The sequence below is a fragment of the Coregonus clupeaformis genome, chromosome 26 (genome assembly GCF_020615455.1).
Source record: "Coregonus clupeaformis isolate EN_2021a chromosome 26, ASM2061545v1, whole genome shotgun sequence".
NCBI classification, from domain to species: domain Eukaryota; kingdom Metazoa; phylum Chordata; class Actinopteri; order Salmoniformes; family Salmonidae; genus Coregonus; species Coregonus clupeaformis.
Window position 1 is genome coordinate 11,297,275 of NC_059217.1, and position 72,089 is coordinate 11,369,363.

General features: G+C 42.5%; 1 protein-coding gene across 1 annotated transcript; it reads right to left on the reverse strand.

Moving 5' to 3' along the window:
• Positions 1-28,907: 28,907 nt before the first annotated feature.
• On the reverse strand, positions 28,908-57,350 carry adgrl4 (adhesion G protein-coupled receptor L4). Its single transcript, XM_041849224.1, has 16 exons — positions 57,266-57,350; positions 56,592-56,741; positions 52,458-52,607; positions 48,522-48,671; positions 48,127-48,197; positions 45,993-46,172; positions 45,560-45,743; positions 34,394-34,507; positions 33,951-34,150; positions 31,703-31,882; positions 30,764-30,967; positions 30,309-30,529; positions 30,155-30,221; positions 29,795-29,886; positions 29,361-29,529; positions 28,908-29,140 (listed from the first exon to the last, which is right to left on the reverse strand). Exons 1-16 carry the CDS (start codon positions 57,309-57,311, stop codon positions 29,078-29,080), a joined length of 2,241 nt encoding a protein of 746 aa, XP_041705158.1. The 5' UTR covers positions 57,312-57,350; the 3' UTR covers positions 28,908-29,077.
• Positions 57,351-72,089: the final 14,739 nt, after the last annotated feature.

Consider the following 72,089-nt stretch of genomic DNA (forward strand, 5'->3'; position numbering starts at 1 on the left):
CCACTTCACTGTCAGACCATTTCATTGGTAAACTACACGGTAATGTAAAAGTTGTACTTTTTAGAGATCCATTACGTAATATGGTGCATTTATCATAATTCGGATTTAATCCAGAGAGGTTAGAAAAATTATCTAGATCCTCTATGAGGCTGTGCAGGGATCTAAATTGTGGATTTAAAAGAACATGAATCGTCAGCATACATTGACACCTTTGTTCTTAAACCCTGGATTTCTAGCCCCTTGATATTATTGTTGCAACATTTAGATGGCCATAATAAATAGAAATGCCGATAGTGGACAGCCTTGTTTACTCCTCTTGACAATTTAATACTTTTTGAGAAGTAGCCATTATTTACTATTTTACACCTGGGGTTATGTTGTGGAAAATCCTCATTAAAAAATAAAGCACTTCCAGAGTTTTTGTAGAATGAAGATATACTTTATTACACAAGTATGAATAAAAAAAAAAAAAATGTATGCACTCACTCTGGCTAAGAGCGTCTGCTAAATGACAAAAATTTTAATATAAGCAATAGAGCCGAGCTGGTCTGCAGAGCAACTACTTTCCAGCTCTCAGCTCTCCTCCTTTATACAATTTCATCTTTACTCATAATCCACACCTTCTAGCTTAATCCCTCCCTGTTCAGTTCACTCCACCATTGTTTCCCAATTTTGACCGTTCCGCCCAATTTCTGTCTGACTCCTCCTCTTGAGTCACTTTGTTTGTTTTTAATGGTGGTGTAATCTGACTTCTCCTCCTCTTATTACTCAGTTCTTGGAAACAATAGTGGCGTGACCAAACCCTATTTAGTAAAAATAACATTTCATGGCTCTGTTGTAACCCTTTAATTGGTTCTTAATCCATAGGCATACAGGGCATTTCATTCTACAGCATGCATAATTCATATAATTGGTTTGTTATGTTGTCTGCTCTTAAGTGAGACAGAGTAGTTAACTAAAAATATCCAATAGTTACTATACATAACTTTAACCCATTGAATAAGATATTCTCCAAAATGTAAATAGTCCAGGCATTTATATATACATTTCAGTCGTACTTTATTAAAGGCCTTTTCAAAGTCAGCTATGAATACCAGGCTTGTTTTCATAGTGTTACATTTACATTTTAGCCATTTAGCAGACGCTCTTATCCAGAGCGACTTACATTATCTTTTTAAAACTGGCCCCCCGTGGGAATCGAACCCACAACCCTGGCGTTGCAAACGCCATGCTCTACCAACTGAGCTACATCCCTGCCGGCTAACAAGTAATATCTAACAATTTCACAACATATACCTAATACACACAAAACTAGTAAGGAATGGAATTTAAGAAAATATACATACATGTATGTGGACAAGCAATGACAGAGCGGCATGGACTAAGATAGAGTAGAATATTATAGAATAGAATGCAGTATATACATATGAGATGAGTAGTGCAAGATATGTAAACATTATTAAAGTGACTAGTGTTCCATTTCTTAAAGTGGCCAGTGATTTCAATAGGCAGCAGCAGCCTCTAATGTGCTAGTGATGGCTATTTAACAGTCTGATGGCCTTGAGATAGAAGCTGTTTTTAATTCTCTCGGTCCCAGCTTTGATGCACCTGTACTGACCTCGACTTCTGGATGATAGCGTGGTGAACAGGCAGTGGCTCGGGTGGTTGATGTCCTTGATGATCTTTTTTGGCCTTCCTGTGACATCAGGTGCTGTATGTGTCTTGGAGGGCGGGTAGTTTGCCCCCGATAATGCGTTCGGCAGACCGCACCACCCTCTGGAGAGCCCTGCGGTTGCGGGCGGTGCAGTTGCCGTACCAGGTGGTGATACAGCCTGACAGGATGCTCTCAATTGTGTATCTGTAAAAGTTTGTGAGAGTTTTAGGTGCCAAGCCAAATTTCTTCAGCCTCCTGAGGTTGAAGAGGCTCTGTTGCGCCTTCTTCACCACACTGTCTGCATGGGTGGACCACTTCAGTTTGTCGGTGATGTGTATGCCAAGGAACTTGAAGTTTCCACCTTCTCCACTGCGGTCCCGTCGATGTGGATAGGGGGGTGCACCCTCTGCTGTTTCCTGAAGTCCACGATCATCTCCTTTCTTTTGTTAACGTTGAGTGAGAGGTTATTTTCCTGGCACCACACTCCCAGAGCCCTCACCTCCTCCCTGTAGGCAGTCTCATCATTGTTGGTAACCAAGCCTACTACTGTTGTGTCGTCTGCAAACTTGATGATTGAGTTGGAGGCATGCTTGGCCACGCAGTCATGGGTGAACAGGGAGTACAGGAGGGGGCTGAGCACGCACCCTTGTGGGGCCCCAGTGTTGAGGATCAGCGAAGTGGAGATGTTGTTTCCTACCTTCACCACCTGGGGGCGGCCCGTCAGGAAGTCCAGGACCCAGTTGCACAGGGCGGGGTTCAGACCCAGGGCCTCAAGCTTGATAATGAGCTTGGAGGGTACTATGGTGTTGAATGCTGAGCTATAGTCAATGAACAGCATTCTTACATAGGTATTCCTCTTGTCCAGATGGGATAGAGCAGTGTGCAGTGTGATGACGATTGCATCGTCTGTGGATCTATTGGGACGGTAAGCAAATTGCAGTGGGTCTAGGGTGACAGGTAAGGTAGAGGTGATATGATCCTTGACTAGTCTCTCAAAGCACTTCATGATGACAGAGGTGAGTGCTACAGGGCGATAGTCATTTAGTTCAGTTACCTTTTCTTTCTTGGGTACAGGAACAATGGTGGTCATCTTGAAGCATGTGGGAACAGCAGACTGGGAAAGGGAGAGATTGAATATGTCCATAAACACACCTGCCAGCTGGTCTGCGCATGCTCTGAGGACGCGGCTAGGGATGCCGTCTGGGCCGGCAGCCTTGCGGGGGTTAACATGCTTAAATGTCTTAATCCCGTCTGCCACGGAGAAGGAGAGGCCACAGTCTTTGGTAGTGTGCCTCATCGGTGGCACTGAGTTATCCTCAAAGCAGTCGAAGAAGGTGTTTAGCATGTCTGGAAGCGAGACGTCGGTGACATGGCTGGTTTTCCTTTTGTAGTCCGTGATTGTCTGTAGACCCTGCCACATACGTCTCGTGTCTGAGCCGTTGAATTGCGACTCCACTTTGTCTCTATACTGATGTTTTGGCAGTTTAATTGCCTTGCGGAGTGAGTAGCTAAACTGTTTGTATTCTGCCATATTCCCAGTCACCTTGCCATGGTTGAATGCGGTGGTTTGCGATTTAAGATTTGCGCGAATGCTGCCATCTATCCACGGTTTCTGGTTAGGGTAGGTTTTAATAGTCACAATGGGCACAACATCACCTATACACTTCCGGATAAACTCAGTCACCGTTTCAGTGTATTCGTCTAAATTATTTTCGGAAGCTACCCGGAAAATATCCCAGTCCGCGTGATCAAAACAATCTTGAAGCATGGATTCCGATTGGTCAGACCAGCGTTGAATAGTCCTTAGCACGGGTATTTCCTGTTTGAGTTTCTGCCTATAGGAAGGGAGGAGCAAAATGGAGTCGTGGTCAGATTTGCCGAAAGGAGGGCGGGGGAGGGCCTTTTAACCATCCCGGAAGTTTGAATAGCAATGGTCGAGGATTTTGGCAGCGCGAGTACAACAGTCGATATGTTGATAGAACGTTGGCAGCCTAGTCCTCAAATTTGCTTTGTTAAAGTCCCCGGCTACAATAAATGCAGCCTCAGTCCAGTTAAGTTCTTTGAGGGCCATCGTGGTATCGGCTTGAGGGGGGATATACACAGCCATGACCATAGCCAAATAAAATTATCTTGGGAGATAATACGGTCGGCATTTGATTGCGAGGTATTCTAGGTCAGGTGAACAAAAGGACTCGAGTTCCTGTATGTTACTACAATTACACCATGAGTCGTTAATCATGAAACACACACCTCCACCCTTCTGCTTCCCGGAGAGATATTTATTCCTGTCTGCGCGATGAACTGAGAACACCTCTGGCTGGACTGATTTCGACATTATATCCCAAGAGAGCCATGTTTCTGTGAAACAAAGTATGTTACAGGCCTTGATGTCTCTCTGGAAAGAAATCCTTGCCCGGAGTTCGTCGATCTTGTTAACCAAAGACTGAACATTAGCGAGTAGTATACTTGGAAGCAGTGGGTGGTGTGCGCGGCTCCTAAGTCGAACCAGAGTGCCTCTCCTCCGCCGGCGATGTTTTGGGTCAGCCGCTGGAATCAGTTCAGTTGCCCTGGGGAGAGTAAACAAAGGATCTGCTTCGGGAAAGTCGTATTCCTGGTCGTAATGCTGGTGAGTTACAGCCGCTCTGATATCCAATAGTTTTCCCCGGCTGAATGTAATGATACAAAACACTTTCTGAGCTAATAATGTAAAACATAATACATAAAAATAAAAAAATACTGCAAAGTCGCGAGGCTGCGATCTTCATCGGCGCCAGGTCAACAGAGTGCCCCATGATGGCGGTGGGGTTATGGTATGGGCAGGCACAAGCAACGGACAACAAACACAATTGCATTTTATCAATAGCAATATGAATGCACAGAGATACCGTGACGAGATCCTGAGCCATTCATCCACCACCATCACCTCATGTATTAGCATGATCATGCCCAGCCCCATGTCGCAAGGATCTGTACACAATTCCTGGAAGCTGAAAATGTCCCAAGTCTTCCATGGCCTGCATACTCACCAGACATGTCACCCATTGAGCATGTTTGGGATGCTCTAGATCGATGTGTACGACAGTGTGTTCCACAGGCCACAATCAACAGCCTGATCAACTCTATGTGAAGGAGATGTGTCGTGCTGCATGATGCAAATGGTGGTCACACCAGATACTGACCGGTGTTCTGATCCACGCTCCTACTTTTTAAAAAAAAGGTATCTGTGACCAACAGATGCATATCTGTGTTCCCTGTCATGGGAAATCCATAGATTAGGGCCTTATGAATTTATTTCAATTGACTGATTTCCCCAATTAAGGTGCCACAAACCTCCTGTGATATATATATAATTAGCTTATCAGAATAATACATGTTTCATTGTTCTGTCTTCCAAAGGGCCGAAGGACATATAACTTTGAATGGAAAAATCCCACAGCTCTCTTTTGATTTGAGAATGTTCTGTTTTGTCCTTGGATGGCTTATCTTGTCTCTTAATCCTTTCACCACCTGCTGGAGTTGATTTTGCACTCAGCTTTGACTGTGCACTGGTCCATCGGATTCGCACAGAACAGCATCTTTAGGCCAGCAGTTTGTGTGTGTGTGTGTGTGTAAATAAGGGCTTGGAGGCCCTTCAGACAGTGCTGGCTCAGCTCATGCCCTCTGCCTGGGAGGCCAAGTGTAAGGAGATCTGTTTAATCGCTTCTCGCAGTAATTAATGAGCAAACACTGAAAGGCAAACAAATGAGAATTACGAGATTGTGGAACTCAGCAAAAGATCAGCGCACAGGGCTCAAACTGTTCAGAGGATTTACATTTTGATAGAGAATGGGGAACATGGGGGGAAATTGCTGCTCTAACTGCAGTGTATCAAGATTTTGTATGTCTTTTTATGGAGAATTCCACATAGGTTAGGCCTAAATGTAGGCCTACTTGCATTTTACAGTTTTTAAAATAGAAGGTAAAACAGAGTAAAATTACAGATTCCTTAGCTATAAAAACATGAGAAAAATGAAGAAAAAACACGATTTAATTATTATTTTTGTCACAAAGTAAGCACAGTGTGCCAATATCAAAATGAAAGGAAAGAAAATGCATGGCAGCGAGCTAGCCCGGTGGACAAGTCTGATCACTATGTTCACCACTCTATTTCACTTCATAGTAAAATCATGCTGTGATGAACAAACATCCTTGCTATCCGGGATCCTTGGGACATCACTACCCCATTGAAGTTTAAATCTAAAATGGTTAGGGTAAGGGTAGGGGTTAAGGTTAGGGTTTAGGTAGGCACGTCCCAAGGATCACGAATAGCACTAACAATGAACAAACAAACTCAAACTGCAAAATTCCGTAAACAAAATATTTGCCAATTCTGAGTTATTTGTAACCATACCCAACAAATGTCACAAAATATTAGCTAGACATGATGGCCACTAGTGATATGATTCAAAGCTCCAATGTGCTGGTCATACTTGGTCGATTGCAACTGACAGGCAGAATTTAACGGGCTCCTGCAGGTTATCGCTGGATTTCTTAAAATGCTAATAACAGGAGATTACATGCTTGATTGCAACCAAAAGCCCACAAGAATAAACCAGCAGATCAGTTGATCTCTCGTTACCGTGTCAAGTGATTATGACACTAGACAGCTGCGTCTACATTCTCTACTCCCACCTCCAATGAAATATCAACCTATCAGGAGTATTGGAAACCGCACCCTCTGTTCCATCAGCAAAAATCAGAGACATCCGGTTTTCAGGAGAAAAAGAAGAGAGCCTGTTAATTGAAATGCATTCCAGGTGACTACCTCATGAAACTGGTTGAGAGAATGCCAAGCGCGTGCAAAGCTGTCATCAAGGCAAAGGGTGGCTATTTGAAGAATCTCAAATATAAAATATATTTTGATTTGTTTAACACTCTTTTGGTTGGCTCTGAGATACAAATAATATTACTACACAGATCATACACGTAACTTTAGCTAGCGAGCCAGCCAGCTAACATTAGCTAGCTAGCTAACAGTACACTTTAACTTGAAATTAAAACTACCGTCTGACTAAATTAGAAACGTGTAATATATGAAAATGTAGCTAGCTAGACTATCTTACCCGTATACATGGACGGACGCTTCTCACTCTATGTCACGGATGCCATGGTTGTCCTTAGTTTGAAGATGTAATCCGGAGACAGGTGTTTTCTCCATCTCCTTAGCTATCATACTCTAATTCCACTGATTTCAAAACTCGGTCCTCCAGAAAGTGGAGAGCAACACTTATGCAGTTCTACTACGCAATATATATTTTTTAAAGCCGCGTTAGACAGGATTACCTACACATACTGACCAGCTCAAATAATAGACAGAAGCGTGCAACATGGCAGACCAATCCGAACTCCTCTCTCGGCATGTCCAGCCCACTCATTATCTCAGCCAATCATGGCTAGCGGGAAGGTTGCTGTCTTTTTCTGTAGCTAAACCAACTAGGCTGGTAATTTAACAATTGTATTCGTATTTACAGATGACATACAAGTTTGTTAGTAAGGCACATGAAAGTTCACATGTTCCAGAAGGCATTTCTACCAAAAAACGCATTTTGATAAAAAAACAAAAGTGAATATTTAAATGGCTCTCCTGTGAAGTAGTGACACGCGACGTACACCTAGTTTCCTGAAATGAGTCACATACAGTGCGGAGAACAAGTATTTGATACACTGCCGATTTTGCAGGTTTTTCTACTTACAAAGCATGTAGAGGTCTGTAATTTTTATCATAGGTACACTTCAACGGTGAGAGACGGAATCTAAAACAAAAATCAAGAAAATCACATTGTATGATTTGTAAGTAATTAATTTGCATTTTATTGCATGACATAAGTATTTGATCACTTACCAACCAGTAAGAATTCCGGCTCTCACAGACCTGTTAGTTTATCTTTAAGAAGCCCTCCTGTTCTCCACTCATTACCTGTGTTAACTGCACCTGTTTGAACTCGTTACCTGTATAAAAGACACCTGTCCACACACTCAATCAAACAGACTCCAAGCTCTCCACAATGGCCAAGACCAGAGAGCTGTGTAAGGACATCAGGGATACAATTGTAGACCTGCACAAGGCTGGGGTGGGCTACAGGACAATAGGCAAGCAGCTTGGTGAGAAGGCAACAACTATTGGCGCAATTATTAGAAAATGGAAGAAGTTCAAGATGACGGTCAATCACCCTCGGTGTGGGGCTCCATGCAAGATCTCACCTCGTGGGGCATCAATGATCATGAGGAAGGTGAGGGATCAGCCCAGAACTACACGGCAGGACCTGGTCAATGACCTGAAGAGAGCTGTGACCACAGTCTCAAAGAAAACCATTAGTAACACACTACGCCGTCATGGATTAAAATCCTGCAGCGCACGCAAGGTCCCCCTGCTCAGTCCAGGCCCGTCTGAAGTTTGCCAATGACCATCTGGATGATCCAGAGGAAGAATGGGAGAAGGTAATGTGGTCTGATGAGACAAATATAGAGCTTTTTGGTCTAAACTCCACTCGCCGTGTTTGGAGGAAGAAGAAGGATGAGTACAACCCCAAGAACACCATACCAACCGTGAAGCATGGAGTTGGAAACATCATTCTTTGGGGATGCTTTTCTGCAAAGGGGACAGGACGACTGCACCGTATTGAAGGGAGGATGGATGGGGCCATGTATCGCGAGATCTTGGCCAACAACCTCCTTCCCTCAGTAAAAGCATTGAAGATGGGTCGTGGCTGGGTCTTCCAGCATGACAACGACCCGAAACACACAGCCAGGCTAACTAAGGAGTGGCTCCGTAAGAAGCATCTCAAGGTCCTGGAGTGGCCTAAACACATACTTAATTTGAAGTGTTTCTAAAATCTCAGTTTGCATCCAAATGCGGACAATGCAGAAACAGCATTAATCATGGTATGTAATTAAGACTAACAGTCTTACAATAATCAGTTTCTGCCACCACTTTTACACATACACAATGCTCACACAAAAGGGAAATTCAATCTAGTGATTTATTTACATACATTTCTAGCTGAGTGTTGTCTGGTTCAGTTTGGTTTCCGTTATGACGGAGTGGTAAGCAGGGAAAAGGGGCCCTGGTCCTGGCGTTGGAGCTTTCGGTCGAAGAAGCTACTTCCCTCATCGGAGCTGCCACGCAAGGAGTCTTCTTTCTCTCTCAGTTCCGTTCTCAATTAGTTCAGTCCAAAGAGAAGAATGTTTGTTAAGGCATTAGGGTGCCATATTGTGTTCAGGTCCCCTTTTGGGAGAGATGAAGACTCAGTGGTTCATTTACATTTACGTCATTTAGCAGACGCTCTTATCCAGAGCGACTTACAAATTGGTGCATTCACCTTATAGCCAGTGGGATAACCACTTTACAATGTTAATGATTTTATTTATTTTTATTTTGGGGGTGGGGAGGGGGGGTAGAAGGATTACTTTATCCTATCCCAGGTATTCCTTAAAGAGGTGGGGTTTCAAATGTCTCCGGAAGGTGGTGAGTGACTCCGCTGTCCTGGCGTTGTGAGGGAGCTTGTTCCACCATTGGGGTGCCAGAGCAGCGAACAGTTTTGACTGGGCTGAGCGGGAACTATGCTTCTGCAGAGGAAGGGGAGCCAGCAGGCCAGAGGTGGATGAACGCAATGCCCTCGTTTGGGTGTAGGGACTGATCAGAGCCTGAAGGTACGGAGGTGCCGTTCCCCTCATAGCTCCATAGGCAAGCACCATGGTCTTGTAACAGATGCGAGCTTCAACTGGAAGCCAGTGGAGTGTGCGGAGGAGCGGGGTGACGTGAGAGAACTTGGGAAGGTTGAACACCAGACGGGCTGCGGCATTCTGGATGAGTTGTAGGGGTTTAATGGCACAGGCAGGGAGCCCAGCCAACAGCGAGTTGCAGTAATCCAGACGGGAGATGACAAGTGCCTGGATTAGGACCTGTGCCGCTTCCTGTGTAAGGCAGGGTCGTACTCTCCGAATGTTGTAGAGCATGAACCTACAGGATCGGGTCACCGCCTTGATGTTAGTGGAGAACGACAGGGTGTTGTCCAGGGTCACGCCAAGGCTCTTCGCACTCTGGGAGGAGGACACAACGGAGTTGTCAACCGTGATGGCGAGATCATGGAACGGGCAGTCCTTCCCCGGGAGGAAGAGCAGCTCCGTCTTGCCAAGGTTCAGCTTGAGGTGGTGATCCGTCATCCATACTGATATGTCTGCCAGATATGCAGAGATGCGATTCGCCACCTGGTTATCAGAAGGGGGAAAGGAGAAGATTAGTTGTGTATCGTCAGCGTAGCAATGATAGGAGAGGCCATGTGAGGATATGACAGAGCCAAGTGACTTGGTGTATAGCGAGAATAGGAGAGGGCCTAGAACTGAGCCCTGGGGGACACCAGTGGTGAGAGCACGTGGTGCGGAGACAGCTTCTCGCCACGCCACTTGGTAGGAGCGACCGGTCAGGTAGGACGCAATCCAAGAGTGAGCCGCGCCGGAGATGCCCAGCTCGGAGAGGGTGGAGAGGAGGATCTGATGGTTCACAGTATCAAAGGCAGCAGACAGGTCTAGAAGGACAAGAGCAGAGGAGAGAGAGTTAGCTTTAGCAGTGCGGAGAGCCTCCGTGACACAGAGAAGAGCAGTCTCAGTAGAATGACCAGTCTTGAAACCTGACTGGTTTGGATCAAGAAGGTCATTCTGAGAGAGATAGCAAGAGAGTTGGCTAAAGACGGCACGCTCAATAGTTTTGGAAAGAAAAGAAAGAAGAGTCTGTAGTTGTTGACATCAGAGGGATCGAGTGTTGGTTTTTTGAGAAGGGGTGCAACTCTCGCTCTCTTGAAGACGGAAGGGACATAGCCAGCGGTCAAGGATGAGTTGATCAGCGAGGTGAGGTAGGGGAGAAGGTCACCGGAGATGGTCTGGAGAAGAGAGGAGGGGATAGGGTCAAGCGGGCAGGTTGTTGGGCGGCCTGCAGTCACAAGTCGCAAGATTTTATCTGGAGAGAGAGGGGAGAAAGAAGTCAAAGCATAGGGTAGGGCAGTGTGAGCAGGACCAGCAGTGTCATTTGACTTAACAAACGAGGATCGGATGTCGTCAACCTTCTTTTCAAAGTGGTTGACGAAGTCATCCACAGAGAGGGAGGAGGGGGGGAGGATTCAGTAGGGAGGAGAATGTGGCAAAGAGCTTCCTAGGGTTAGAGGCAGATGCTTGGAATTTAGAGTGGTAGAAAGTGGCCTTAGCAGCAGAAACAGATGAAGAAAATGTAGAGAGGAGGGAGTGAAAAGATGCCAGGTCCGCAGGGAGTCTAGTTTTCTTCCATTTCCGCTCAGCTGCCCGGAGCTCTGTTCTGTGAGCTCGCAATGAGTCATCAAGCCACGGAGCTGGAGGGGAGGACCGAGCCGGCCGGGAGGATAGGGGACATAGAGAGTCAAAGGATGCAGAAAGGGAGGAGAGGAGGGTTGAGGAGGCAGAATCAGGAGATTGGAGGGAGAATGATTGTGCAGAGGGAAGAGATGATAGGATGGAAGAGGAGAGAGTAGCGGGAGAGAGAGAGCGAAGGTTGCGGCGGCGCATTACCATCTGTGTAGGGGCAGAGTGAGTAGTGTTGGAGGAGAGCGAGAGAGAAAAGGATACAAAGTAGTGGTCGGAGACATGGAGGGGAGTTGCAGTGAGATTAGTAGAAGAACAGCATCTAGTAAAGATGAGGTCAAGCGTATTGCCTGCCTTGTGAGTAGGGGGGGACGGTGAGAGGGTGAGGTCAAAAGAGGAGAGGAGTGGAAAGAAGGAGGCAGAGAGAAATGAGTCAAATGTAGACGTAGGGAGGTTGAAATCCCCCAGAACTGTGAGGGGTGAGCCATCCTCAGGAAAGGAACTTATCAAGGCGTCAAGCTCATTGATGAACTCTCCAAGGGAACCTGGAGGGCGATAGATGACAAGGATATTAAGCTTAAATGGGCTAGTGACTGTGACAGCATGGAATTCAAATGAGGAGATAGACAGATGGGTTAGGGGAAAAATTGAGAATGTCCACTTGGGAGAGATGAGGATTCCTGTGCCACCACCCCGCTGACCAGATGCTCTCGGGGTATGCGAGAACACATGGTCAGACGAGGAGAGAGCAGTAGGAGTAGCAGTGTTTTCAGTGGTAATCCATGTTTCCGTCAGCGCCAAGAAGTCGAGGGACTGGAGGGTAGCATAGGCTGGGATGAACTCTGCCTTGTTGGCAGCAGAGCGGCAGTTCCAGAGGCTGCCTGAGACCTGGAACTCCAGGTGGGTGGTGCGTGCAGGGACCACCAGGTTAAAGAGGCAGCAGCCACGCGGTGTGAGGCGTTTGTGTAGCCTGTGCGGAGAGGAGAGAACAGGGATAGGCAGAGGCATAGTTGACAGGCTGCAGCAAATGGCAACAATAATGCAGAGGAGATCGGAATGAAATGAACTAAACATCTGGGAAAGGAGAGAGCGGGGCCTCCCTCACCACAACTCCCAAATATAACTCTCCCAACTTCCACTTTAGAAATTATAATTGTTGTAAACTACAGCGGTTCAATGTTTCTAGGAATAGACTCTAACTTACTTTATTCAGCTAGCTAACTTGGTACAGTATTCTTCCATGAAAACCGCCCAGGGCACCGTATCCTATGACGCCATAGCTAACTAGCATGCTAGCATCCAATAACACACGGTTTAGCACCAATACTTGGTTACAACAAACTACCAATAGTGTGTTAACACACTAAACAGATAATTTGTGTCCGTGTCTAGTTCCTTTCATAACGCAGCAATAATTAAACGTTGGCTAGCTAGCACAAAGTCAGTCATGCTAGCTACACAAGTGGACTACACATCTCGAATGTTCAGAAAGGGAAGCATTATGTTGCAAAATTCTCATTGACTAAAATTATATTGTATTTAGTTGCTACAGTACTGCTAGCTGGTAGTGTTGGCTAGCTAGCAATGGCTGCGGTGTTGACTTTGTTTGAAAAACGGCGTCGCTGCGAACGAATGTAGCTGGCTAAAAGGATATTGTATTTAGTTGCTACAGTACTGCTAGCTGGTAGTGTTGGCTAGCTAGCAATGGCTGCGGTGTTGACTTTGTTTGAAAAACGGCGTCGCTGCGAAATAATGTAGCTGGCTAGCTAACCTCGATAGTTTCTCTATACTACACCTTTATTTTTGATACAAATACAACTATGTAGCTAGCTAACATTACACTAATCAAATCGTTCCATTGTAATGTAATGTGTCATATTACCTGCGGAGCGAAGTACAGCATGACTACTCACTCATGCCTGGCCCGAGTTGCTGCACCTTGATCTCCACTCCTCTGGTTCGTTGTGAGTGACCAGAGATGCCGGTTCGGCAGAGTTGGATAAGGCTACCTCAAGCTGTATTTTGGTTTTCAAGGAGTTGCCTAGCCCACTGGCGATTCCTGGTAGATTAAACTATAATTTCACAGTTGTGAAGTGTTGGTGGAGCCTCTCATATTTTCCCTCTCAATTGATAAGACCATCTCATCTTCAAAAGTCTTGTGAATATATGTACAGTGCATTCGGGAAAAGTATTCAGACCCCACATTTTGTTACGTTACAGCCTTATTCTAAAATTGATTAAATTGTTTTTCCCCCCTCATTAATCTACACACAATACCCCATAATGACAAAGCAAAAAACAGGGTTTTAGAATTTTTTGCAAATGCAGTAAAAAAAAACACTGAAATATCACATTTACATAAGTATTCAGACCCTTTACTCAGTGCTTTGTTGAAGCACATTTGGCAGCAATTACAGCCTAGAGTCTTCCTTGGTATGACGCTACAAGCTTGGGACACCTGTATTTGGGGAGTTTCTCCCATTCTTCTCTGTAAATCCTCTCAACCTCTGTCAGGTTAGATGTGGAGCGTCGCTGCAAAGCTATTTTCAGGTCTCTCCAGAGATGTTGGATTGGGTTTAAGTCCGGGCTCTGGCTGGGCCACTGAAGGACATTCAGAGACTTGTCCCGAAGCCACTCCTGCGTTGTCTTGTCTGTGTGCTTAGGGTCGTTGTCCTGTTGGAAGGTGAACCTTTGCCCCAGTCTGAGGTCCTGAGCGCTCTGGAGCACGTTTTCATCAAGGATCTCTCTGTACATTGCTCCGTTCATCTTTCCCTCGATCCTGACTAGTCTCCCAGTCCCTGCTGCTGAAAAACATCCCCACAGCATGATGCTGCCACCACCATGCTTCACTGTAGGGATGGTATTGGCCAGGTGATGAGAAGTGCCTGGTTTCCTCCAGACGTGATGCTTGGCATTCAGGCCAAGAGTTCAATCTTGATTTCATCAGACCAGAGAATCTTGTTTCTCATGGTCTGAGACTCCTTTAGGTGCCTTTTGGCAAACTCCAAGCGGGCTGTCATATGCCTTTTACTGAGGAGTGGCTTCCGTCTGGCCACTCTCCCATAAAGGCCTGATTGGTGCAGTGCTGCAGAGATGGTTGTCCTTCTGGAAGGTTCTCCCATCTCCACAGAGGAACTCTGGGGCTCTGTCAGAGTGACCATCGGGTTCTTGGTCACCTCCCTGACCAAGGCCCTTCTCCCCCGATTGCTCAGTTTGGCCGGGCGGCCAGCTCTAGGAAGAGTCTTGGTGGTTCCAAACTTCTTCCATTTAAGAAAAATGGAGGCCACTGTGTTCTTGGGGACCTTCAATGCTGCAGAAATGTTTTGGTACCCTTTCCCCGATCTGTGCTTCGACACAATCCTGTCTCTGAGCTTTATGTTCCTTCGACCTCATGGCTTGGTTTTTGCTCTGACATGCAGTCAACTGTGGGACCTTATATAGACAGGTGTGTGCCTTTCCAATTCATGTCCAATCAATTGAATTTCCCCAGGTGGACTCCAATCAAGTTGTAGAAATATCTCAAGGATGATCAATGGAAACAGGATGCACCTGAGCTCAATTTCGAGTCTCATAGCAAGTGTCTGAATACCTATGTAAATAAGGTATGTTTTCAATTGTTAAGACATTTGCAAAAACTTCAACAAAAAAACTGGGTTGATAAAGGAAAAAAATATTTAATCAATTTTAGAATAAGGCTGTAAGATAATAAAATGTGGAAAATGTGAAGGGATCTGAATCCTTTCCGAATGCATAGTACTGTTGTATTTGCTGAGTTGAGTACGGGAGTTAATTTATATTGACTCATGGAGATTATCACCTCAATAACTGTGTTGTATTCCGTTAGCCTACACCCTGACTTACTATTGTATCTGTTAACTACCTCCTTTACCAACATATTTAGTCTAGTAAATAAAACCTTAAATTAATGATTTGTGGCTTTGAGTTAATTGACAAGTGATTGTGTTCTTGAAGTTTCTGAGCTCGATGACTTTCAGAATGAGAATATAGTAAATTGCCTGTTGATTAAGACTATTGTTGACATAGAATTCATTTCTCAGAACAAGAATAGACTGACGAGTTTCAGAAGAAAGTTATTTGTTTCTGGCCATTGTGAGCCTGTAATCGAACCCACAATTGCTGATGCTCCAGATACTCAACTGGTCTCAAGAAGGCCAGTTTTATTGCATCCTGTCACGTTCGTCGTGTAAAGGATTGGACCAAGGTGCAGCGTGGTATGCATACATGTTTAATGTTAATAATAAACACTCGACAAAATAACAAAGCAACTGAACGTGAAGTTCCAAAGGCTATACATCAAACAAGCCAAACACACAGAAACAAGATCCCACAACTAAAGGTAGGCAAAATGGCTACCTAAGTATGATCCCCAATCAGAGACAACGATCGACAGCTGCCTCTGATTGGGAACCACACCCGGCCAACATAGAAATTCATAACATAGAATTCACACCCTGACCAAACCAACTAGAGAAAACCGGGCTCTCAAGGTCAGGGCGTGACAGTACCCCCCCCCCCCCCAAAGGTGCGTACTCTGGCCGCACCAACCTGACTCATTAGGGGAGGGTCTGGGTGGGCATCCAGCCTCGGTGGCGGCTCCGGCCTCGGGCGCAACGTAGGTATTAACCTCTTCTTTCTGGCTCCCCGTTGCACACCTGGTCTGGTCTGGACCTTGGCACGATGCTTCCCCTCTCAGTCCTCCCACGATGTACCAAGCCCTGTTTGGACCCTGGTGTGGGAGGCCCCGACCCTGGAGAGGGGCTGACGTCTGGACCTGGACCGGCAATACTCCCGTGATGCACCAAGCCCTGTCTGGACCCTGGTGTGGGAGGCCCCGACCCTGGAGAGGGGTTGACATCTGGTTCTGGCTCTGCAGTCCTCCCGCGATGCACCAAGTCCTGTCTGGACCCTGGTGTGGGAGAGTAGATGACCGGACCCCGATTGGGCACCGGTGGAGCGGACTACTCTGGCACTGGAGTGGAGCCGCTGACCGGAGCTGAACTGGACCCCGGTGGAGCGGACTGCTCTGGCTCTGGACTAGAGCAGCTGACCGGGGCTGGACTAGGCACCGGTGGAGTGGACTGCTCTGGCATTGGATTGGAGCCGCTGCCCGGAGCTGAACTGGACACCGGTGGAGCGGACTGCTCTGGCTCTGGACTGGGGCTGGACTGGGCACCGGTGGAGTGGACTGCTCGGGCATTGGACTGGAGCAGCTAACCGGAGCTGGACTAGGCACCGGTGGAGCGGACTGCTCTGGCACTGTAGTGGAGCAGCTGACCGGAGCTGGACTGGGCACCGGTGGAGCGGACTGCTCTGGCACTGGAGTGGAGCAGCTGACCGGAGCTAGACTAGGCACCAGTGGAGTTGACTGCTCTGGCACTGGAGTGGACCGTACCGGGCTGGGGACACGCACCACTGGTTTGGTGTGAGGAGCAGGTAAGGGGCGCACCGGGCTGGCGACACGCACCACTGGTTTGGTGCGAGGAGCAGGCACGGGCCGTACCGGGCTGGGGACACGCACCACTGGTTTGGTGCGGGGAGCAGGTACGGGGCGTACCGGGCTGGCGACACGCACCACTGGTTTGGTGCGAGGAGCAGGTACGGGACGTACAGGACTGGAGACACGCACCACTGGTTTGGTGCGGGGAGCAGGTACGGGGCGTACCGGGCTGGCGACACGCACCACTGGTTTGGTGCGAGGAGCAGGTACGGGTCGTAACGAACTGGATACACACACACCACTGGTTTGGTGCAAGGAGCAGGCACGGGCCTTACCGAACTGGAATCACGCACCACTGGTTTGGTGCAAGGAGCAGGCACGGGCCTTACCGAACTGGGGACACGCACCACGGGTCTGTGAAGGTGCCCTGGTGGCACAGTGCGCAACACCGGCGCATAGCCTGGTGCCTGCACGGTCACACGCTCCTCAAAGCGAGTGCGGGGAGTTGGCTCTGCTCTGCAACCTGGCTTCGCCAGCCTCTGCTCGAAGTACTGAGCTCTCTGCTGCTGAAGGGTTAACTCCTCTCTCAGCTCCTCCTGTTGCCTGGCCAACTTCTCTCTCAGTGCATCCACTGACTCCTTCTCCCTGTGAGCCTCCTGTAGCGCCACCCTCTGAAGGGAGAACTCCTGCTCCCTCTGAGCTAACAGCCCCCGCAATGTGGTGGTCTCCTCTCTCAGAGTGCTGAGCTGCAGGTCTTGGAGGGCCTCTACTATAGCGGCCTCCTCCTCCACAGTCAGCCTTTTCATAGCCTCCTGCTGCTTCGTCGACCACCCCGTGTGCCCCCCAATTTATTTTCTTGGGGTTGCCTCTCGGGCCTCCTTCGTCGTCGTACACTTCGGATTCGCCGTTTATCCCTCCTCGCTGTCTCCGTCTGCTCCCAAGGAAGGCGATCCATACCTGCCTGGATCTCTTCCCAAATCCAGGATCCCTTACCGTCCAAAATATCCTCCCATGTCCATGTTGTCTGCTCTTCCTGTTCACGCTGCTTGGTCCATTGATGGTGGGATCTTCTGTCACGTTCGTCGTGTAAAGGATTGGACCAAGGTGCAGCGTGGTATGCGTACATGTTTAATGTTAATAATAAACACTCGACAAAATAACAATGCAACGGAACGTGAAGTTCCAAAGGCTATACATCAAATAAGCCAAACACACAGAAACAAGATCCCACAACTAAAGGTAAGCAAAATGGCTACCTAAGTATGATCCCCAATCAGAGACAACGATCGACAGCTGCCTCTGATTGGGAACCACACCCGGCCAACATAGAAATACATAACATAGAATTCACACCCTGACCAAACCAACTAGAGAAAACCGGGCTCTCAAGGTCAGGGCGTGACACTTCTTCAATCAGCACAACAGTTTTCAGCTGTGCTAACATAATTGCAAAAGGGGTTTCTAATGATCAATTAGCCTTTTAAAATGATAAACTTGGATTAGCAAACACAACGTGCCATTGGAACACAGGACTGATGGTTGCTGATAATGGGCCTCTGTATGCCTATATAGATATTCCATTAGAAATCAGCCGTTTCCAGCTACAATAGCCATTTACAACATTAGCAATGTCTACACTGTATTTCTGATCAATTTGATGTTATTTTATTGGACAAAAAATGCTTTTCTTTCGAAAACAAGGGCATTTTTAAGTGACCCCAAACTTTTGAACTGTAGCGTATATAAAAACCCTTAATGGTGCCCCTCTCAGATTCATTTGGATAGGATAACCAAATTCATTATGAGAAATGAGATCAGTTAATTATTCCAGTAATTAATCAATAAATGATCTTGAATATCCATAGCCAAAGTCACAACAGTTTAGTTTATTGGGATCCCCATTAGCTACTGCACATTCAGCAGCTACTTTTCCTGGGGTCCACATAAAATGTACAAATACATGACAAAGTACAGAACAGTTATAGACAAGAACATGAGATATTACATTAAATTCAAAATACAAATAAAAGAGGTATGTTGGAAAGACACTGAGACAACAAAAATACTATTTACACACTATTCATATATATATTCTTATATACAGTACAGTTAAATTAGATCTTTAGAAAGAAGAGGCGCTGTGATACAATATCTTTTTGATCTGTTTTTTCAAGCTAAACTTGCTTTTTGCCTGAGTAACCTCTGAGCATTCCATGATGACATGGCTCTATACATAACTGAGCAACACAATACATCTGTTTTTGGTGAAGAAACCCATAGTGGCGTGTCTGGTGGGGTATGTATGTCTGTTTAAAGTGTATGCAAATAGATTATACAAGCGGTTAGGCATTTTAAACACACACATTTCCTAAAAAGACTAGAAGAGAAGTAGTCAATTTCTCCTCAACCCTCAACCATGAAAGACTATCATGCATGTTGTTGATGTTATTTCTGTGTGCAGTTAAGGGCAAGGCGTGCTGCTTTGTTTTGAGCCAGATACAGCTTTGCTAGGTCTTTCTTTGCTGCACCTGACCATATTACCGGACAGTAATCAAGATGGGACAAGATCAGAGACTGAACAGTTGATCTTTGTGTCAAAAGCAGAATATATTTTTATAACAGATATACCTCTACTCATCTTCACAACAACTTTGTCAGTATGACCATGATAACTGACCATCCAATGTTAATCCTAGGAGTTCAATTTCTTCAACTGTTTCAATGGTCACACACTTTATGCACAACTCCAGTTGAGGTTAAGGTCTAAAGAGAATGCTTTGAACCAAATACAATTAGGTAGGTTTTAGATGTATTTAAGACCAGTTTATTGTTAATTGCTCATTCTGACACTGACTGTAACTCCTTGCTGAGAGTCTCAGTGAGCTCACTGGCTGTAGGTGCTGATGTATATTGTGTGCAATCAGCAGCATACATAGTCATTTTAGCTTCATGTAAGACAAGTGGAAGAATATTTGTACAAATTGAGACGAGTAACGGCTGGTAAGTAAAATTCCCTGCGCTTTTAAAATGGATGTGTTCTGATGGGAATTTGCGCATGTTTAGAGCGCCACCATTAGGTAAAAGATCTGACAATAGTTTTTTCTTCACCTCCTTTTGCCCTTAGAAGACCCTCAATTTGTCAGGGCATGGACTATACAAGGTGTCAAAAGCGTTCCACAGGGATGCTGGCCAATGTTGACTCCAATGCTTCCCACAGTTGTGTCAAGTTGGCTGGATGTCCTTTGGGTGGTGCACCATTCTTAATACACACAGGAAACTGTTGAGCGTGAAAAACCTAGCAGCGTTGCAGTTCTTGACACACTCAAACCGGTGCGCCTGGCACCTACTACCATACTCTGTTCAAAGGCACTTAAATATTTTGTTTTACCCATTCATGTTCTGAATGGCACACATACATAATCTATGTCTCAATTGGCTCAAGGCTTAAAAATCCTTCTTTAACCTGTCTCCTCCCCTTCATCTACACTGATTGAAGTGGATTTAACAGGTGACATCAATAAGGGATCATAGCTTTCACCTGGATTCGCTTAGTCACTATGGTTGTGGGTTCAATCCCCATGGCCACCGTTCACATTTTCTCTCCTCCTGCCATGAATAAGCAACAAAAATATAAAGGATGGTGCAATTCCACTCTCCTTAAGAAAAATGAATAGATACAAGTTAGCTAGTCTTTTCTATTGAAAATCAAAGATAAGGCCTCCCGAGTGGCGCAGCGGTCTAAGGCACTGCAACGCAGTGCTAGAGGCGTCACTACAGACCCAGGTTCAATCCCAGGCTGTGTTGCAGCTGGCCGCGACCAGGAGACCCATGAGGTGGCACACAATTGGCTCAGCATTGTCCGGGTTAGGGGAGGGTTTGGCCGGCCGGGATGCCCTTGTCCCATCGCGCTCTAGCGACTCCTTCTGGCGGGCCGGGCGCATGCACGCTGACTTTGGTCTCCAGCTGTACCGTGTTTCCTCTGAGACATTGCTGCAGCTGGCTTCCGGGTTAAGCGAGCAGTGTGTCAAGAAGCAGTGTGGCTTGGCGGGGTTGTGTTTCGGAGGATGCAAGGCTCTCAACCTTTGCCTCTACCGAGTCCGTACGGGAGTTGCAGTGAAGGGACAAGACTCTAACTACCAATTGGATATCACTAAAAAGTACCAATAAAATCTAAGATAATATTTCCAGTTCCATTTAGCCTTTTATGCAAGACATTTAGATTACCAACGAAACATTCACAGTGGATTGGAATACATTCATATCGATGCTGTGGACACATTGGCCTGTCCAGAGGACATAAGAATGGCGAAGTATGTGGTCATTGCAGGAGCATGTGGTGGCGGTGCTGTTGAGTTGGACTTGCTCACAGCCCTGCATGCTGGCCGGATCGTACTCCCAGAACTCCCTGAGAGTTCACAGTGATTTCCCCTGCCTCTGCATATCACATGTAGTCTGTAACACCAGGGTCAGTGTTTGGTTTCAGGATGTCACCGACACTGTCATACCGCAGGAAAACTATGGACACAATTCCTGATGTACAGAAATAAAATATTGAATTTGAATGTAGTAATATTGAAGTTTATATCAGGTGTTGATACAATATGTGCTAGTGTTTGGTTCTACATTTGACAAATGAAGAGGTTCCCCAAAACCAACAACATTTTTCTTGTTACTTTGATAAGATTCTTGTCACATTTAAATCCATCTGTTGCTGACAATATGCCTTAACACTAAAACCGCTAAAGCAGTCATTTTGACTGCTCATGATTTATTTGTATTACTCTGCAATTTGTTTACTCATACCCCCCAACGTCCTTTACTTTTCCTGAAAAAGGCTATATAACACATTGCCGTTGTTAGAATCTTAATATCAAAAACAGATGAATGATTTTCGGCCATTGCCCCTCCTTGTCCCAACAGAAGGGCCTGCTCCGCTCCTTCTTCCGACAGTTGAAACCGCAGTGCCCAGCTGATAATCCCCTCGATAATTGCCTTGAAACTGAACCTAAACTATATCGAAACTAATTTCACACATATAACAGATGAAATAAATTAAGTAAAGTATGATGGGGAGAATGGGTGAGTTGATAAGCAAGGGGAAGTGAAAGATGCATAATTATGTAATCACCAATTGTGAATGAAGAACAGGGCAGGCCATTCAATTGTATTGATCCATTCTAATTATATGCTAATCTTAAAATGGTATGTACCTTATATCAGTTCACCAAATCAAAGCAGTCTTATCAGTCCACTGTGGCCTACTTGCAATAGGTTACACAGCAAAGGCTTGCATAATTGTACATGACGAATGGCTTTCAGTCTCTGGGAAAATATCCAATTCGGTCAGCAGGCGTGAGTGTCAGAGAATGTGGTGATGAGGCTTGTGGAACCTTATGTTGGCAAGGGGAGAAATGTCACCATTTCTTCATTGGCGAACAAGTTGCTTGCAAAAAAAAACAAGTCTGGCCGACACCATAAACAATGTGAGACGGGAACTCCGTCCCTCTGCGCAAAATAATGTACCTTTACAGCTGTTGTACTCAATGGTGCTGAAGAATGACAAGACAACAGGACACAATCAAGAGAAAACCGGATACTATTACACACTAAAACCAATTAAAGGTATGTCAAAGTATGTCAAGCAAGTGGAAGTTATGGAAATTGTGTCAGCTGTTAGGACAAGGAATAACAGATAAAATGAAATCCAACTGATGCCATTGCGTGAAGATGCACACAGGAACGAGCTGACAATAATTGACTATTTTTGACTGCTGTCATATCGACACATACAGTGGGGGGAAAAAGTATTTAGTCAGCCACCAATTGTGCAAGTTCTCCCACTTAAAAAGATGAGAGAGGCCTGTAATTTTCATCATAGGTACACGTCAACTATGACAGACAAATTGAGAAAAAAAAATCCAGAAAATCACATTGTAGGATTTTTAATGAATTTATTAGCAAATTATGGTGGAAAATAAGTATTTGGTCACCTACAAACAAGCAAGATTTCTGGCTCTCACAGACCTGTAACTTCTTCTTGAAGAGGCTCCTCTGTCCTCCATTCGTTACCTGTATTAATGGCACCTGTTTGAACTTGTTATCAGTATAAAAGACACCTGTCCACAACCTCAAACAGTCACACTCCAAACTCCACTATGGCCAAGACCAAAGAGCTGTCAAAGGACACCAGAAACAAAATTGTAGACCTGCACCAGGCTGGGAAGAATGAATCTGCAATAGGTAAGCAGCTTGGTTTGAAGAAATCAACTGTGGGAGCAATTATTAGGAAATGGAAGACATACAAGACCACTGATAATCTCCCTCGATCTGGGGCTCCACGCAAGATCTCACCCTGTGGGGTCAAAATGATCACAAGAATGGTGAGCAAAAATCCCAGAACCACACGGGGGGACCTAGTGAATGACCTGCAGAGAGCTAGGACCAAAGTAACAAAGCCTACCATCAGTAACACACTACGCCGCCAGGGACTCAAATCCTGCAGTGCAAGACGTGTCCCCCTGCTTAAGCCAGTACATGTCCAGGCCCGTCTGAAGTTTGCTAGAGTGCATTTGGATGATCCAGAAGAGGATTGAGAGAATGTCATATGGTCAGATGAAACCAAAATATAACTTTTTGGTAAAAACTCAACTCGTCGTGTTTGGAGGACAAAGAATGCTGAGTTGCATCCAAAGAACACCATACATACTGTGAAGCATGGGGGTGGATACATCATGCATTGGGGCTGTTTTTCTGCAAAGGGACCAGGACGACTGATCCGTGTAAAGGAAAGAATGAATGGGGCCATGTATCGTGAGATTTTGAGTGAAAACCTCCTTCCATCAGCAAGGGCATCGAAGATGAAACGTGGCTGGGTCTTTCAGCATGACAATGATCCCAAACACACCGCCCGGGCAACGAAGGAGTGGCTTCGTAAGAAGCATTTCAAGGTCCTGGAGTGGCCTAGCCAGTCTCCAGATCTCAACCCCATAGAAAATCTTTGGAGGGAGTTGAATGTCCGTGTTGCCCAGCGACAGCCCCAAAACATCACTGCTCTAGAGGAGATCTGCATGGAGGAATGGGCCAAAATACCAGCCACAAAGGGTATATAACAAAGTATTGAGAAACTTTTGTTATTGACCAAATACTTATTTTCCACCATAATTTGCAAATAAATTCATTAAAAATCCTACAATGTGATTTTCTGATTTTTTTCTCATTTTGTCTGTCATAGTTGACGTGTATCTATGATGAAAATTACAGGCCTCTCTCATCTTTTTAAGTGGGAGAACTTGCACAATTGGTGGCTGACTAAATACTTTTTTTCCCACTGTATACTGTATTCATTATAATGCCATTATTGCTTTTGTGGCGAGTTTCACTATTTATCAAGGCCACGAGGCGCTTATAATGATGTTTAGGCTACTGATGTTTTCACCATTTGACCACGCGTCTTTTGACCGTGCTTCTTGGTGGTTGGGGTATTTTTTATTTTATTTTGTCTTTATACAAAGAAGCTGTTACCATGTTCCAATGCATACTGTATGCTTTCTGTTTCATAGTTGTAACAAAGGCACTCCACAAATTATTTTATTTAACACTTATATATATTTTTTATTTTTTTATTTTTTTTACACATAGCATAAACTATTGAAAATGCTATTGTGTTATTTGAAATAAAATACTAATTGTATTTGAATGTTACCCAAGGCCTTCATAAACACAACCAAATGATTAGTTTTGCTATAGCATATATGAACTATATTAATTACACTGTTAGAATGTTGCAGTCAGAATGACTGCTCATTAGCTTGAAGGGGGGTCCATCGACGCCCAGCGGTTCTGGTGTTAATGTTATCATACATATTACATTTTAGTCATTTAGCAGACACACTTATCCAGAGTGACTTACAGTAGTGAGTGCATACATTTTCATTCGTACTAGTCCCCTGTGGGAATCGAACCCACAACCCTGGTGTTGCAAGTGCCATGCTCTACCAATCTTACCATTATTGGATTTAAATTGATATGATCTCCTCCCATGGAGACCAAGAGCTTGGTTTTCTTTGTTTGATGGACCTCTGGCTCCTACTCCCAGTAAAAGAGCATGTAGGCCACAGACACAGATAACTACAGGAGGATGATGACATCAAGCAGCAATCAACCATTTGAGTGGCCATTTATCTTTTTCTTTCTATTTTCTGGCGATGGTCCTGACAGTCTTTGTTGTGATTTTTGCTTTTAGCTCCTGTCTGGCCTCCGCTGTTACATAAATATCCCTTAACAAAACCAGGGCCTGTATTCATAAAGCATCTCAGGGTAGGAGTGCTGATCTAGGATCAGGTCCCCCGTCCATGTAATCTTATTCATTATGATTGAAGGAAGGAAAACAGGAATATGAAATGGAGAGAGTATTATTGGATAGAAGAAAGATACACATTGTTTTATGAAGATGGGGCAAGGCCAATTGTATGTTTTATTGTCCCATTGATAGAGCTCCAGTAGAGGACACCAATCCCCCCTTACAGTCTCACATATGCCCTTTCAGTTATTTCGTCAAGTTGGGGCAATGGGGCATTAAACAGTGTTATGCTAGTTATAGTGATAGTTTCCAGTAGATGGTGGAATTTGCATTTTTATCAGAAACCACCAGAGTCAGTGTCGTCACAGATGTTCCATTATATTGACCAGATACTCCATTGGCGGCTCTAACAATGAAAATAAATGTCTTAAAAAATGAAAGGCAGTCGGGAGGAGGCAAGATCAGGTGGGACCATTCTAGTCAATGAGAGGGCAGATGCACGTGTGAACAACCACAACAATCCTTTTTATCTGGGATCCTTGGGACGTCCCTACCCCATTGAAGTTGACATTTTATTTGGTTCAGGTACAGATTAGGGTTAGGTAAGGGTTATGGTTAGGGTTTAGGGTAGGGACGTCCCAAGGATTCCGGATAGCACTAACATGCACAACTCCAATATAAAGTGTTTTTTTCTGAAAGTTGCCGGGATGTCACATGTCCTACTTATATCAGTACACTCGTAACAACATAAGCATTACAAAACTTATATTTTCAATCAAATAAACCTCACGTAGCATATAAACCATTACATTTTTTGTTCACCAAATTAGACACTCTCTCTGACCTCCATACAAAAACTCTTCGCTTGCTGAGCAAAATTTAATTAAAAACCGCCACCTGCTGGACAAAAAATACTTTACGCCAAGTTATCCCTCTCGCTTTGCCTCTTCCTCTCTGGTGTCATCCATCTCTTGCTCCTCACACTCAAGAGGAATTTTTCAAAAATAAATAACTACAGTTAAAGGGATGAGACGATAAAGAAAAAACCTTTAGGTTTTACAAAGTGGAAAACGTTCAGAAGAGGTCATTATTTGTATTTTTATTTATTATGGATCTCCATTAGCTGCTGTACTCTTCCTGGGGTCCGGCAAAATTAAGACAGTTATACATGTATTTTTTTCACAACACACTAAGTGTGTGACCTCTGGCCCATACTCCACTACCACATATCTACAACACAAAATCCATGTGTACGTGTGTGTATAGTGTGTATGTTATCATGTGTGTGTATGCATGTGTCTGTGCCTATGTTTGCACTGCTTCACAGTCCCCTCTGTTCCATAAGGTGTATTTGTATCTGTTTTTTAAATCTGATTCTACTGCTTGCATCAGTTACCTGATGTGGAATAGAGTTCCATGTAGTCATGGCTCTATGTAGTACTGTGCGCCTCCCATAGTCTGTTCTGGACTTGGGGACTGTGAAGAGACCTCTGGTGGCATGTCTTGTGGGGTATGCATGGGTGTCTGAGCTGTGTGCTAGTCGTTTAAACAGACAGCTCGGTGCTTTCAACATGTCAATACCTCTCACAAATACAAGTAGTGATGAAGTCAATCTCTCCTCTACTTTGAGCCAGGAGAGATTGACATGCATATTATTAATGTTTGCTCTCTGTGTACATCCAAGGGCCAGCCGTGCTGCCTTGTTCTGAGCCAATTACAAGTCCCTCTTTGTGTCACCTGACCACACGACTTAAAAGTAGTCCAGGTGCGACAAAACTAGAGCCTGTAAGACCTGCCTTGTTGATAGTGCTGTTAAGAAGGTAGAGTAGCACTTTATTATGGACATACTTCTCCCCATCTTAGCTACTGTTGTACCAATATGTTTTGACCATGACAGTTTACAATCCAGGGTTACTCCAAGCAGTTTAGTCACCTTTTAGGTTTAGGGTTTAGTGAATGATTTGTATCAAATACAATGCTTTTAGTTTTTGAAATATTTAGGAACTTATAAATAACGTATTCCTTGCCACCCGTTCTGAAACTAACTGCAACTCTTTGTTAAGTGTTGCAGTCATTTCAGTTGCTGTAGTAGCTGACGTGTATAGTGTTGAGTCATCCGCATACATAGACACATTGGCTTTACTCAAAGCCAGTGGCATGTCATTAGTAAAGATTGAAAAAAGTAAGGGGCCTAGACAGCTGCCCTTTGGAATTCCTGATTCTACCTAGATTATGTTGGAGAGGCTTCCATTAAAGAACACCCTCTGTGTTCTGTTAGACAGGTAACTATTTTTCCACAATATAGCAGGGGGTGTAAGCCATAACACATATGTTTTTTCAGCAGCAGACTATGATTGATAATGTCAAAAGCCACACTGAAGTCTTACAAAACAACCCCCACAATCTTTTTATCATACATTTCTCTCAGACAATCATCCGTCATTTGTGTAAGTGTTGTGCTTGTTCCCTATAAGCATGCTTAAAGTCTGTTGTCAATTTGTTTACTGTAAAATAGCATCGTATCTGGTGAAACACAGTTTTTCCAAAACTTTACTAAGGGTTGGTAACAGGCAGATTGGTCTGCTATTTGAGCCAGTAAAGGGGGCTTTACTATTCTTAGGTAACGGAATGACTTTTGCTTCCCTCCAGGCCTGAGGGCACACACTTGCCAGTAGGCTTAAATTGAAGATATAGGAGTGGCAAAATCGTCCGCTATTATCCTCAGTAATTTTCAATCCAAGTTGTCAGACCCCGGTGGCTTGTAATTGTTGATAGACAACAATCTTTTTTTTTTCTCCTCCAAAATTACAAAGCTTTTTGGTGAGATATACTTGGATGTGTAGCGTCAGCATTTGTTGCTGGCATGTCATGCCTACATTTGCTAATCTTGCCAAATCATTAAAATAGTTGGCCATATCAGTCGGTTTTGTAATGAATGAGCCATCTGATACAATGAATGATGGAGCCGAGTTTGCCTTTTATCCCACATTTTGTAATGAATGAGCCATCTGATACAATGAATGATGGAGCCGAGTTTGCCTTTTTCCCACATTTCATTGAAGGTGCTCCAAAGCTTTTTACTATCAGTCTTTGCGTCATTTATCTTTGTTTCATAGTGTAGTTTCTTGTTCTTTTTATTCAGTTTCGTCACATGATTTCTCAATTTGCAGTAGGTTTGCCAATCGGTTGTGCAGCCAGACTTATTTGCCATTCCTTTTGCCTCATCCCTCTCAACCATACAATCTTTCAATTCCTCATCAATTCACGGGGATGTAATAGTTTTTACAGTCATTATGTCTATATTTTTATGCATTTGATTTGTTTTTGACTCACTTTAATAATTTACAAACTAATATGACACACATACTGAAAAAGCTGAATCTTTATTAAAAGTAAATACTTAATAGGACATACAATGCTGTGTTGGTGTACTACACTCATCCTCCATCTGTTAACGATCAATACAGATTTTTGATAGAAAACAGAAGTGCAAACTGGTGAACACCAAGTTAATAAGGTATCTGAGAAACTGTTAAGTAATGTGAGAATGCTCAGTCATTATATAAAAATATAACAGAAGCACGATTCTGGGTTTAGGATGAGACAGTGAAATGTTTAGTGCTAAAAAACTAAACACACAAAAAATTCTCACAAGTCAAAATTTAGAATATTAAAGGTTGACTCAGCAACATGATGTAGATGCACAAAGTAAAAAGCAAAGTGGGTCAATTTCTGCAACAACTCAGCTGTTTTGGGCCCGTGGTGAAGCGAACCCATGCACATGCGCAGATACTACGTGTGACTGTGTGTGAGAGAGAAGTCTTGCGTCACGCTCATCGCAATATCTGTGGTGCTGCTCGTGACAATGTCATTTTCCTTAGTCTACCTTTGAGTCAATCTTACAAGAATATAACAAGAAGGAGAAAACAGATTTAAACACAATACATTATTTGCTACATGAACAATTTGCATCAGTTGAACAAGTCTGTTCTTATTATTATTATCTTTGCCTGGTAAACGAAGCATACATAGTGGTAAAGAATGTATTGTACAGGGTAGGTCCCCTGTAGCTCAGTTGGTAGAGCATGGCGCTTGCAATGCCAGGGTTTTGGTTCGTTTCCCACGTGGGGCCAGTATGAAAATGTATGCACTCACTAACTGTAAGTCGCTCTGGATAAGAGCGTCTGCTAAATGACTAAAATCTAAAGATATTGCAGTGCTGTACTCTACTTTAAAAAAATACTCCAGAGTCCCCAGTAACATTTGCTGATGATGGGCCCTCTGGATTTCGCAGCCTTGTTCATCTCAGGCACTCAAAACAACATGGCACATTTTTGAACAGCCGGTAGTACTCCTCTTGGATCTGTTAAAGTCAAATGGAATGGCGAATGTATAACACATTAGTTAGCCTCAGTGGGTGGATGAGGTAAAATATGACAAAATTTTTATAATAAAGAAATTAAACTAAGGAATGCTCAAGTAATTACAAATAGGGCCAGAAGTTGTTTATCTACTGACCATATGATCTGACCAGGCAAAACTCTGGGCCATAATTATGAACCTAATTGAGAGGAAGGTGTTACCTTTCTGGACAACACACAGAGGAAGATGAAGATGAACATCCCTTGGAAAGCGTTGGCAATGGTGAAGAGATAGGCTGTGAGAGTGGTCTCGTTGAGGATGTGCAACACACCAAATGTCCAGGTGGCGCCCAGGACAAACAGAAGGGCAAGGGCACCACGAGCACAGGACCTAGAAGGACCATATATGCTTTTGTCATTGTGAGCCATATTCTGGACTTGATGTACAGTATGTGTGCTTAACTCAAGGCTCATACAAATCAGCTTAATGCTAACGTTTGTAGCTCAAGTTCTTCCCTAACATAAAGTATCTGCTCAATATTCAGTACTTCTGTGTGACAATTTTACTAACTGTAACAATAATATATATATTTTTTACACATGTTGAGTACTCAACAAGCACTGGGTCTTTGGCTAAAAGTCAATATCAGGCTTACCTTATGTTTTCGTAGTGGCTAATCTCGGGCTTCTTCACAGCAGTGTGTCGGTACACTTTGTAAATGATCACTCCAAAAGCCAGGAGATTGACCTTAGACCAGATAGACACATACAAAACCATGAGAAACAACCTAAAACTACTACAACATGTTGTTTGGAGCAAACAACTTCTTGATGTAATTATGGAATGTCATAAACTTTATTACCAATTACTGACATGCAAAATGATAACATGTTGTATATGCATGAATCAATGTGCTTCCAGACATTTCTGAAAGAAAGGAAATTCTTGAATGTCCAATAAAATTTGTGAAGATTTATTGAAAATAATTTGATGAAATTAAAATGTTGAACCTTACCAGGATAATCAAACACGCAGGCCCAATGAAACTCCAAATAAAGTTATTTTCTGTGCTCAGCCAACACCTTTGAAACATAAAACAATGTTTAACCACATGCTGGTGTGTAGTGCTAAAACAACACCTAACAAGCACACTCCCTTTTTCTACTTACACTTTATTGGTACCATAATACTTGGAGCCAAGTGTAGCCGAAATGGCCACCACCACTGCAGGGCTTCCATATCCAAAGATGTAAAAGTTGCGATGCAGGAATCCTTTGTTATAGATGACACCAACCACTATAAGGTACAGATGGATCCCCTCAATGCACATCCAGGCAAAAGCCGCTAAGAAGAAATAATGGAGAAGCCCAGCAATGATGGAGCAGAATAGCTGAGGGCAGACAAAGAGATAAACAAAATGGACCTTTATCATATTAGACAGACTTACCATCTATGAAATCTTATAAGACAAGGGTGACTACATATGTAAACAAATGCAAATGAGATGCAGACAGAGGCACACACACACATACACACTGGTTCACTTTATGGAACATACTGTCTGGCTATGTTCAAGAATATGCTGTTCAATATTTATTGGAGCCGAAGTGCAGTCAGTGCTCACTTTATGGGTGTTCATATTGATCCCGACCAGAAAGATGAACTCAGCCATGAAGAGGCTGCAGCACAGGTTCTTGTGAATGGTGGTTCTGGTACTCTGTATCTCACTGAAGAACCAGAAGGTGAAGATGCACATGGACAGGCAGATGATGGAGATGATCATTCCCAGCTGAGTGATCCTGGTCAGAATGTTGTAGTGGGCCGCCATCTGAAAAGAATAACCAACACAGTGAGAAGGTGCATCCTTTTTACAGCTCAGAACTCATATCCCCCCTCTCCCTGCTTCTCCCCCAGTTTTGTTGTTGTCAGAAAATAGAAAGTGACATATAATTTGAAAGCTACAGCCCTTGTGTTTTTGGAAACCATTAAGTAAACGATCTGACCTTTTTTTTTTCATTTACTTAAAAAATCATTTTGGGACAGTAATTGGGGACATATTTTATTTCAAATCTTGACTTCCAAATCTCTTATTCCCCGAACGAAAAACGTAGTACATTTCAAAAAAAATTGGCCTGCTGTATCTCTGTATTTTATGAGGGTATTATACAATATTATGTGTTGTTTAGAAAAGGCCACCAGAAGGCGTCAGACTTTAAGATGTTAAACCTACAATCTAGTGCACTTGTGTGGTTGAATGGTATAACCCCCAATACTAAGCATAGAGACCAAAAGGTTGTTGGTTCAATCCCCATGGACACCATTCACATTTTCTTGTCTCCTGTCCTATATCCCTCTATATTTATGTGCTGTCTGAATAAACAACACAAAATATAAAGGAGGGTGCAATTCCACTCTCCTTTAAAAAAATTAAAAAAATACAAGTTAGCTAGTCTTTTCTATTGAAAATCACTTCCATTTTGCCTTTGATGCAAGATGTTTAGATAACCAACGAGACAGCCACAGGGAATTGGAATACATTCATATGGATGGTATGGACACTTACGTTGGCCCGTCCAGAAGACATAAGAATGGCGAAGTGTGTGAGGTGATTGCAGGAGCATGTGGTGGTGGTGCTGTTGACGTGGGTTTGCTCACAGCCCTGTGTGGCCCAATGGCCCTGCATGCTGGACGGATCGTACTCCCAGAAGGCACATTTGGTTACATCATCTTTGGTGTCAATAGGCTTCAAAAGAAAGGGAATAAAATAGCAGAATTGGATATGTTATGGCAAAATACAGTGAGGGAAAAAAGTATATCATCCCCTGCTGATTTTGTACGTTTGCCCACTGACAAAGACATGATCAGTCTATAATTTTAATGGTAGGTTTATTTGAGCAGTGAGAGACAGAATAACAACAACAAAATCCAGAAAAACGCATGTCAAAAATGTTATAAATTGATTTGCATTTTAATGAGGGAAATAAATATTTGACCCCTCTGCAAAACATGACTTAGTAAATATATAATATGCCATTTAGCAGACGCTTTTATCCATGGGTGGTCCCGGGGATCGAACCCACTACCTTGGCGTTACAAGCACTGTGCTCTACCAGCTGAGCTACAGAGGACCACAGTTTTGGTGGCAAAACCCTTGTTGGCAATCACAGAGGTCAGACGTTTCTTGTAGTTGGCCACCAGGTTTGCACACATCTCAGGAGGGATTTTGTCCCACTCCTCTTTGCAGATCTTCTCCAATTCATTAAGGTTTCGAGGCTGACGCTTGGCAACTCGAACCTTCAGCTCCCTCTACAGATTTTTTATGGGATTAAGGTTTGGAGACTGGCTAGGCCACTCCAGCACCTTAATGTGCTTCTTCTTGAGCCACTCCTTTGTTGCCTTGGCCGTGTATTTTGGGTCATTGTCATGCAGGAATACCCATCCGCGACCCATTTTCAATGCCCAGGCTGAGGGAAGGAGGTTCTCACCCAAGATTTGACGGTACATGGCCCCGTCCATCGTCCATTTGATGCGGTGAAGTTGTCCTGTCCCCTTAGCAGACAAACACCCCCAAAGCATAATGTTTCCACCTCCATGTTTGACGGTGGGGATGGTGTTCTTGGGGTCATAGGCAGCATTCTTCCTCCTCCAAACACGGCGAGTTAAGTTGATGCCAAAGAGCTTAATTTTGGTCTCATCTGACCACACCCAGTTCTCTTCTGAATCATTCAGATGTTCATTGGCAAACTTCAGAGGGGGCTGTATATGTGCTTTCTTGAGCAGGGGGACCTTGCGGGCGCTGCAGGATTTCAGTCCTTCACGGCGTAGTGAGTTGCCAATTGTTTTCTTGGTGACTATGGTCCCAGCTTCCTTGAGATCATTGACAAGATCCTCCCGTGTAGTTCTGGGCTGATTCCTCACCGTTCTCATGATCATTGCAACTCCACGAGGTGAGATCTTGCATGGAGCCCCAGGCCGAGGGAGACTGACAGTTATTTTGTGTTTCTTCCATTTGCAAATAATCACACCAACTGTTGTCACCTTCTCACGAAGCTGCTTGGCGATGGTCTTGTAGCCCATTCCAGCCTTGTGTAGGTCTACAATCTTGTCCCTGAAATCCTTGGAGAGCTCTTTGGTCTTGGCCATGGTGGAGAGTTTGGAATCTGATTGATTGATTGCTTCTGTGGACAGGTGTCTTTTATACAGGTAACAAGCTGAGATTTGGAGCACTCCCTTTAAGAGTGTGCTCCAAATCTCAGCTCGTTACCTGTATAAAAGACACCTGGGAGCCAGAAATCTTTCTGATTGAGAGGGGGTCAAATACTTATTTCCCTCATGAAAATGCAAATCAATTTATAACATTTTTGACATGCGTTTTTCTGGATTTTGTTGTTGTTATTCTGTCTCTCACTGTTCAAATAAACCTACCATTAAAATTATAGACTGATAATTTCTTTGTCAGTCAGCAAACGTACAAAATCAGCAGGGGATCAAATACTTGTTTCCCTCACTGTATGTGTCTGAAAAAAATACAAAATAAATGGGGTGGTTCGTGAAAAACAAATGGCTACCTTTTGATTGTGGAAATACTGAATGACCATATCGTGCCTGCATGCACTTGTAAGCTAACATAAGACCATGCACATTAATCACAACTCTCCATAACTTAACTTAAATTGTAGCACAAATCTCCCATTGACATCAAAACAGGATTTATAGGAGTGTTGTAATTTAGTATGTGCGTCACAAGTTAGCGGTCTGCCACTGGAGAGCTAATGGATCAGTCTAGGCTGTCTGTGTGACTGTGAGCATACCTCTGTGTGTCTGAGAGTGAAGGTCACATGGTCCAGCTGGTACATGTCAGCAGGTTTGATGGCGGCCGCTATCACCTGAGAGTTCACAACGATTTCCCCTGTTTCTGCGTAGCGCGTGTAGTCTGTAACACCAGGGTCAGTGTTTGGTTTCAGGATGCCACCGACACTGTCATACCGCAGGAAAACTATGGACACACTTCCTGATGTACAGAAAAAAAAATATTGAATTTGAATGTAGTAATATTGAAGTTTATATCAGATGTTGATACAGTAAGTGCTAGTGTTTGGTTCTACATTTGACAAATGTAGAGGATCCCCCAAAAACAATAACATTTGACTTGTTACTTTGATAAGATTCTCATCACATTTAAATGCATCTTTAGCTGACATTAATGCCTTAATGTTGTCATGAATGTTGTTTTTCCTTTCATCCGATCTCTTACCATTTTTGTTTCCCTCCTGCCTTTTTGGATTTAAACTGATACGATCTCCTCCCATGGAGACAGAGAGCTCGGTTTTCTTTGTTTGCTGGACATCAAAAGTGTAGAGTTTAATTTCTGTATATGAAAGAACAGAAATTATTCAGTTGAGTGGAATAATAATTGTGATTAATACAGCATCTGCGTCAATAGAGAACGGATTTCCAACTGCCGGTAGGCGTCTGACTGCCGACATTTTCGCTGGTTTCTACATGTAGAATCGGTTTTCAAATTATGGTTGGCACTCTGTTCAGAGGTGCCAAGTACACTCGGTCATTAGGCCTGCACTGTAAGACTTTTCTGTAATTTCAACAGTAAAACACTGTAGAATGCACAGTAAAAATACGTCAATCACTTTAACAGCATACATGCTGTAGATTGCACTGCATTATGGGTAAAATGTAATACTGTTATTATCTGTAATTGGAAGCCTCCAGTAAAAATTACTCTAACATACTATATTTCTTTACAGTAATAGCTTATTCCTACTGTAGATTCAAATGATCAGTTTCAGGCGCCAACCTCATGCTGTCAGGTGAGACACATAAAGCTCAGACTATTTTAGTAAATATATTCTTGAAGCTGCTGTGAAGTGGAAGAATATTTTCAGCAGCTGCTGAGTAGGTACCTTGACTTGTTTATCTTTATTGCTAACCAACGTTGAATTACTACATGTTTTCTTAGCTAGATAGCTGCCTTACGTTTGCTAGCTAGCTATAGTAAGCTATCTCAAGTTGACAAGCCATTTCGGTCTGCTCTAAATTGCTCGTAAATATATTTATGTGCGACCTAGAAAACAAATCACCCAGATAATAATTGTTGTGATGATAGGCTTCGCTGTACCGCAGCCTCTGAGTGCCATAGAGAATAAATGGAGCGCAGATTCGTGACCATTATGTTTTCACCATTACTACAGAGAAAATGGCTTGTTTCTAGCAGTTCAAAATATTTTACACAAATTACCGGCACAACATCATTATTTTTCGGATTGACGGGCCACAGCATCACCCGCTAAAGCCAATGCGAATTACCAGTGCACCGGTATTGTATTGAGGTGCCTGCCGACCTTAAGTGCGTCCACTGGGCAGCTCTATCACAGTGTCGCCGTTGGTAGGTAGTAACATGGCCATTTATTTTTCCTCCCAGGATTAGATTTCAAGGAAGATGTCCCCGTGATACAGTATACTCAATGGGGAGAGCATGAACGGAACAACACCGGGACAATGGTGTTTGCATCCTGTAGCACTAACTCCAAAAAGTTTTGGGACACTGTAAAGTCCATGGAGAATAAGAGCACTTCCTCCCAGCTGCCCACTGCACTGAAGCTAGGAAACACTATCACCACCGATAAATCTACAATAATCGAGAATTTCAACAAGCATTTTGCTACAGCTGGCCATGCTTTCCATCTGGCTACCACTACCCCGGCCACCAACTCTGCACCCTCTGCTGCAACTTGCCCATGCCCCCCCCGCTTCTCCTTCACACAAATTCAGACAGCTGATGTTTTGAAAGCGCTGCAAAATCTGGACCCCTACAAATCAGCTGGGCTAGACAATCTGGACCCTTTCTTTCTAAAACTAGCCGCGAAATTGTCGCAACCCCTATTACTAGTCTGTTCAACCTCTCTTTCATAACGTCTGAGATCCCCAGAGATTGGAAAGCTGCCGCGGTCATCCCCCTCTTCAAAGGGGGTGACACTCTAGATCCAAACTGCTACAGACCTATATCCATCCTGCCCTGCCTTTCGAAAGTATTTGAAAGCCAAGTTAACAAACAGATCACCGACCATTTCGAATACCACCGTACCTTCTCCGCTATGCAATCTGGTTTCCGAGCTGGTCATGGGTGCACTTCAGCCACGCTCAAGGTCCTAAACGATATTATAACCGCGATTGATAATAGACAGTACTGTGCAGCCGTCTTCATCGACCTGGCCAAGGCTTTCGACTCTGTCAACCACCGCATTCTTATTGGCAGACTAAATAGCCTTGGTTTCTCAAATGACTGCCTCGCCTGGTTCACCAACTACTTCTCAGATAGAGTTCAGTGTGTCAAATCGGAGGGCCTGTTGTCTGGACCTATGGCAGTCTCTATGGGGGTGCCACAGGGTTCAATTCTTGGGCCGACACTTTTCTCCGTGTATATCAATGATGTCGCTCTTGCTGCTGGTGACTCTCAGATCCACCTCTACGCAGACGACACCATTTTGTATACATCTGGCCCTTCATTGGACACTGTGTTAACAAACCTCCAAACGAGCTTCAATGCCATACAACACTCCTTCAGTAGCCTCCAACTGCTCTTAAACACTAGTAAAACTAAATGCATGCTTTTCAATCGAACGCTGCTGGCACCCGCCCACCCGACTAGAATCACCACTCTCGACGGGTCTGACCTAGAGTATGTGGACAACTACAAATACCTAGGTGTCTGGTTAGACTGTAAACTCAACTTCCAGACACATAAAGAATCTCCAATCCAAAGTTAAATCTAGAATCGGCTTCCTATTTCGCAACAAAGCCTCCTTCACTCATGCTGCCAAACATGCCCTCGTAAAACTGACTATCCTACCGATCCTTGACTTCGGCGATGTCATTTACAAAATAGCCTCCAACACTCTACTCAGCAAATTGGATGTAGTCTATCACAGTGCCATCCGTTTTGTCTCCAAAGCCCCATACACTACCCACCACTGTGACCTGTACGCTCTTGTTGGCTGGTCCTCACTACATGTTCGTCGTCAAACCCACTGGCTCCAGGCCATCTATGAATCACTGCTAGGCAAATCCCCGCCTTATCTTAGCTCATTGGTCACCATAGCAGCACCCACCCGTAGTCTGCGCTCCAGCAGGTATATCTCACTGGTCATTCCCAAAGCCAACACCTCCTTTGGCCGCCATTCCTTCCAGTTCTCTGCTGCCAATGACTGGAACGAATTGCAAAAATCTCTGAAGCTGGAGACTCTTATCTCCCTCAATAACTTTAAGCATCAGTTGTCAGAGCACCTTACCGATCACTGCACCTGTACACAGCCCATCTGAAATTAGCCCACCCAACTACCTCATCCCTATATTGTTATTTATTTTGCACCCCAGTATCTCTATTTGCACATAATCTCTTGCACATCTAGCATTCCAGTGTTAATACTATTGTAATTATTTTGCACTATAGCCTATTTATTGCCTTACCTCCATAACTTGCTACATTTGCACACACTGTATATATATATTCTGTTGTATTTTTGACTTTATGTTTTTTACCCCATATGTAACTCTGTGTTGTTTTTATTGCACTGCTTTGCTTTATCTTGGCCAGGTCGCAGTTGTAAATGAGAACCTGTTCTCAACTGGCTTACCTGGTTAAATAAAGGTTAAATAAAAAAATAAAAAAAATAAAAAAATAACAATGTCCTCCTACTTGTCACTGTTCACTCGGCTCTCAGCTGTGCAACATTCGCCCGTGTCCGTATAACCTCTCAAAAACATTGTTCCATAATGTTACAGTATTAGCCAAGCCTGTTCACTTGACCAGTAGTATATAAACATTTGGTGGCAGAGAAATTAAATAAAATGTTGTGAGTCTGGTAAAATAATCTGTGGTATTGTGTATTTATTGGTTTGAAATAGGTGTATCTAGCTGTCTTATTAGTATTTGTTCAATGGCTCAACTGATTTCATAAACTACACTGAAAATATAAACACACATGCAACAATTTCAAAGATTTTACTGAGTTACAGTTCATATAAGAAAATTTGTAAAATGAAATAAATAAATTAGGCCCTAATCTATGGATTTCACACATTTTCACTGGGAATACAGATATGCATCTGTTGGTCACAGGAGACCTCTAGTGAGGTAAATACAAAACACACACGCCACCTGCTTGATATGTCCCCTTTCTTTTTACCCACAGTGTAACAGCCCTGGTGCTCTCTGTCTCTCATTATACCGTATTCTTTATTTTTCTATGCTTGTCCTAGGGCTGAGAAGAGCTAACAAATCAGAACTGAGGAGGATTGTTACGGCGCCCCATGAGGAACACTAGATGCTGCACTGACATCTCTCTCCTGGATGCTCTCCTGCCCAAACTGTCCCGTTGTGTGTTCCACCGCCTCTGAAACCCCTTAACCTGAATAGAGTTGCCCCTGATCATAGATCTAGGATTGTAGCCAATCCCAATTTTAACTCCATCTCTCGCTCTCTCTTTGTCTCTCTCTCCACCACATCTCCCCCACACAGGCACACAATATGGTTTTTAAACTAGTGTTTTAATGATGCTCTTATTTGGTTACATGTGTTAACTGTTGTTACTTCTATTGTCAATTATGTTGTTCATTTGTTGTCACCAATTGAATAAATGTATTTTATGTAAAAATGTATCGTTTTTTTCAGGGAGAATTACACTATACATTTACAGCATTATACTGGCACCAGAATTGCCAGCTTAATATTGTAATTTTGCTTTATAACAGATGCTGTTATATTTTTGACAGTACTATATTTACAGTAAGGAAAATGTTTTATAATAAGGAAAATAGTACTATAAAATATTTTACAGCATCTCTGCTGTAAAGTAAAATGACAGTATTAAGCTGGCAACTCTGGTGCCAGTATAATGCTGTCAATTTAAAGGGAAAAGTTTTACAGTGTGGGCTTCCGGGACTTCAGACCCAAATGTTTTTAGTCCAGCCCCAAACCTTTTGATGGTCGAAGAATTTTGAATTTGCGGGTTGTACGTTAGACAGCAGAGCCGACCCGCTTGTTTACAGATGCACTAGGGTTGGACAGGCTTCATGTGTAGATTAAGACACTGCGGCGTTGGCGCGAGATATCACTCGGAAAACGTATCTTAATCAGGGGATGAGAAATGCGTTGTACTCTGAATTGTTCCATTATCCCAACTGTTACACCGAGAAGATTGAACAACTGCTGTTTTTTAAATAAACTGCTGTTTTTGTCCTCATGCTAGCTAGCAGTAGCCACAGCAGCCGTTATGGAGCTTTTTTACCCATCGTCCTCACTGACGGGGAACTCGTGATAGGTTGCTTGAATCAGGCGGCAGCCATGTTCCTCCTGCTGACGTGACGTTTTCCTCACGACCCAGCCGCCCTTCTCCCGACAGGCGACACTACCAGTCAGAGGCAAGCAATTCTTTCAGCTTCAAACCCTGTCATCGCTTATTTTTTATATATTGATAGATTATTATCTACTTGTTGGTGATTTGGACACCAAGGAACCTGAAGCTCTCAACCTGTTCCACTACAGCCCCATCGATGAGAATGGGGGCGTGCTCAGTCCTCTTTTTTTTAGCTGTCCTCTGAGTGGAGGCTAAATGCCAGAGATGCAAAACCGGCCTGCCAAGGGCTTATAGTGGTCCTATGAGTGCAGGCTACCCGCCAGAGATGCAAATCATGTCTTGAACAGCAAATTCCGCTTATCTGCTGGTGGGAGGAATTTATAGCCTTGGGTGTGGGAAAGCGGAAAATAGCAGACGGGAGGACATTTTTGGCATACTGGCAAAGGATCTGATTGGCTGACACTGCCATTCCAAAATGGCTGCTGTGGCTTCTGCTACCTAACATAAGGACAAAAATAACAGTTTTCCGGAAAAACAAGCTGTCATCTCGGTGGAACAGTTGGGATAATGGGACAATTCGGAGTACAACGCATTTCTCATCCCTGGATTGAGGTATGTTTTCCGAGCCATACCTCGCACCAGCTCCGCTGTGGCAAAGGAAGCCTGTCCGACCCTAGTGCAGCTGTAAACAAGCGGGTCGGATCTGCTGGCTAGCTGTACTCTGATATGAGTTTCCATAAACCTGCATCACTTGCGCTACAAGCAGTAGAGTAGGCACTGCAAGAAGCCCTAGGAATGAAGCACAGCTAGCGGTGCCTGCTGTGATTGGTCAAGATTTTACAACCCAGTGGACCACTCTGGACCCATCAACCCACGTCCCTTGACTCATTTTCAGCAGTCTACTTTTTCAAAAGTCATAAACTATCTTTTAAAATATATGTGTGCCTGCCTAGCGCAACCTGAATGCCATAGAGAAAAAATAAGCGCAGCGTCGTGACTGTCATGGTTTCACCATTACTTTACTGAAAACAATTTGCCCAAGCCGTACAAAAGATATGATTCATTTTACCGGAGATAGGCTATTTAAAAATATATATATTGCAAATTCGAGGGAAACATTAGATAAATAAACCATTTTAAACCGTTTTAAAACTATGCTACTCGCAGACTGTAGCCTATTTATTTGATAACAAACAAGCTGGTTCAGTCATGTTACCTTATCAGCTAACAAGCTGAGGGGTATTCCAGAAAGCCGGATTAGTGAGTTAGTGAAATCTGTCAAACCAAAATTTGAGCAATAGCAACGACTGCTCTGAAGCAAACCTGCTACCTAGTAGGTTAAGTTGATCTTAGCCTGTCCGGGTGAATAAAGACGGGGCTTCTCCGCCAATCAGATTCTTGTCCGTCACTATGGCATGTCCCTTTGCGGAAAATCCAATTGCATATATTTGAATAAAATAACCCACCAATAGTAACTCTTGAACTGTTCAAGCTAGAGACACCAAACCAACTTTCACATGTTCAGGCTATCCTATCCTCTCAATTAATCAATCCTTCACAAGCTAGCATGCAAACCACATTTTCTTCAGAAAAGTACTTTTCTAGTTATTATTATTATTATTATTATTATTATTATTATTATTATTATTATTATTATTATTATTATTATTATTATTATATATACAGTACCACTCATTTGGACACACCTACTCATTCAAGGGTTTTTCTTTATTTTTACTATTTTCTACATTGTAGAACAATAGTGAAAACATCAAAACAATGAAATAACACATCTGGAATCATGTAGTAACCAAAAAAGTGTTAAACAAATAAAAAATATATTTTATATTTGAAATTCTTCAAATTGCCAACCTTTGCCTTGATGACAGCTTTGCACACTCTTGGCATTTTTTCAACCAGCTTCACTTGGAATGCTTTTCCAACAGTCTTGAAGGAGTTCCCACATATGCTTAGCACTTGTTGGCTGCTTTTCCTTCACTCTGCCATCCGACTCTTCCCAAACCATCTCAATTGGTCTGAGGTCGGGGGATTATGGAGGCCAGGTCATCTGATGCAGCACTCCATCACTCTCCTTCTTGGTAAAATAGCCCTTACACAGCCTGGAGGTGTGGTGGGTCATTGTCCTGTTGAAAACAAATGATAGTCCCACTATCCACTACCTCTGGGTCTTCCATTCCTGTGGTGGTCCTCATGAGAGGCAGTTTCATGATAGCGCTTCATGGTTATTGCGACTGCACTTGAAGAAATTTTCAAAGTTCATGAAATGTTCCGTATTGACTGAACGTCATGTCTTAAAGTAATAATTTCTCTTTGCTTATTTGAGCTGTTCTTGCCATAATACGGACTTGGTCTTTTACCTAAAAGGGTTATCATCTGTATACCTTGTCACAACATAACTGATTGGCTCAAATGCATTAAGAAGGAAATCAATTCCACAAATTAACTTTTAACAAGGCACACCTGTTAATTGAAATGCATTCCAGGTGACTACCTCATGAAGCTATTTGAGAGAATGCCAAGAGTGTGCAAAGCTGTCATCAAGGCAATGGGTGGCTATTTGAAGAATCTCAAATATAAAATATATTTTGATTTGTTTAACACTTTTTTGAATACTACATTATTCCATATGTGTTATTTCATAGTTTTGATATCTTCACTATTATTCTACAGTGTAAAACATAGCAAAAATACAGAAAATCCCTTGAATGAGTAGGTGTGTCCAAACTTTTGACTGGTAGTGTATATACAGTGGCGTGCGAAAGTATTCACCCCCCCTTGGCATTTTTCCTATTTTGTTGCCTTACAACCTGGAATTAAAATAGATTTTTGGGGGTTTGTATCATTTGATTTACACAACATGCCTACCACTTTGAAGATGCAAAATATTTTTTTTTGTAAAACAAACATGAAATAAGACAAAAAAAGAAAAGAAAACTTGAGCGTGCATAACTATTCACCCACCCAAAGTCAATACTTTGTAGAGCCACCTTTTGCAGCAATTACAGCTGCAAGTCTTGGGGTATTTTTGCCCATTCTTCAAGGCAAAACTGCTCCAGCTCCTTCAAGTTGGATGGGTTACACTGGTGTACAGCAATCTTTAAGTCATACCACATATTCTCAATTGGATTGAGGTCTGGGCTTTGACTAGGCCATTCCAAGACATTTCAATGTTTCCCCTTAAACCACTCGAGTGTTGCTTTAGCAGTATGCTTAGGGTCATTGTCCTGCTGGAAGGTGAACCTCCGACCCAGTCTCAAATCTCTGGAAGACTGAAACAGGTTTCCCTTAAGAATTTCCCTGTATTTAGCGCCATCCATCATTCCTTCAATTATGACCAGTTTTCCAGTCCCTGCCGATGAAAAACATCCCCACAGCATGATGCTGCCACCACCATGCTTCACTGTGGGGATGGTGTTCTCGGGGTGATGAGAGGTGTTGGGTTTGTGCCAGACATAGAGTTTTCCTTGATGGCCAAAAAGCTCAATTTTAGTCTCATTCTTCCATATGTTTGGGGAGTCTCCCACATGCCTTTTTGCGAACACCTAACGTGTTTGCTTCTTTTTTTCTTTAAGCAATGGCTTTTTTCTGGCCACTCTTCCGTAAAGCCCAGCTCTGTGGAGGATCTTCAAAGTTTCTGATATTTTTTTATAACCCAAACCTGACCTGTACTTCTCCACAATTTTGTCCCTGACCTGTTTGGAGAGCTCCTTGGTCTTCATGGTGCTGCTTGCTTGGTGGTGCCCCTTGCTTAGTGGTGTTGCAGACTCTGGGGCCTTTCAGAACAGATGTATATACAGTTGAAGTCGGAAGTTTACATACACTTAGGTTGGGGTCATTAAAACTCGTTCTTCAACCACTCCACACATTTCTTGTTAACAAACTATAGTTTTGGCAAGTCGGTTAGGACATCTACTTTGTGCATGACATAAGTAAATTTTCCAACAATTGTTTACAGACAGATTATTTCACTTGGGTCAGAAGTTTACATTTACTAAGTTGACTGTGCCGTTAAACAGCTTGGAAAATTCCATAAAAATATGTTTCGGCTTTAGAAGCTTCTGATAGGCTAATTGACATCATTTGAGTGAATTGGAGGTGTACCTGTATTTCAAGGCCTACCTTCAAACTCAGTGCCTCTTTGCTTGACTTTTATTTTATTATTTTATTTTAGCAGCTGCTCTTATCCAGAGCCCTCCATGGGAATCGAACCCACAACCCTGGCATTGCAAACGCCATGCTCTACCAACTGAGCTACACGGGACATCATGACATCATGGGAAAATCAAAAGAAATCAGCCAAGACCTCAGATTTTTTTTTGGGACCTCCACAAGTCTGATTCATTCTTGGGAGCAATTTCCAAACACCTGAAGGTACCACGTTCATCTGTACAAACAACAGTACACAAGTATAAACACCATGGGACCACGCAGCCGTCATACCACTCAGGAAGGAGACGCGTTCTGTCTCCTAGAGATGAACGTACTTTAGTGCAAATCAATCCCAGAACAACAGCAAAGGACCTTGTGAAGATGCTGGAGGAAACAGGTACAAAAGTATCTATATCCACAGTAAAACGAGTCCTATATCGACATAACCTAAAAGTCCGCTCAGCAAGGAAGAAGCCACTGCTCTAAAACCACCATAAAAAAGCCAGATTACGGTTTGCAACTGCACATGGGGACAAAGATTGTACTTTTTGGAGAAATGTCCTCTGGTATGATGAAAAGAAAATTGAACTGTTTGGCCATAATGACCATCGTTATGTTTGGAGGAAAAAGGGGGTGCCTTGCAAGCTGAGAAACACCATCCCAACCGTGAAGCATGGGGGTGGCAGCATCATGCTGTGGGGGTGCTTTGCTGCAGGAGGACTAGGGAACTTCACAAAATAGATGGCATCATTAGGAAGGAAAATGATGTGGATATATTGAAGCAACATCTCAAGACATCAGTCAGGAAGTTAATGCTTGGTCGCAAATGGGTCTTCCAAATGGACAATGACCCCAAGCATACTTCCAAAGTTGTGGCAAAATGGCTTAAGGACAACAAAGTCAAGGTATTGGAGTGGCCATCACAAAGCCCTGACCTCAATCCTATATAAAATGTGTGTGGCAGAACTGAAAAAGCATGTGCGAGCAAGGCCTACATACCTGACTCAGTTACACCAGCTCTGTCAGGAGGAATGGGCCAAAATTCACCCAACTTATTGTGGGGAGCTTGTGGAAGGCTACCCGAAATGTTTGACCCAAGTTAAACAATTTAAAGGCAATGCTACCAAATACTAATTGAGTGTATGTAAACTTCTGACCCACTGGGAATGTGATGAAAGAAATAAAAGCTGAAATAAATAATTCTCTCTACTATTATTCTGACATTTCCCATTCTTAAAATAAAGTGGTGATCCTAACTGACCTGGAATTTTTTACTAGGATTAAATGTCAGGAATTGTGAAAAACTGAGATTAAATGTATTTGGCTAAGGTGTATGTAAACTTCTGACTTCAACTGTATACTGAGATCATGTGACAGATCATGTGACACTTAGATTGTACACAGGTGGACTTTATTTAACTAATTATGTGACTTCTGAAGGCAATTGGTTGCACAAGATCTTATTTAGGGGCTTCATAGCAAAGGGGGTGAATACATATGCACGCACCACTTTTCTGTTATTTTTTTTTTTCATTAAACTTCACCATTTTGGACTATTTTGTGTATGTCCATTACATGAAATCCAAATAAAAATCAATTTAAATTACAGGTGTAATGCAACAAAATAGGAAGAACGCCAAGGGGGATGAATACTTTTGCAAGGCAATGTATATATATTTTTGACAAATTCTTAATAGAAATCTAATCTCTCAATGTTCATCTCAAAGTACACCAGATTGATGCATTTAGCTGTTTTTTATTACCCAACTAGGGTTCCCTCTTTGGCTTTGTCCTTAAGTCCTAGAAACGCCCCTGCTCTCGGCCGGCAACCGCTACCGGTGTGTCCGTGCTAAGAGACATGATTGTGGAATTCTTCTTACCCATTTCACTCTCTTTGATCTCAATCTCAGTAGTCGCTTTATATTTCCTGGCCAGTGTCAGGGTACTCTCCTCCACTGTGTGTAAGAGTTTGGTTATGGTGTAGTCCCGGTGCTCCTTTTTGATTCTGTTCCAGGCCACCAACTCATCCTTCTCAACCAAATTGTTCACCACATTTAAAAATGTCTGTGGAAAAGAAATGAAGGCAGTTTAACAAAAGCATTTATGAATATCAAGCAACAAGACAAATCATACTGTGTATTTTAATGGATTGAACAACCCTTTCTCTGTTTTAAATGTATATGCAGCAAAGTTTAAGCAGCCTTATAAATGATGACAGAAACCATATATATATATATATACCCTTAGGCCAAGAACATTTAGTATCCTACTTCTAAAAAGAGCAATAGCATTGCTAGTGGAAATAAGGATTACTCTGAGAATTGCTTTGGTCACGGCTGGTTTGACGGTTAGATTTTTCTCCCCAGAGCTCATCAGCGAGGCCGATTGAGAGAGGGCCTCCACATAGGAGATCACATCCACCGACGTCAGCTCTCCTGACGTCTGTTTTTCAATCTCCACCAGCAGGCTCTGAAGATCTGTAAGATTTCTGATCTACAAATGGTAGAGACAAGATTAAGTAAGCTCCAATGGATGCATCCTGTCCAAATAGGAGAAATAGGATAGTCCATTTAAAAATATCTACTAAATCTTAAAGCAAAGCAGACAATTAAACTAAGTTATTCCCACAACAATGTTTCAGACCTATGCACAGTTCTACACATGGATATTACCATATCTTCCAAAAAGGAGATCCTGATTGATGTACAGTGGGGGAAAAAAGTATTTAGTCAGCCACCAATTGTGCAAGTTCTCCCACTTAAAAAGATGAGAGAGGCCTGTAATTTTCATCATAGGTACACGTCAACTATGACAGACAAATTGAGATTTTTTTTCTCCAGAAAATCACATTGTAGGATTTTTTATGAATTTATTTGCAAATGATTGTGGAAAATAAGTATTTGGTCACCTACAAACAAGCAAGATTTCTGGCTCTCACAGACCTGTAACTTCTTCTTTAAGAGGCTCCTCTGTCCTCCACTCGTTACCTGTATTAATGGCACCTGTTTGAACTTGTTATCAGTATAAAAGACACCTGTCCACAACCTCAAACAGTCACACTCCAAACTCCACTATGGCCAAGACCAAAGAGCTGTCAAAGGACACCAGAAACAAAATTGAAGACCTGCACCAGGCTGGGAAGACTGAATCTGCAATAGGTACGCAGCTTGGTTTGAAGAAATCAACTGTGGGAGCAATTATTAGGAAATGGAAGACATACAAGACCACTGGTAATCTCCCTCGATCTGGGGCTCCACGCAAGATCTCACCCTGTGGGGTCAAAATGATCACAAGAACGGTGAGCAAAAATCCCAGAACCACACGGGGGGACCTAGTGAATGACCTGCAGAGAGCTGGGACCAAAGTAACAAAGCCTACCATCAGTAACACACTACGCCGCCAGGGACTCAGATCCTGCAGTGCAAGCCGTGTCCCCCTGCTTAAGCCAGTACATGTCCAGGCCCGTCTGAAGTTTGCTAGAGTGCATTTGGATGATCCAGAAGAGGATTGGGAGAATGTCATATGGTCAGATGAAACCAAAATATAACTTTTTGGTAAAAACTCAACTCGTCGTGTTTGGAGGACAAAGAATGCTGAGTTGCATCCAAAGAACACCATACCTACTGTGAAGCATGGGGGTGGAAACATCATGCTTTGGGGCTGTTTTTCTGCAAAGGGACCAGGACGACTGATCCGTGTAAAGGAAAGAATGAATGGGGCCATGTATCGTGAGATTTTGTGTGAAAACCTCCTTCCATCAGCAAGGGCATTGAAGATGAAACGTGGCTGGGTCTTTCAGCATGACAATGATCCTAAACACACCGCCCGGGCAACGAAGGAGTGGCTCCGTTAGAAGCATTTCAAGGTCCTGGAGTGGCCTAGCCAATCTCCAGATCTCAACCCCATAGAAAATCTTTGGAGGGAGTTGAAAGTCTGTGTTGCCCAGCGACAGCCCCAAAACATCACTGCTCTAGAGGAGATCTGCATGGAGGAATGGGCCAAAATACCAGCAACAGTGTATGAAAACCTTGTGAAGACTTACAGAAAATGTTTGACCTGTGTCATTGCCAACAAAGGGAATATAACAAAGTATTGAGAAACTTTTGTTATTGACCAAATACTTATTTTCCACCATAAATTGCAAATAAATTCATAAAAAATAATGCAATGTGATTTTCTGGATATTTTTTTCTCATTTTGTTTGTCATAGTTGACGTGTACCTATGATGAAAATTACAGGCCTCTCTCATCTTTTTAAGTTGGAGAACTTGCACAATTGTTGGCTGACTAAATACATTTTTTCCCCACTGTACCAATTAACACATGTACCAATTAAATATCTATATAGAAAATATATGTATGCCTTAACAGTGACTAACAGAGGGTGGTGTCCTCTTATATATTATAAGTGGTACTACCATCCTAGTTCATTTGTTAGAGTACTTACATATTCAAGTGTTCTGTTGACACTTTGTGTTATGCACACAACGTTGTCATGACAATTTTTCTTGGGATGCTCTGGAATACAACATATGGAATCATCATATTAATTTGACAGTAGGCTAGAGTAAACTCAAAACTGCTTGTTTGTTTAAGAATATCTACATTTTTACGACTATGATATCACCAGGACATACCAAAAGTGTTACATATTTAATTTTGAAAAGATAATTAAGATAACACTGCTCACAATATGTTTATAAGTTCTCAGCAAAGATTTTTATATAATATGGTAACCTCACATAATTTATATATTGTATCCTCCCATTTCCCTCAAACCTTTAGTTTCAAAACTTAGTGGGTGAATTGAAATTCCATGCAGATTTGATTCCAGATGCTTACCTTGACATATTATCCCATTCTCTGGATGAAACCGCTTAGTGCCTGAAGTAGAAATGTAATCTCTTTGGCAGGTGCAAAATAAAGATCCATTTGTGTTGTGGCAATGTGAGAATGGTCCACAGATTTGGCCGTTCTTGCATTCATCAATATCTGATAGTAAAAAGAATAACAGGGTATTTTTTTCTGAATGAAAGACATAAAATAGGTCTGATGAATGATAGATTCAAACTGAAAATAAATCTAGGATATCAGTTTCTTAAACATGTGTTGTAATGTTGAGAAAAAAACATATATATATATATATATATATATATATATATATATATATATATATATATATATAGGGTTTTTCATATATATATATATATATATATATATATATATATATATATATATATATATATATATATATACAGTGCATTTGGAAAGTATTCAGACCCCTTGACCTTTTCCAAATGTTGTTACGTTACAGCCTTATTCTAAAATGGATTAAATTGTTTTTTTTCTCTCATCAATCTAAACACAAAACCTCAGAATGACAAAGCAAAAACAGTTTTGAGAAATTTTTGCAAAAGTATTCAGACCCTTTGCTATTAGACTCGAAATTGAGCTCAGGTGCATCCTGTTTCCACTAATCATCCTTGAGATGTTTCTACAACATGATTGGAGTCCACATGTGATAAATTCAATTGATTGGACATGATTTGGAAAGGCACACACCTGTCTATATAAGGTCCCACAGTTGACAGTGCATGTCAGAGCAAAAACCAAGCCATGAGGTCGAAGGAATTGTCCGTAGAGCTCCGAGACAGGATTGTGTCGAGGCACAGATTTGGGGAAGGGTACCAAAAATGTCTGCAGCATTGAAAGTCCCCAAGAACACAGTGGCCTCCATCATTCTTAAATGAAGAAGTTTGGAACCACCAAGACTCGTCCTAGAGCTTGCAGCCCGGCCAAACTGCGCAATCGGGGGAGAAGGGCCTTGGTCAGGGAGGTGACCAAGAACCCGATGGTCACTCTGACAGAGCTCCAGAGTTCCTCTGTGGAGATGGGAGAACCTTCCAGAAGGACAACCATCTCTGCAGCACTTCACCAATCAGGCCTTTATGGTAGAGTGGCCAGACGGAAGCCACTCCTCATTTAAAAGGCACATGAAATCCCGCTTGGAGTTTGCCAAAAGGCCCCTTAAGACTCTCAGACCATGAGAAACAAGATTGTCTGGTCTGATGAAACCAATATTAAAATCTTTGGCCTGAATGCCAATGTGTCACGTCTGGAGGAAACCTGGCACCATCCCTACGGTGAAGCATGGTGGCAGCATCATGCTGTGGGGATGTTTTTCAGCGGCAGGGACTGGGAGACTAGTCAGGATCGAGGGTAAGATGAATGGAGCAAAGTACAGAGAGATCATTGATGAAAACCTGCTCCAGAGAGCTCAGGACCTCAGACTGGGGCGAAGGTTCACCTTCCAACAGGACAACCACACAGTCAAGAAAACGCAGGAGTGGTTTGTGACAAGTCTCTGCATGTCCTTGAGTGGCCCAGCCAGAGCCCGGACTTGAACCCGATCGAACATCTCTGGAGAGTCGTGAAAATAGCTGTGCAACAATGCTCCCCACCCAACCTGACAGAGAGGATCTGCAGAGAAGAATGGGAGAAACTCCCCAAATACAGGTGTGCCAAGCTTGTAGCGTCATACCCAAGAAGACTCGAGGCTGTAATCGCTGCCAAAGGTGCTTCAACAAAGTACTGAGTAAAGGGTCTGAATACTTATGTAAATGTGATATATCAGTATATATATATTTTTTTGATTGCAAAACTTTCTAAAAAAACTGTTTTTGCTTTGTCATTATGGGGTATTGTGTGGAGGAGATTGATGAGGGTAAAAAACGATTTAATCCATTTTAGAATAAGGCTGTAACGTAACAAAATGTGGAAAAAGTCAAGGGGTTTGAATACTTTCCGAATGCGCTATATATATAGTACCAGTCAAAAGTTTGGACACACCTACTCATTCAAGGATTTTTCTTTATTTTTACTATTTTCTACATTGTAGCTGGTTGAGACAATGCCAAGAGTGTGCAAAGCTGTCATCAAGGCAAAGGGTGGCTACTTTGAAGAATATAAAATATAAAATATATTTTGATTTGTTTTTTTGGTTACTACATGATTCCAAATGTAATATTTCATAGTTTTGATGTCTTCACTATTATTCTACAATGTAGAAAATAGTCAAAATAAAGAAAAACCATTGGATGAGTAGGTTTGTCCAATCTTTTGACTGGTACTATATACAGTGGGGGAAAAAAGTATTTAGTCAGCCACCAATTGTGCAAGTTCTCCCACTTAAAAATATGAGAGAGGCCTGTAATTTTCATCATAGGTACACGTCAACTATGACAGACAAATTGAGAAAAAACTATCCAGAAAATCACATTGTAGGATTTTTAATGAATTTATTTGCAAATTATGGTGGAAAATAAGTATTTGGTCACCTACAAACAAGCAAGATTTCTGGCTCTCACAGACCTGTAACTTCTTCTTTAAGAGGCTCCTCTGTCCTCCACTCGTTACCTGTATTAATGGCACCTGTTGAACTTGTTATCAGTATAAAAGACACCTGTCCACAACCTCAAACAGTCACACTCCAAACTCCACTATGGCCAAGACCAAAGAGCTGTCAAAGGACACCAGAAACAAAATTGTAGACCTGCACCAGGCTGGGAAGACTGAATATGCAATAGGTAAGCAGCTTGGTTTGAAGAAATCAACTGTGGGAGCAATTATTAGGAAATGGAAGACATACAAGACCACTGATAATCTCCCTCGATCTGGGGCTCCACGCAAGATCTCACCCCGTGGGGTCAAAATGATCACAAGAACTGTGAGCAAAAATCCCAGAACCACACGGGGGGACCTAGTGAATGGCCTGCAGAGAGCTGGGACCAAAGTAACAAAGCCTACCATCAGTAACACACTACGCCGCCAGGGACTCAAATCCTGCAGTGCCAGACGTGTCCCCCTGCTTAAGCCAGTACATGTCCAGGCACGTCTGAAGTTTGCATTTGGATGATCCAGAAGAGGATTGGGAGAATGTCATATGGTCAGATGAAACCAAAATATAACTTTTTGGTAAAAACTCAACTTGTCGTGTTTGGAGGACAAAGAATGCTGAGTTGCATCCAAAGAACACCATACATACTGTGAGGCATGGGGGTTGAAACATCATGCTTTGGGGCTGTTTTCTGCAAAGGGACCAGGACGACTGATCCGTGTAAAGGAATGAATGAATGGGGCCATGTATCGTGAGATTTTGAGTGAAAACCTCCTTCCATCAGTAAGGGCATTGAAGATGAAACGTGGCTGGGTCTTTCAGCATGACAATGATCCCAAACACACCGCCCCGGCAACGAAGGAGTGGCTTCGTAAGAAGCATTTCAAGGTCCTGGAGTGGCCTAGCCAGTCTCCAGATCTCAACCCCAGAGAAAATCTTTGGAGGGAGTTGAAAGTCCGTGTTGCCCAGCGACAGCCCCAAAACATCACTGCTCTAGAGGAGATCTGCATGGAGGAATGGGCCAAAATAACATCAACAAGTGTGTGAAAACCTTGTGAAGACTTACAGAAAACGTCTGACCTGTGTCATTGCCAACAAAGGGTATATAACAAAGTATTGAGAAACTTTTGTTATTGACCAAATACTTATTTTGCACCATAATTTGCAAATAAATTCATAAAAAATCCTACAATGTGAGTTTCTGGATATTTTTTCTCATTTTGTCTGTCATAGTTGACGTGTACCTATGATGAAAATTACAGGCCTCTCTCAATCTTTTTAAGTGGGAGAACATGCACAATTGGTGGCTGACTAAATACTTTTTTCCCCCACTGTATATATATATATATATATATATATATATACATATATATATATAATACCAGTGCATTCTGTCCCATCATTTGGTTGAAATTCCTTCAGGCCGGTTGAAGTGTATCCTGGGGCACAGGTGCAGTAGTAGCTGCCCTCTGTATTGGTACAGTTGCTGTTGTTTCCACAGATATTAGTGACATTTTGGCATTCATTGTCATCTGTTATGATGGAAGGACACAGAAACAAAATAAAATTAATATATGCTGTGTACACAGATTAGCAGGTGTTATGGCGGGTGCAGCGGAATGTTTATGTTCCTAGTTCCTATCAATCAATGTAGTAAATGTCAACAAGCACACAATAATACAGCAGTAGATATATTTATGTGACCAATGTTCAATGACTATGTACACAGGGCAGCAGTCCCTACGGTGCAGGGTAGAGTACCCGGTAGTAGCCGGCTAGTGATTGTGACTGAGGGGCAGAGTAGGGTACTGGGCAGAGGGCAGGGTGGTGGCTGTTTAACAGTCTGATGGCCTGGGGATAGGAGCTATTTATCAGTATCAACTGTATCAACAAGGGGTTATTATTCTGACATTATTTAGACAAGTAATAGTCAAATTTACAATGAATGTTACTACGACCCCATACAAGTTAACTACAATGATATAGCTTGTTGTGCACACAGTTGATACTGGTTGTGACTGGTTTGTAAGTACTGGCAATCATCAGATATTCACCATGCCAATTCACATCAAAACACACCTGCATGAGATATTCACATTGTTTATTGGAAGTGACACAATAAGACTTTCAATTGTTTTGTTCATCTGTCTAGATATGATGAATATACTGGTCTTCCTCCCCACTGTACCTTGTGTACAAAGCCTGTCCGGGAAGGGATATCCTTAGCTCTGAGAAAGGGAGGTGACAATATTCAGGAGGAAATATGACCATAACATTCCAGACCTCTGAACCGCCATTGTTAACACAAACACTGTGTAGGAAAGGGTTTCATAATGAAAATGACTGGCTTCCATTTTCTCTGAGTAGCCTATGGGTAGCTCAATAGGATTTCACAGTACAATGTAAGCAAAATTAATATGCATTAGGGATATGAACAAAAATATGTACTCAAGTTGACTGTCTTAAAGGATAGTTCCCCACTGGGCAAAAACTGGTTGAATCATTGTTGTTTCCACATCATTTCAACCCCAAAAATCTATGTGATGACGTTGAACCAGCATGGAAAACCAATTAGATTTGTAAAAAGTCATCAACGTAAGCGCATTTAGTCTTTTTTTACCCAACTTTTAACCTAAATCCAATGACATGGTGAAATGTTTTGTTGATTTCACGTTGCCAACTCAACCAAATGTAAATAAAAAAAGTATACTTTGAACTGTCTCCCTATATCCATTCTCTAGAATAAAATAAATGGGGTCTGTTTTAGGGAATCTAAGAACATTTCATTGGTGGAGCTTCTTACCTGGTTTAATCATGTGCAAAAATTACAATGTACCTTAAAATTATGGACTATCTTTAAATTTAGAGTAGAAATAGTTTATTTAATGGAGCCATCAATTCTACACTATATTAATGTAGTGACATATTGTTCAAAATTATACTATTTTTTTTTTCAAAACACATGTTTGTACTGTATTTCCGTGTAGAAGCCATTTACTGTATATTTATATTACCACAGTTTAATTTACATTGGGCCCTTGAAGTATGTAAACCCCCATGATTATGATCAGATCAGGAAATATGAACGTTTCCAGGAATACTAAGCACAAGTGTCCCACAAACCTAACAACTGCAACAATGTTGGCTGACAGACGAACTTGAGCAATAAAACAATTTGACCACTTTCAACAGGAGCAAGAATTTTTCACATTTCAGTATTTTCATTATGATAAACACACTTTCAGGGTTTACAATTTCAATAGGGTAGATAGGTTGGGAAAAACCCCACTAGGAATGATTAATGATTGAACCAGGTTTACAATAACTGTGCTAGTTGCCTGAGAGGATGGTGCCCTTATGGTGTTAGCTACACACCCAGTGAAAATACATTAGGACATGAATTAAATCAAAAGGGGTTATTTTAATTAGAACAACACTTGCCATACATGTATTCCCATGGTAGAAATGGTCAGATTGAGAATTGAGAAGGGAGAAGAAAAGTATATCAACAAACTTAGCTGTTTTTGTGGCCCAAAAGAATTCTAGACATGTTAGTAAAGCAAGTTAGCTAGCAAATAATAATGTACTCGGCAGTGAACACAGATTTTTAACTGTGTCACTAAAAAAAGCTGTGTCACTAATTCCTTATAATGTACTTTGTATTTTTATGCTGCATTTTGTGTATCAAGGCTTCCTTGTAAAAGAGACATCGGTCTCAATGGGACTTCCCTGAATAAATTAAGGTTTAATAACATGTTGTTAGTGTAACGAACTAGTTGGCCAGTTTGTTTAGCTCCAATATTGACTTAGCTTTATTACATACACTGAGTGTACAAAACAGGAACACCGCTTCTTTCCATGACATAGACTGACCTATGATCCCTTATTGATGTAACCTGTTAAATCCACTTCAATCAGTGTAGATGAAGGGAAGGAGACAGGTTAAAGAAGGATTTTTAAGCCTTGAGGCAATTGAGACATGGATTAGGTATGTGTGCTGTTGATGGTGAACGGGCAACACAAAAGATTAAAGTGCCTTTGAATGGGGTATGGTAGTAGGTGCCAGGCACACCGGTTTGAGTATGTCAAGAACTGCAGCGCTGCTGGGTATTTCACGCTCAACAGTTTCCTGTGTGTATCAAGAATGGTGTACGGTCAACATGGGCCAGCATCCCTGTGGAACGCTTTCGACACCTTGTAGTCCATGCCCCAACGAATTGAGGCTGTTTTGAGGGCAAAAGGGGGTGCAACTCAATATTAGGAAGGTGTTCCTAATGTTTTGTGCACTCAGTGTATATTTCCAATTAGATTTGGGTAACTTCCAGTCCACATGGACAGATGAACCCTGGGTTCAATTCAATTGAACCTGCATTGCTGTACTTACGCAAATTAAATCACAGATTGGTTTTGGCTCATTGGTTTTGGGTAAATGTTCAATTACCACCAAGTGGACTCCTCTCACAGGTACCGTAGATTCTTCCAATTTAAAAAATAGCAAGTGTTCTCAGGCAGTAATTTGTAAACAAAGACAGTGTGTAAATTAAATTCCTGCCCCAACATTGTAAAACAGGACAGAGAAAGTGTTTATTTTTTTGTCGGACTGCAGACCTGATGATGGTACGCCTGCTGTTGAAAGATATAAGACAAATGGGTACCACTAGCGGACAGTTTTCCCAATATGTGAAGGAGTACATACATGTGTGCAGTAAGGATCCAAGTACCATCAGCTGATTATGATTAAAGTTTACACATACTGTCAAAAGGTAGTAAAATGTTGGAGTGAAAATTACTCTGAGTGTTTTTCACACTTTACACAAGTGTAGATTGAATGCAACAATAACCAGTGTTGGCCATGAACATTTTCATCTATTAACAGAGTTAGTAAAACTATGTGAGTGTTAAAAGCTAATACTTCTCGTGTTGGTGTTAAATATGTGTTGATAAAATGTTTCAATGGTTATCTCATTTAATAATATATATGCTTGAATAATATAACTTCTAAATGCCAAATGAGCTTAGTACAACCGTCATATCCCAATCATAACTCAATATAACTTTTCCATTGTTAAATGGTGTCCATTTGAGTCTTTGTAAACAAAGAATAGCCTCAACATACAGTATGTAAAATCATGTTGATCATATGGACTATCAGTCCTTGCATCCATAGCATAATCTATTAATTTTTATTAAATTCCTACATCGCTCAGCTTTACAGCCAACCAGGTGGCTGCTGTTTGACTAAAACACAAATTAAGGTTTGTGCCTTTAGCCGCAGATGTCATCATGCACAGACCAGTAATAAACACCCTTTTAACCCTGAATGAATGCAAATATAAGCACCCAATATTGCCTACAATAGTGCCTATTTTTTTTCCATTTATTTGGGGGTTGAGGCATTAAACTACCTTTCAGGTCTACAAACCTGAGTATAATGTCACTTTAAGTGCTATGTATTCGAGAGGCCTACATAACCTTGTTCTGTATAGGTTTGTAAAAAATCTAGAACTTATATTTACCATTACAAAAGGTGGTCCCATCACCAGTATATCCACGGTTGCAATAGCAGGCATTATTGGATCCATTCAGGGCTTTACACGAGGCAAGTCGATGGCATGTATCACAAATGTCAGAAAATCTGCATGGGTCCATAACACTGGAAAGCCATGCTATGAGATAAAAAGTGAATACATTTGCTTTGTGAGTTGAATAAAATATGTGAAACAAATGTACTACCAGATCAGCATTAACTGATCAATATGGAAGGAACAATGGTACCATGAACTATGGTATGTATTGAATGTTGCATACAATCATATTATGCTATTATGACTAAGAATGTTGACATTTTCAGCAAATGGTCATATAATAACAGAAATACAAAAATCACATGTAGGCCTACTCTATATCACAACATAAATAAACTACTCAGAGGTAATGTTAGACTAGTATTGAAATGGACTCGCACAACTTCAAAGTTCCTAATTATATCTATGCCACTATGGTCACTGAAGTCCAGGAGACCTGGAGTTTGGGATAAAAAATATCCTGCCATGCATCCTGAGTATTTTCTCTGGTAAATCGCACATACACATAACGGAAATAGCAAAGAACATATGTGTATTTGCACCATGTTCAAGGGATCTGCTATGCTACAGTACATATTATATGACAGAAGAACAGATAGACTTACCTGCTAAAAGTACAAGTTTCATCTGGGACTTGAGCAAAGACTCCATACTTGTGTTGGGACAGAAATACTTTTAGCTGAAACTCTGTGGCTGGTGACGTGGTCCATTTCCTTGCATCAGTTTTCCTGTTTCCCTAAACCTGACCCTTCCTGTCCTGATCTTTAATCAGCTTTCACAAACATTCAACTGGGGACACGCCACCATCCCATGACAATGGAGTCTAATCAACAGCATAAGAGAATGCTTACAACCCAGTATAGTTTGGCTTCCTAATTAAAGTTATTGTAGCTTTAGTATAGAGTATACATTCTTACAATTAATGATTTGCAATTTGGTGGCTTTTTCTTTCAACTCCATCTCAATACTAAGTGTTCTTTAAGCAGTAATGTTATTGCGCCTCTGGGGTGGCCATTTTACAAAACCACAAGGACATTGTTCCCAACAGAAACACACACTGTGTGAACTAGCTGAACAACATTGACTTCAGTGAAGGACAACACCCTCTCTTTCTAGGACACTGTACAAAAATGAACACATTCCAGAGATGGCTTCCTACAGATGTAACACTGATTACAATGCACTCGACTAACTTGCATCAATATTTACACATCTTTTCATACATTTTAATTTGATGATCTCCAGACTAGCACTCAAGAGGAATTTAATTAAGGAATATGAATATCTTATACTGTAAATGTTTTAATATAGAAAACAAAAGTAATGGTTTCCTGGATGCTATTAATTCACTCTTCATCTCTTTGATACATTCCCAGTGGTGGACCATTTCACTGGCTGAGTTGCATGGAGAGTCAAATTGGCCAAGTTGGACTGATTCATTGTATTATATTCCCATCACATTATCAGTTAATTTACATGCATGTAGAATTACATTTTGACTTTTGGGGTATAGGGTCTTCCAAACAAATTTTGTGGAAAATGTAAGTAACGTACCCTACACTTTAGCCTGCTAAATGCTGATATACAATTAATGTTGGCAATTTTTTTGGGAAAATGCTCAGAAAGATTGAAAAAACAAACAAAACACACTGCTGCAAGTCCAAAATTAAAAGGATTATGGGTAACATTTTATATGATGGACAAGGTATGACAGCAATCCATGCTTTGGTTTAGTTTCCCTGGCACTGTTTCCAAATGCTTTTATAATTTGTGGCACAACTCCCATGCAAGTCATGGTACTTATATTAGTATTTTTTGCGCATCATGTCCAAATTATCAATAAGTGACTTTGTTGAGATACACAATCAATTGTAGATACTTCAGGATGATTTGGACATGCTGCGCAAAAAAATACTAATAGTATAGGTACCATAACTTGCATGGGATTTGTGACACAAATGCAAAAACATTCGCATTTGCAAACAGTGCCAGGGAAACAAAACCAAAGCATGGATTACTGCCATACCTTGTCCATAGACTGTTTTCAGGGTAAGGAAACCAATATGTCATTTTGTAATTTGGGTGAACTATCCCTTTAAGGCCTGGGAGGGTGTGGTATATGGCCAATATACCACGGCTAAGGGTTGTTCTTATGCATGAAGCGAAGCGGAGTGCCTGGATACAGCCATTAGCTGTGATATATTACCCATACCACACACCCCCAAGGTGCTCCTGCTACTGCTATAATAAACTATATATTACATATTTTAATTAAAAACTTATTTATTATTATTCATCCTTCCACCAGAGGATATAGTTCGGACAAAAATCTGGTTGCTAGTTCTTTTTCCATTGCTGCTATGCAAACAAAGAATGGTTGCTATACAGGCTAGCTAACATTCTTCTCCATTGCTTGGTAGCCATCTACAGCTAACAAAATCATGTCAAACTCTGCAGCTGGAATGACAGCAAACTAGCTGCATTTTATTTTGTTTTAGCTGTTTTCTATTGACATTTATTCAGATGTATCCATAATAATAATGCTGAAACATAATTTCACCTGGCTCAGAAAAATTGCTGTCTCATCAGGACACCATTCACTCTCTATGGTACAGGGAGATCGCATTTCTAAATTGCAACATCGTTGCTGAGGTCGCAGCGGCAGACAACAAGAATCATACAACACCCCGCTGTTGCAAACCAAATGCTAGGTGAAATAATGTGTTAAAAAAAGCCTCATTGCTTTTCTCTTGTCATTTGCCATGTTGTATCATAGTGTTACAGGCATTGGTTATTCCATTTGTGTTTCGAGGTTTGACGTTAGCACGTTAGCACGTTGGGCGCACCGATTGGTGTCCCCTCGTTAGTCAGTATGTGTTACACCTGTGCTGGCACAGATGATATTTAAGACCAGCTGGCCCTTGAGAGATGTAGAGGGTTAACACCTTTAGTTTGCTCTCCCTATTTGATCTCTAAAAAAAAACAATCCTTTATCTGATCTTCCCTGTTTTCATTTTGCTCCACTTTTTGGTTTGCTACCTGTCTTTACATTTGGTGTGGGTTTTTATTTTGTCAGCCTCTTCTTGGGTACATTTAGTGGGCACTCATGGTGGGTTTCATTTAGGTCCCAGTTGTTGTTGGTAGTCAACTTTCAGTGGACACCCCCATGCATGTCTTTCAGAACCTCTCCTAGAACCCCACCTGTTTCATTTTGGTTGTTGTTAGTGACTCTTTGTTAGTTCCCCCTTCTGTTTGAGCGACAATTTTAGTTTTTTTGCTGGGGAACGTAACACTCAGAACAGTAAACAAGTATTTTTGTGTCATACCCATGGTATATTGTCTGATATACACACAGCAGGAATGCTGTTTTAGCCAATCAGCATCAGTATCCAAACTACCCGCTTTATAAACACAGGCAAAACACCTTCATACATAATGCTCATAACCATTTCTGAAGCAGACATTGACTAGGATTTTAGCATATATACTTTTGAGTACTCATGAGTCATAACAATATATTTGCTAATTAGCATTGTATAGGCCTAATTCCAAACCAAACAATACAACAGGATAGAGTGGCCGCAACACAAACAAAATAAACATTATACAAAATTAAATTAGATGAAATTAAATTAAGAAAACAGGGAAGACCTTTGGGAGAAATGCTTGCTGGGGGTAGACCGTCTAGACCGTCTCCATCACACCACATTTTCTAGTGATACCAAATTAAATTGTATGGAATGGTGTTTCACTGTTTCTTGTCAGACATTACGCACATTGCAATACACTGTCATGTTGAATAGCCATGTGCCATTTATAAAGCTGTTGAAATATCGGTCAATTTGCCATTGTTAAACTTTTTATGCCACTGCTATGCCCTAGATTGATAGCATATTTCTATCAACAGAGTCGAAATATGAGTTGTGTTCAAAAACAGCCATACATGCAAAACGATAAAGCCTTTTGTCTCATGGTTCTATACCAAGTGTGCATTTGAAGATAAGCCATGAAATAACACTCAGTTGGTGGTTTTATTTATGGCTATTTGACACTGTTAATGTAGAAATTACCCTATTCTTTGTGTGGGAAACATACATGGGTGGATTCTGGGCGGTGAGGAGAAAGTCTCATGCCAAACATCTGAGTCACACATAACAAAATGATGAGGTAAGGAATATGAACCAGTGACTTAAATGTGGGAACAAATCTATTGAGTTTACCAGAGAAAATGTAATTTAGTGGTGCAACAACTACATCTATGTAGATATGAATCTTAATATAGCCTATAGCCAAGTATGAAATCAATTAGGGACATGGAATCACCTCAACATTAGAGTACACCACTTTTGCAGCTTCAAAATGACTAACATTTGTGATTATTACAATGGCAACATTGTTGTTACATAGGACTTTAGAAATTGCTTTTTAATTCCATAATAATGGAGTTATTACATAATTGGAATAAGGAACAGTCACCATTCCTCTTGTGTGCAGTAGTTACACAAACTCTCAGCTCATTGCTTTGCAAATAAAATGCAATTACCAAAGTATTGTGTATGCTAATAAAATGTTGCTCCAAAAGTAATTACAGTTTACATTTACATTTTACATTTTCGTCATTTAGCAGACGCTCTTATCCAGAGCGACTTACAAATTGGTGCATTCACCTTATGATAGCCAGTGGGACAACCACTTTACAATTATTATTTAAAAATAAAAAAAATTTGGGGTGGGGTAAGGGGGGATAGAAGGATTACTTTATCCTATCCCAGGTATTCCTTAAAGAGGTGGGGTTTCAAGTGTCTCCGGAAGGTGGTGAGTGACTCCGCTGTCCTGGCGTCGTGAGGGAGCTTGTTCCACCATTGGGGTGCCAGAGCAGCGAACAGTTTTGACTGGGCTGAGCGGGAACTGTGCTTCCTCAGAGGTTGGGGGGCCAGCAGGCCAGAGGTTTGGGTGTAGGGACTGATCAGAGCCTGAAGGTACGAAGGTGCCGTTCCCCTCACAGCTCCGTAGGCAAGCACCATGGTCTTGTAGCAGATGCGAGCTTCAACTGGAAACCGGTGGAGTGTGCGGAGGAGCGGGGTGACGTGAGAGAACTTGGGAAGGTTGAACACAAGATGGGCTGCGGCGTTCTGGATGAGTTGTAGGGGTTTAATGGCACAGGCAGGGAGCCCAGCCAACAGCGAGTTGCAGTAATCCAGACGGGAGATGACAAGTGCCTGGATTAGGACCTGTGCCGCTTCCTGTGTAAGGCAGGGTCGTAATCTGCGAATGTTGTAGAGCATGAACCTACAGGATCGGGTCACCACCTTGATGTTAGCGGAGAACGACAGGGTGTTGTCCAGGGTCACGCCAAGGCTCTTTGCACTCTGGGAGGAGGACAAAACGGAGTTGTCAACCGTGATGGCGAGATCATGGAAAGGGCAGTCCTTCCCCGGGAGGAAGAGCAGCTCCTTGGCGAGGTTCAGCTTGAGGTGGTGATCCGTCATCCACACTGATATGTCTGCCAGACATGCAGAGATACGATTCGCCACCTGGTTATCAGAAGGGGGAAAGGAGAATATTAATTGTGTGCGTAGCAATGATAGGAGAGGCCATGTGAGGATATGACAGAGCCAAGTGACTTGGTGTATAGCGAGAATAGGAGAGGGCCTAGAACTGAGCCCTGGGGGACACCAGTGGTGAGAGCACGTGGTGCAGAGACAGATTCTCGCCACGCCACCTGGTAGGAGCGACCTGTCAGGTAGGACGCAATCCAAGAGTGAGCCGCGCCGGAGATGCCCAACTCGGAGAGGGTGGAGAGGAGGATCTGATGGTTCACAGTATCAAAGGCAGAAGATAGGTCTAGAGGATGAGAGCAGAGGAGAGAGAGTTAGCTTTAGCAGTGCAGAGAGCCTCCGTGACACAGAGAAGAGCAGTCTCAGTTGAATGACCAGTCTTGAAACCTGACTGGTTTGGATCAAGAAGGTCATTCTGAGAGAGATAGCAAGAGAGTTGGCTAAAGACGGCACGCTCAAGAGTTTTGGAGAGAAAAGAAAGAAGGGATACTGGTCTGTAGTTGTTGACATCGGAGGGATCGAGTGTAGGTTTTTTGAGAAGGGGTGCAACTCTCGCTCTCTTGAAGACGGAAGGGACATAGCCAGCGGTCAATGATGAGTTGATGAGCGAGGTGAGGTAAGGGAGAAGGTCTCCGGAAATGGTCTAGAGAACAAAGGAGGGGATAGGGTCAAGCGGGCAGGTTGTTGGGCGGCAGGCCGTCACAAGTCGCAAGATTTCATCTGGAGAGAGAGGGGAGGAAGAAGTCAAAGCATAGGGTAGGGCAGTGTGAGCAGGACCAGCAGTGTCATTTGACTTAACAAACGAGGATCGGATGTCGTCAACCTTCTTTTCAAAATGGTTGACGAAGTCATCCACAGAGTGGGAGGGGGGGGGGGGGGAGGAGGATTCAGCAGGGAGGAGAAGGTGGCAAAGAGCTCCCTAGGGTTAGAGGCAGATACTTGGAATTTAGAGTGGTAGAAAGTGGCTTTAGCAGCAGAAACAGAGGAAGAAAATGTAGAGAGGAGGGAGTGAAAAGACGCCAGGTCCGCAGGGAGTCTAGTTTTCCTCAATTTCCGCTCGGCTGCCCGGAGCCCTGTTCTGTCAGCTCGCAATGAGTCGTCAAGCTACGGAGCAGGAGGGGAGGACCGAGCCGGCCGGGAGGATAGGGGACATAGAGAGTCAAAGGATGCAGAAAGGGAGGAGAGGAGGGTTGAGCAGGCAGAATCAGGAGATTGGAGGGAGAAGGATTGAGCAGAGGGAAGAGATGATAGGATGGAAGAGGAGAGAGTAGTGGGAGAGAGAGAGCGAAGGTTGCGACGGCGCATTACCATCTGAGTAGTGGCAGAGTGAGTAGTGTTGGAGGAGAGCGAGAGAGAAAAGGATACAAAGTAGTGGTCGGAGACTTGGAGGGGAGTTGCAGTGAGATTAGTAGAAGAACAGCATCTAGTAAAGATGAGGTCAAGCGTATTGCCTGCCTTGTGAGTAGGGGGGGACGGTGAGAGTGTGAGGTCAAAAGAGGAGAGGTGTGGAAAGAAGGAGGCAGAGAGAAATTAGTCAAAGGTAGACGTAGGGAGGTTAAAGTCACCCAGAACTGTGAGGGGTGAGCCATCCTCAGGAAAGGAACTTATCAAGGCGTCAAGCTCATTGATGAACTCTCCAAGGGAACCTGGAGGGCGATAAATGATAAGGATGCTAAGCTTGAATGGGCTAGTGACTGTGACAGCATGGAATTGAAATGAGGAGATATACAGATGGGTCAGGGGAGAAAGAGAGAATGTCCACTTGGGAGAGATGAGGATTCCTGTGCCACCACCCCGCTGACCAGATGCTCTCGGGGTATGCGAGAACACATGGTCAGACGAGGAGAGAGCAGTAGGAGTAGCACTGTTTTCTGTTGTAATCCATGTTTCCGTCAGCGCCAAGAAGTCGAGGGACTGGAGGGTAGCATAGGCTGAGATGAACTCTGCCTTGTTGGCCGCAGAACGGCAGTTCCAGAGGCTGCCGGAGACCTGGAACTCCACGTGGGTCGTGCGTGCAGGGACCACCAGGTTAGAGTGGCCGCAGCCACGCGGTGTGAGGCGTTTGTATAGCCTGTGCGGAGAGGAGAGAACAGGGATAGACAGACACATAGTTGACAGGCTACAGAAAATGCCTACAATAATGCAAAGGAGATCGGAATGAAATGAACTAAACATCTGGGAAAGCGAGAGAGCGGGGCCTCCCTCACTTACGTTTCACTGAAACACCCAAATATAACTCTCCCAACTTCCACCTCAGAAACTATAATTGTTGTAACCTACAGCGGTTCAATGTTTTCTAGGAATAGACTAACTTAGTTTATTCAGCTAGCTAACTTGGTACAGTATTCTTCCGTGAAAACCGTCCAGGGCACCGAATCCTATGATGCCACAGCCAACTAGCATGCCAGCCTCCAACAACACGGTTTAGCATCAATACTCGGCCACAACAAACCACCAGTGTGTCAACACCCCAAGCAGATCATTTGTGTCCGTGTCTAACGTTGTGTAAAGTTTTGGGTTAGTCCCGACAGCTTGAGCGAGTCTGTCGTCAACTTATTCAGCCAGTTAGTTAGCTAGAATAGTTAGCATACTAGCTAGCCATTGCTCTCTGCCAACGAAAAAAACCCTCCTCCCACAGCACGAACACACAGAGAGAGCCAAGCTAACGTTAACTAGTCACCCATGTCCCGAATTCCCTTGAACGACCCTGGTTACCAGTATGTAAAACCAAAACACAAATGTAGGTTATAACTTACCCCTAGTAGCTACTGTTAGCCAGCAAAGCTAGCCACTGAATCGACTCAGCCAGTTCGCGTCTGTTCGCTAGGTTGTTCCAGCTATTGTTTAGGTAGCTATCCAGGTAGCAACAAGCTAGCTACATTTCGAGCACAGTAGCTACTAACTACCTAACGCCAACGCTTCAGACAATGATGTTAGATAAACAGCTGAATGGTAGGCAGCTAGCTGGCATAATTACAGGTACTCTCAAGCGTGAAACAACTATCCACAGTTGCTAATAGTTACCAGTAACTACCCGCTAGCTAGTCCAGGTAGTGGGTTAGCTAGCCTCGTGCTTCACCGGGCTCAGCCGAATACAATACTTACCTACAATAATGATCTACAATAACCTACGATAACTACAATAACCTACGATAACTACCTAGATAAACTACCTACAATACCTAACTACAATCTAAATACATGGTTTAAGCTTACTCGACACCATATAAGCCAAGTTCTATTACACAGGCACAAGAACAGTTTAATGTTAAGGGTTGTTGAGAATACCAACAGTAACAAAATATGGCTATTATGTGTCTAAAGGAAACTAAATATCTGAAAACTGCCTTCTTCAATCAACACAGCCAAGTTAGGTGGGCAGTCATGTTAGTTTGTATTCTGAGTAAACTATCCCTTTAAAATTGTATAGTTTGTGTTTAAAACAAGAACACTTACCCTCAGATGGACAAAGAGGTTAAAAGTTGTTTTTGCTAAGCATCCAACTTGCTATTGGGTGATCTGAAAAGTCATAGTCAATCGATCAATAATATAATAATACTTTTAGCAAAAATGTTTATTTTCAATTTACAATCTGTAGAAACAATGAGAATAGAAGGGTTCAGAACTTTTGTAAAACATCACAGTACAGTTGAAAAATATATGGCAAATAGAAATCCAATATGGATGGTGTTAAGAGATAGATGGGAGGTGTTGAATGGAGTTGAAGGATGGGACTAATAACAACTAACAACAACTAATAACAACAAGATAACTAATGTAAAGCATACTGTGTCCATAATAAGTATATAGGTTATAGGTTGAGAGCTTTTGTGAAAGAGCACAGTTAGAAAGATATGGCATATAGAAGCAAACCGGATGGACATCATGGAAATGATCGGAGAGGTTGAGGGTAGAGGAAGTTCAGGAGTGAAAACAAACAAAATAGAATTATTGTAAAATTGACTGTGTCCATAAAATGTGTATAGTATGTATAAGCTGGAAGTAGAGGCCTAAGCATTGTTGTTCACTAGTTTACTCCAATTAGGGAAGCGGTGGTGGGGTTGGAAAGTAATAAAGGGAAATACATTTTTAAAAAGTATATATATATATATATGTATGTATTTTATTTATATGTATGTACAGTGGGGAGAACAAGTATTTGATACACTGCCTATTTTGCAGGTTTTCCTACTTACAAAGCATGTAGAGGTCTGTAATTTTTATCGTGGTCCTCTGTAGCTCAGCTGGTAGAGCACGGCGCTTGTAACGCCAAGGTAGTGGGTTTGATCCCCGGGACCACCCATACACAAAAATGTATGCACACATGACTGTAAGTCGCTTTGGATAAAAGCGTCTGCTAAATGGCATATTATTATTATTATTATTATCATAGGTACACTTCAACTGTGAGAGACGGAATCTAAAACAAAAATCCAGAAAATCACATTGTATAATTTTTATGTAATTAATTTGCATTTTATTGCATGACATAAGTATTTGATACATCAGAAAAGCAGAACTTAATATTTGGTACAGAAACCTTTGTTTGCAATTACAGAGATCATACGTTTCCTGTAGGTCTTGACCAGGTTTGCACACACTGCAGCAGGGATTTTGGCCCACTCCTCCATACAGACCTTCTCCAGATCCTTCAGGTTTCGGGGCTGTCGCTGGGCAATACGGACTTTCAGCTCCCTCCAAAGATGTTCTATTGGGTTCAGGTCTGGAGACTGGCTAGGCCACTCCAGGACCTTGAGATACTTCTTACGGAGCCACTCCTTAGTTGCCCTGGCTGTGTGTTTCGGGTCGTTGTCATGCTGGAAGACCCAGCCACGACCCATCTTCAATGCTCTTACTGAGGGAAGGAGGTTGTTGGCCAAGATCTCGCGATACATGGCCCCATCCATCCTCCCCTCAATACGGTGCAGTCGTCCTGTCCCCTTTGCAGAAAAGCATCCACAAAGAATGATGTTTCCACCTCCATGCTTCACGGTTGGGATGGTGTTCTTGGGGTTGTACTCATCCTTTAGACCAAAAAGCTATATTTTTGTCTCATCAGACCACATGACCTTCTCCCATTCCTCCTCTGGATCATCCAGATGGTCATTGGCAAACTTCAGACGGGCCTGGACATGCGCTGGCTTGAGCAGGGGGACCTTGCATGCACTGCAGGATTTTAATCCATGACGGCGTAGTGTGTTACTAATGGTTTTTTTGAGACTGTGGTCCCAGCTCTTTTCAGGTCATTGACCAGGTCCTGCCGTGTAGTTCTGGGCTGATCCCTCACCTTCCTCATGATCATTGATGCCCCACGAGGTGAGATCTTGCATGGAGCCCCAGACCGAGGGTGATTGACCGTCATCTTGAACTTCTTCCATTTTCTAATAATTGCGCCAACAGTTGTTGTCTTCTCACCAAGCTGCTTGCCTATTGTCCTGTAGCCCATCCCAGCCTTGTGTAGGTCTACAATTTTATCCCTGATGTCCTTACACAGCTCTCTGGTCTTGGCCATTGTGGAGAGGTTGGAGTCTGTTTGATTGAGTGTGTGGACAGGTGTCTTTTATACAGGTAACGAGTTCAACAGGTGCAGTTAATACAGGTAATGAGTGGAGAACAGGAGGGCTTCTTAAAGAAAAACTAACAGGTCTGTGAGAGCCGGAATTCTTACTGGTTGGTAGGTGATCAAATACTTATGTCATGCAATAAAATGCAAATTAATTAGTTAAAAATCATACAATGTGATTTTCTGGATTTTTGTTTTAGATTCCGTCTCTCACAGTTGAAGTGTACCTATGATAAAAATGACAGACCTCTACATGCTTTGTAAGTAGGAAAACTTGCAAAATCGGCAGTGTATCAAATACTTGTTCTCCCCACTGTATGTGTATATTTATGTGTGTATATATATATATATATATTTACGAGAAAAAAAACATATGGGGGATTGGAAGTGATGCAGACAATTACATTGATGGAAGTTACAATATATCTGCAATATTAAAGCTGATCTACCCCCTAAAAAATAATGGCTTTGAATTACTCTGCAGGATTTTCTGGTATCATAAAATGAATTGCAGCTTTCAACCTTTTCAATGGCATGTTGAAAGAGTCATACAGTAGTTGAGCGTCACAATTTATTTATACTAATGTGTACAGCATATCATTTGTTTGATTTGATTATGTACACCTGAGACAATGGACATTCAGGAAAATTGACATTTATATTGACAAATATATTGTGTAGTTAAAATATGACGTTCAGATAAATTGGAACAGTATAGGAGATTGTGTATGCTCTATTCATTCTATTTCTATCTTCAACATGTAGTTCCAGATACAGCCCTGCCATTAGTTGAAGGCAGCCAATCCAATAGTTTCAGAAAAGGTGTCATTTCCTGAGATCTGTATTCAAATATATTTTTAAGTAGTTGCTTTCTCAGATCTGTATTCAAATAAAAAACAGTAATTAGTTTCTGAGATCTGTATTCAAATAGTTTTGAAAAGTAGTCACTTTCTGAGATCTGTATTCAAATAGTTGTAGTCACCTCCAAAGTAACTATTTGCTTTCCACAAAGCATAGTTAAAACTATAGTTATCCCAGGTCTGATTCTGGGTAGAATGTTTGACGGAAAACACATCTGAATGTCTGACACCGTGCTAACGGTGAGGAAGGAAGAGATGTTGCCTAGAACAAACCAATGTTGATTGCTCACTTCCTCTTCAGCCCTTTGGAGTCAGGAAATCTCTCATTTATTGTAAATGCTAAAACTCATTGGCAGATAAAGCGCTGATATTGGGGAGGCACTCTTGTGTAAATGTTTCGCTTCTTTCCATTTCTCCACATGGATATGATGAATTCATTGAAAAGAGTCAAACTGGTTCAATTTCCAAAAAGATAGGCTTCACAAGACATGAAGCCTAAGTGAATACATTGCATTCAATGGGGGTGAGATTAGCATCACAATGTGGATTCCTAGAGAAAGGCATCATGTGAATAATTTACATGCATCAGATTGAGAGATAGAGAGGAGGGAAAAAGAGAGAGATGGAGGGCGGGAGGAAGGAAGGGAGAGAGAGGGGAGAGGTTGGAGGGGGTGAAAGCAAGGAGAGAAGAGAAGGTGGGGGGGATAAAGAGGAGGTAGAGAGACAGAGGGAGGCAAAGGGAGAGAGAGAAGAAAGAGAGAGGAGAGTGTGGGATTAGAGAATAGAGAGTCTGTCTGTCTTTCTGTGAGTTTATATGTCTGTCTGCCTGCCTGCCTGCCCTAGGCATCCACAGTGAGATGATTATCTCCCCCCATTGAATGCAATGTATTCACTTACGCATCATTTATTGTGAGACCTATCTTTTTGCAAAATCATACCAGATTGATACCAGGATGCATCTACTTCTATCATACTATTACGGGGCTGTTGTTGATTAATTTATGAGTGGTTTATTCAATTTTACATGAAGTCCGTACTTGGCCTAATTGCGGTACACAACACATACAAGTAAACAAAAACAATTTCTTCAATCATTTGAAAAGTTAAACAAACAAGCATCAAGTCTCTAGCTTTCAGAGGATGCCTGCACTTGGTAAAGGCATCTACCGGTTTTTTGATAGTTGCTGAGTTAGTTGGTAGGGACAGGTTTGATGATGGTAATGTTGGTGGTGATGGAGTTGGCTCGCTGGACTTGTCCTCAGACTTTGTTCTCAGTCCTCTGCTTAGTCATCTTCACTACGAGGGAGCCCTCGGCCATCTCTGCACTGCAGTCTTCTCACGTTTTGGGTGGTGAAACAAGAAATAATGCATCTTTTGAAGAAACAGTTAATTTTCCCACATTATGTTTCTGTGTTACAAGAAATGTAACACCTTATTTGGTCTGTCCCAATGTTTTACAGAGAAACAGAATGGCCTTGAATGTGTTATGCAACTACACTACCGGTCAAAAGTTTTAGAACACCTACTCATTCAAGGGTTTTTCTTTATATTTACTATTTTCTACATTGTAGAATAATAGTGAAGACATCAAAACTATGAAATAACACATATGGAATCATGGTGAGCATTCCAGGTGAGAATGCCCAGAGTGTGCAAAGCTGTCATCAAGGCAAAGGGTGGCTATATGAAGAATCTCAAATATAAAATATATATATAGATTTGTTTAACACTTTATTGGTGACTACATGATTCCATATGTGTTATTTCATAGTTTTGATGTCTTCACTATTATTCTACAATGTAGAAAATAGTACAAATAAAGAAAAACCCTTGAAATATTAGGTGTTCTAAAACTTTTGACCGGTAGTGTATGACTCAAATTTTCTGTTGAGAGAAATACAGCATGAGGTCTGACTACAGCAAAACGAGCAAAATGACTCATGAAATACAATGATATGTTGCCAAGTTTTTCTTCACCACCCACACTACATTGTCCCTATTGGTTCAGTGGTCCTATGGAAAAGGGAAAGATTGGCTCTGTGCTCTGCAGTTGCCTCATCTCATGACCTATTAAAAGTGTTCAGAAGTTAGGGCAGGGCCTGCTTCCTTGAGGGTCCAGACAATAGGAGGGGAGCAGTTGGGACTCACATTTCCTATCTGGCTTGAAAGAGGATCACGCTGTGGCCATAAACCAATAACAAGTTCAGTATCAAATCAATGAAATAAAATGTGTATTTGTCACATGCACCGAATACAACTAGTGTAGACTTTACAGTGAAATGCTTGCTTACGAGCCCTTCCCAACAATGCAGAGTTTAATAATAAAATAGTAACACAAGAAATATATTGGTCATTTAGCAGACGCTCTTATCCAGAGCAACTTACAGGAGCAATTAGGGTTAAGTGCCTTGCTCAAGGGCACATTGACAGGTTTTTCACCTAGTCGGCTCAGGGATTAGAACCAGCGACCTTTCGGTTACTGGCACAACACTCTTAACCACTAAGCTACCTGCCGCCCAGAGCTATATACAGGGAGTACAAGTACCATATCAATGTGCAGAGGTACAAGGTATTTGAGGTAGAGACTGTATGTACATGAAGGCAGGGTAAAGTGACTAGGCATCAGGATAGACAATAATATGAGTAAAATAAAGAACAGAGCAGCAGCAGCAAATGACGAGTGTAAAAGTGTGTGTGTCAGCAGAGCGGAGTGAGGAGGCGTGCCCAATTTGACTGGAGCTTGGAGCGAGTTTCCCCAAAGGCTGGAGCGTCCGCCTTCTCCAATAGCACTCACTTCACGCTCATTTACATTTTTAGTCATTTAGCAGACGCTCTTACCCAGAGCGACTTACAGTTAGTGCATACATTATTTTTATCGAACCCACAACCCTGGCGTTGCAAACGCCATGCTCTACCAACTGAGCTACATCCCCTGCCGGCCAAATCCCTCCCCTACCCTGGACGACACTGGGCCAATTGTGCGCGCCCCCCCATGGGTCTCCCGGTCGCGGCCGGCTACGACAGAGCCTGGATTCGAACCAGGATCTCTAGTGGCACAGCTAGCACTGCGATGCAGTGCCTTAGACCACTGCGCCACTCGGGAGTATACCGCTCATGGCATGCCCACCCCAGCATTCATTTGTAGTCTACTTGTGTGCTGCTATAGCCCCTTGCTTTAGCTACTGTCATGGAGTTCGCTAAATATTTTCATAAAGAAACTGAGAAAACACACAGGTGCTAAATCAAGGTGACTTACAAAGATGAGGACCACGAGCAAGAGAGGGAGTGCAGTGATGTAGTGTCCACAACTAAAGAATCATTGTGTAATCTAAAAACACACGTATCCCAAAAGTATGATGGTGTACTAACTACATGCACATGCTAAAAGAAAGGAACGAGGTGGGTAGATAACTAAGTGTGTCATTGTAGCAAAGTATTTATAAACAAA

What these genes read in the sequence shown, in the direction of transcription:
- adgrl4 (XM_041849224.1), bottom strand. Translation starts at nt 57,311, where the DNA reads ATGGAGTCTTTGCTCAAGTCCCAGATGAAACTTGTACTTTTAGCAG. An exon ending in TCAACAGAACACTTGAATAT is followed by an intron (nt 46,173 to 48,126) that starts GTAAGTACTCTA and finishes TACCATTTGTAG; the next exon opens with ATCAGAAATCTTACAGATCT. An exon ending in TCTGTGTGTTGTCCAGAAAG is followed by an intron (nt 29,141 to 29,360) that starts GTAACACCTTCC and finishes TGACTTTAACAG; the next exon opens with ATCCAAGAGGAGTACTACCG.